Genomic DNA, 72089 nt, shown 5'->3' with positions numbered 1-72089 from the left:
GAATGGTTGCAGTTTGTCTCCATTACATATGATGCTTACTGATGGTTTTAAATAGATGCTGCTGATTATTTTAAGGAAAAGTCCATTTATTCCTATACTCTCAAGTGTTTTTAATAGGAATGGATGTTGGATTTTATCAAATGCTTTTTCTGCATCTATTGAGATGATCATATGGTTTTTGTTAATTTGGTTATTAACATGGCCAATTATATTGATAGTTTTCCTAATATTGAACCAGCCCTGCATTCCTGGTATAAATCCTACTTGATCATAGTGTATTATCTTGGAGATGATTTTCTGTAGTCTTTTTGCTAATATCTTATTTAAGATTTTAGCATCAATATTCATTAGGGAGATTGGTCTATAATTTTCTTTCTCTGTTTTCAGCCTACCTGGTTTAGGTATCAGTACCATGTCTGTGTCATAGAAGGAATTTGGTAGGACTCCTTCATTCCCTATTTTATCAAATAATTTATATAGCATTGGGGCCAATTGTTCTTTAAATGTTTGGTAAAATTCACATGTAAATCCATCTGGTCCTGGGGATTTTTTCTTAGGGAGTTGTTTAATTGCCTGTTCTATTTCTTTTTCTGAAATGGGACTATTCAAGCAATTTACTTCCTCCTCTGTTAGTCTGGGAAGTCTATATTTTTGGAGGTAGTCATCCATTTCACTTAGGTTATCAAATTTATTGGCATAAAGTTGAGCAAAATAACTCCTTATTATTTCTCTAATTTCCTCTTCATTGGTGGAAAGTTCTCCCTTTTCATTTTTAAGACTACTAATTTCATTTTCCTCCCTCCTTTTTCTAATCAGATTTACCAAAGGCTTATCTATTTTATTGGCTTTTTCATAGAACCAACTCTTAGTTTTATTAATTAGTTCAATAGTTTTTTTACTTTCAATATTTTTAATTTCTCCTTTTAATTTTAGAATTTCCAATTTAGTATTTGATTGGGGGTTTTTAATTTGGTCTTTTTTTAGTTTTTTTAGTTGCAAGCCCAATTCATTAATCTTTTCTTTCTCTGTTTTATTCAAGTAAGCCTCTAAGGATATAAAATTCCCTCTTATTACCGCTTTGGCTGCATCCCACAAATTTTGGTATGATGTCTCATCATTGTCATTATCTTGAGTGAAATTATTAATTGTATCTATAATTTGCTGCTTCACCCAATCATTCTTTAAGATGAGATTGTTTAGTTTCCAATTACTTTTTGGTCTATTTCCCCCTAACTTTTTGTTGAATGTAGTTTTTATTGCATCATGATCTGAAAAGAAAGCATTTACTATTTCTGCTTTCTTGCATTTAATTTTGAGGTCTTTATGTCCTAATATATGGTCAATTTTTGAATAGGTTCCATGAACTGCTGAGAAGAAAGTATATTCCCTTCTATCTCCATTCAATTTTCTCCAAAGATCCAACATACCTAATTTTTCTAATATTCTATTTACTTCTTTAATTTCTTTCTTATTTGTTTTGTGGTTTGATTTGTCTAATTCTGAGAGTGCAAGGTTGAGATCTCCTACTATTACAGTTTTGTTGTCTATTTCTTCTTGCAACTCTCTTAACTTCTCCTTTAGGAAGTTGAGTGCCATACCACTTGGTGCATATATGTTTAATATTGATATTGCTTCGTTGTTTATGCTACCCTTTAGCAGGATGTAGTTTCCTTCCTTATCTCTTTTAATTAGATCAATTTTTACTTTTGCTTGATCTGAGATAAGGATGGCTACCCCTGCTTTTTTGACTTCACCTGAAGCATAATAGATTTTGCTCCAGCCTTTTACCTTTACTCTATATGTATCCCCCTGCTTTAAATGTGTTTCTTGTAAACAACATATTGTAGGGTTCTGACTTTTGATCCAGTCTGCTATCTGCCTCCTCTTTATGGGGGAGTTCATCCCATTCACATTTACGGTTAGAATTACTAAATCTGTATTTCCTGCCATCCTAATAACCCCAGATTGTGCTTTACTTATTCTTGCCTCCCCCAACCCTCTTTCCCCCTTTTAAACTTATGTACCCCTCTTGTATCACGATACTTATCCTCTTTATAATCCCTCCCTCCCCCTTTGAGTCTTTCCCCCTTCCTTCCCTTATTACTCTTTTTCTTTTCCCTTTTCCTCTCCCCCGTTTTTAATGAGGCGAGAGAGAATTTTCTCTAAAAACAAATGTCAATTATTTTTTCTTTGAGCCAACTCTGATGAGAGTAAGGTTCACACAATGTTCCTCCCCCCTCTCTAAATTCCCTCAGATATGATAAGTTTCCTTAGCCTCTTTGTGGGATGTGGTTTCCCTCTTTTTATCCCTCCTTCCCACCTTATTCTGCCATCATCCCTTTTCCATATCTACTTCCCTTTTTTATGTTATATCAGTACAATCAAATTATACATGTATTCTTTTTGTATATCCACAACAGAAATACAATTCTCAAGAGTTATTTTTACCTTTTCTGCATCTCTTGAGTTCTATGCTTGGAGATCAAATTTTTTGTTTAGTTCTGGTTTTTTCTTCAGAAACAAATGGAATTCATTTGTTTCATTAAATGTCCATCTTCTTCCCTGGAAGAAAATGCTCAGCTTAGCTGGGTAGTTTATTCTTGGCTGCATCCCAAGTTCTTGTGACTTTCGGAATATCATATTCCAGGCCCTTCGTCCCCAATTCTCTTATCCTGATAATGCGTCTGTATGATGGCAGAGCCTATAACTCTGAGATGACCACTTGCTCTAGCCATTCAAGTTTTAGATGTGGAATTAAAGCCTTGGAGTCCCCCACTTACTATCTGAGAGAAGGCTGCTGGCAAGCAGCATTGGTGGAAATATTGATGAAGAGAATGTTGATTCAAGGCTAAGTGTCTTCAAAAGGAATTTCCTCAAGAGTTTTTTCATTCCTTTTTCAAGAGAGGCTTCATAGTTTCAGACTTCCTTCTGGCTAGATTCCAGGCATGTGGAGACAGAGATTGTGGAAGCCGCAGATATGTCGAGGGGATGGGGCAGCAAAAATTGGCTCCTTAACACGTCCCCAATTTCTAACTTGCTTCCCTAGAAATAGACTTTATGAACTTCAAGTCACTTCATGTATAATTTTTTTTAATAAAATAAGTTTTGAAAAAAAATTGCTAAATTTCCCATGTGATCCCAATCTCAGTCTTCTCATCTGTAAAATTGGAATAATAAGGTGAGATGAACTGAGCCCATATAAGATGGCAACCTTAATCAATAAATGTGTATTCTAGCTGTTTCATCTGCTTTCTCCAGCATCCCTATTTCCTGAGACACAACACTGAAGAATGTTACTGCAACTTAGTTGATAAAGCAGACTCAGAGTTTGAGAGGATTAATTCCAATTTTGAAAGAAATTCTGTTGCCAGTAAAATGCTATCAAGCAGCATCACATGCTACAGAAAAATCTTTTCTGAAAGGAAGAGTCCATTAATGAGGCAAACTTCATTGTTTTATTTTAAGAGATTACCACAACTGTCCCAACCTTCAGCAACCACCATTAATTAGCAACCATCAACACTGAGGCAAGGCCCTCCATCAGAAAAACAATTATGACTCACTGAAGTTTCAGATGATAGTTAGCAATTTTTAGTAATAAAGTATTTTTAGGTAAGGTATGTATATTGTTTATTAGCCATAATACAACTACACACTTAATAGACTACAGTATAGTATAAAAATAACTTTTACATACATTGGGAAATAAAAAAAATAATCATGGAATCTGTTATTGTGCTATTCACTTTATTGTGGCAGTCAGGAACTAAACTCACAATATTTCCAAGGTATGCCTACTAAGTATTAAGTGTCTGAAATTTGGTTTGATTTCATCTACTCTGGATTTGAACTCAGCTACTCTGACTTCAGGGTCAGTGCTCTATCTACTGTGCCATCTAGTTGCCCCCCTATGTATTCTTTCGCTTTCACAATGTCATTTGTATTCAGGAGGCAATTGGTAACTTTTGGACCAATCAATGACTGAATCACAGGATTATTAGTTCTGAAAGTGGCCATTAGGATCATTTCCAATGGACTCATAATAATAACTAGTATTTATTTAGCACTTTAAGGTTTACAGCATGCTTCCCATGTGTGATCTCATCAGTTTCTTACCCTGGAAGATAGGGACTATTATTATTAGTATTCCAATTTTACAGATGGGGAGACTGAGGCTGAGAGGGTCTTACCTAAGGTCACACAGCCAGTTTAGTGATTGAGTTGTGATTAAAGTTGAGAGCCTCCCAACTGTCTATTATAATAAAAGGCCAGATTGGTCAGACCCCATCCAAAGGAGGAGGGGCCTTTGTGAGTGCAAAAAGCACTGAATTTTGAAGGACTCAGTGGGCTTTTCCAGGTCTAAATCCATGATCCAGTTCTAGGATTTTATCCTCTCCATTCAACTCACAACAACAAATGTTGATGGCATCCTGGTGACTAATGCCTAAACCTCACCCTAGGTAAGCACAAAAGCTTGTGGGTTCTGTGGCAATTGTAATTATTCATTGTTTGTTGGAGAGTGTGTGTTTGGGGAAAGAGGGGATGGTAATCTTTTCTGTGGGGTTTTCTCTCCTAAGAGAGGAGGGTCTTCTCTCCACTCTCTATCCATCCATCTTCTTCCAGCCCCATCTGGGACTCCTGTCTCTGATTCGTCAGGTCCACTTGGGGAATTTAGCAAAGCAACCTGGGGAATTGTGTTTAAAAATATCCTTGTTGGTTTTTTTTTTATGAGAAGTAGAATTCTTCCTCTTTCAGGAAGTCTTCTGGCTAAATCTTCCCCTACCTGAACCTCTTAACCTTGTCAATTCATTGTAATCTGGGCAAACAGAAATGGGTGTGTGGAATTCAAGGCAGGCTGTCGAGGAATTACTGAGTGATATCCCAGATTTAATATTCTGTGATCTAATTTGGGACATGATAAAGCAATAAAAATCAAGGAATAATTAACTCTGTTCCCACCCCCGGACCTGGGCAAGATGGGAATTTGTTTTCAATTCGATTTCTTTTTTTGTGCTTTTTTTTTTTTTTCAATTTTTCCTATGAATAATTATTATTTTTTTCTTCCCTTCCCTCTCTCCCCCCCAAAAGAAAAATGAAATCCCTGTAACAAATAAGCACAGTCAAATAAAACAAATTCTCATATTGGCCACACCCAAAAACATGGGTTTCATTTCATCCCTTGTAGTGAGATAGGTCTTTTTTGTTCTTTGGAAATAGGTTGATCATTCAATTCAATTTCAACTAATGAAACCTTTGTTAAAGGTCTATTATACACAAGGTCTGTGTTAGGCACTGGAGATACCAAGACCAAAAGGAAAAAACAAAATAAACTGAGACTTGATTTGAGATCTAGATCTAGATATATCTAGATATAAATACTCACACTGAAAATTTAACAATCTGCTCTCAAGAGATAATAGGTCAATCTAGCACACTCCTGCCAGAGATAAGGGGAAAGTGAATTCTAGATTTGGGAAACAACTGAGACAAAGGCACTTCAGGTCTCAGTTTATTTTATTTTTTCTGTAGAGATAAGAAAGTGAATTAACCATTAAACTTAAAATATGTCATAAGGAGAGTCACTTGTTAAACACTTAACATGTCACTCCTAAAACAGCCTCTTAGCGTTCTTTAACTCAAAAATTGGTTCCAATCGCTCACTGTGTGACTCTTGTCAAGCCACTCCATTTCACTCTCTGGGGCTGGATTTCCTTTATCAAATAATCATGCCCTTTACTCATGGGATGGTCTGAAGAGACAAGGAGCTGGAGGATGTGAGCTTGTTTGGAAAAATAGAAAGGGTTCTACACAAGTCATGGATTATTATTACTGCATCCTGTAAGAATCTGTCCTCATGAAGCAAAAAATGTACCCAAAGAACATTGCTATCCAAAGCTCAGACCTAAATAAAAGACCAGAAGAGAAAAAGGAATGGAGGGAAGAAGAGGGCAAAGAGGAAAACAGAGAAAGGGAGAGAAACAGAGATAAGGAGATAGAGAGAAACAGAGTTAGGGAGATATTCAGGGATAAACAGAGGCAGAGACAGAGAGGAATCAAAGTAAAAAAGGAAGAGAAAAATGGGGAGAAGAAAAGAGTGAGGGGGGAAAGGGAAAAGGGGAGATAAAGGAGAAAGAGAAGAGAAACAACAAGAAAAAAGACAAAAAGAGAAGGGAGAAAGAAAAGAGAAAAGAGAACAGAGTCTGAAGATGAGACAGATCCATTTTTCTGTATTTCTTGAGAACAGAAGCAGCAGAGGCCAGGATGTAGGCAGGCACTGTCAGGTCCCTGTACTCCCTCGTCAATAAAACTCTTCTCTCCTCTTTATACAAAAATGATATTTGTTGACCAAACTGGGATTAAAGGTAGAAAACAGCACTCATCTTTTCTCTTGTGGAGTTACCTAGTCTCTGGATGTGCTGATCACGTTTTCTTAAGCAAAAATCCAGGTACAAAGTTTGCCAAAAGAGAATCCTTTAGTAAAATACCTTTGGAAGAGTACTTTCTGTCCTTGAAGTTGGGACTTTCAACATCAGATATCTTGTGGAATCACATAATCTAGGTAATCCCTAAATCATCATTGTATCTGAGGAAGGCAGGCTGATCAGCCTTGGAAACTGGTCAGACCCAGAGCAAATCCAAGTGTTTAAGGTGCTTCTCAGCCTCCCAAGTTGGTCTATGATCTGAGGGGAGGAATGTGTTCCTTGGAATTCAAAGGAAACAATGGGCAATGTTGTTGTCCCTACCTAGTCTGCTAAAACCAGTTCCTTTTGTGGGGATTGTGGATATAGATATCAAAGGAGATAAAGTCAAGGAATGGAATGGCTTTAGGAAGTATAACCACAGAAAATTAGGGGAACCAGCTGAGAACCATCAGATTACTAGGATTGGATTTCTGAAAAAATGGGAGAATCCGAATTCTAAACCCTATCTTCTTCAATGAAAGCACCCTAGGCTTTTAGAGCACCCTGTCTGTGATGACCGTGTATTTTAAAATTAGCCGGAGTCTGGAATTCAGGTTAAGGGAAAATCTTCTATCTTTATTCTTTGTGGAGGTGAAGGGGGATGGCGATAACAATGTGAGCAGCCACGACCCAAACCCGCCAGTCTTTGTCCATCTCTCTTCCCCCCCCCCCCCCCCCCCCCCCCCCCCCCCCCCCCCCCCCCCCCCCCCCCCCCCCCCCCCCACCCGCCTACAGCACCAGTTCCTATACAACACATCAGGACTTGCACAGAGAGTGGGCGGGGGCCATTCTTTTCCCAAGCATATCTATTAATAGAGTATGGTCCAATTACTATTTAGCCTCACCTGTTTGGAACCTCAGTGCATCAACCCGAGCTTCAGCCCATTACATTGTCAGCATCTGAACTTCTTTTTAGGAGAGGGATTGACAAAACAGAATTTGTCCAGAAGCAGACAGCCAGAAGGAGAAATCATTGATTAAAAACTAGAAAGAATATTACAAGTCATGTTTTCCTTCAATTTACAGAGGGGGAAACTGAGGCTCACTAATCCATAGTCCCACAGATTGGAGAATTGAACCCAGGTCCTTTTACCCTCCAATCCAGCAATCTTTCTACTCTACCACACCTCTTTCCATGTTTTACGCAACATGGTTAAGGGGAGGGAGATAGTGTTAATTCCTGGATGACAAAATCCTGATCCTGAAGAATCTTGACAGATTAGATAGATGGCCTGAAGGTGATGTGATGCTATGGGCCAGAACTTGAAATAAGGTGCTAAGTCAGTGGAATTGATAGAGGCAATAATTGTTTAACTTGGTGCTTAACAGTCTCTGTTCAGTACATGTACTTAGTACTTACTGTAGTTCTACAAGAGTCACACCTATGATAAGAGAGCTTATAAGCTCAGACAAACTCAGCCAGAATGAGAATTAGGGAAGACAGAGAAGTGGTGGCAAGCTCTCCTCCTTCGCTTCTCCACTGAAACCAAGATCCAGAAGGCCTCCAGAAAACTAGCGGAGCCCCAAGTGAAGGAGACAAGACTTTGAAGGAGACAATAAAGGATTTGGACTTTAACCCCTGCGCTTGTGATTACTGAACTGAACAGAAGGCTGTTTCCAGAGACCCCAAGGAAACCTCAACAGAGAACATTATATTTTAGAGAGAAGATTACAATGTGATAAAATTAAATTGGAGCAACTGTAACATTCTTTATTCAAGCGAAAAGAATAACATTTATAATTATAAGGTGGAGGAGATGCATCGAGATAACAGGCCATGAACAAAAGACCTAAGAAAATGACTAAAATGGCCAATTCTTTGATCCTACCAAGAAGCATATATTGACAGATGTCAAGAGATATAAACAAGAGTCCCATAGGCAACAATATCTTTTGCAAAGCAAAGAAATGGAAAGGGGGCAGAATAGGATAGTAATTAGAGGGTCTCTAGATTCCATGTTTGCTTTCTGACATATACTGACTGTCTGACTCTGGGCTAGTTGACTGTCTTCTCTGTGTCCCAGAAAACTCTCTTAAACTCTCTACTGCAAACTTAAGTTCTAAGTAGAAGCATTGACAGAGGGACTTTCCTCACCAGAGTATTTCTTTTTTCTTTTCCCCTGAGGCAATTAGGGTTAAGTGACTTGCCCAGGGTCACACAGCTAGGAAGTGTCAAGTGTCTGAGGCTGGATTTGAACTCAGGTCCTCCTGGTTTCAGGGCTGGTGCTCTATTCACTGTACTATCTATACCTGCCCCACCAGAGTATTTCTTATAGTACACTATTAAATCACAGATCCAGAAAGAAGAAAGAAAAGGAGGGGAAGAGAAGTCAGGAGGATCTCAGTTCAAATTTGAACACTTACTAGCTGTGTGACTCTGGACACGTCACTTAACTCCAAGCGCCTCACAAAAACAAAACAATATGAGAAATGAGGAGGGAAAGTTCTTTAGACATGGGATACATTAGATAGAGGAATGGAGACTGGAGATGAAATGTCACAAACAATTTGCCCACGTGGCTGGCCTAGAAATATAGACTCAAACCAGATTGTAGAGAGTTTTAAATGCCAAGTAGAGAAGCTGGCATTTGATCTTAGAGACAATGGGGAAGTTTTTAAATTAAATTTTATTTTTATTATAGCTTTTTATTTACAAGATATATGTATGGGTAATTTTTCAGCAATGACAGTTGCAAAACCTTTTGTTCCAATTTTTCCACTCCTTCCCCCTCCCCCCTACCCCCAATGGCAGGTTGACCAATACATGTTAAACATGTTAAAGTATAAGTTAAATACAATATAAGTATACATATCCATACAGTTATTTTGCTGCACAAAAAGAATCGGACTTTGAAATAGTGTATTATTAGCCTGTGAAGGAAATCAAAAATGCAGGCGGACAAAAATAGAGGGATTGGGAATTCTATGTAATGGTTCTTAGTCGTCTCCCAGAGTTCTTTCCCTGGGTGTAGCCGGTTCAGTTCATTACTGCTCCATTGGAACTGATTTGGTTCATCTCATTGTTGAAGAGGGTCACATCCATTAGAATTGATCATCATATAGTATTATTGTTGAAGTGTATAATGATCTCCTGGTCCTGCTCGTTTCACTCAGCATCATTCATGTAAGTCTCTCCAGGCCTTTCTGAAATCATCCTGCTGGACATTGAAAGATACTCTTTTATCTTCCTAGCATCTAGCACAGTGTCAGACACAGAGGAAGGGCTTAATAGATGTTTATTAAATTATATTAAAAGAGACCCCTAAAACCACCTAGTCCAAATCCTTCATTTGATGGAAGAAAAAAAAACTGAGATCCAGAAAGGGATTCTGCTTTTTGCCCTGTGGCAGTCAGGTAATCAGTAACACTGTCTGTTTTTTCAATGGTTTTCTGGCTCTGGAAGGCACTTTGTGTTGTGAGATCAACCTGTTAAATTGCCAGAAACATTTGCTAGGATACGTTGTAAACAGGAATCTCTTAGAGCACATCCTTCTCTGATGTCAAAGGGAAAAAAACAATGCTAATTATTTCAGTGACAAAAATGGCCTTTGTTGTTGCATCTTTGGGTCTGGGAAAACGAGGATTTCAGGAAGACCAAGAAGAAAGTCCTTCAAACCTAGAAAGAACTTTCCCTGGTGATTGGTGACAATCAGGATGTTGCCACATTTTTCTGTTCCTGAATGTTGAGAATAAGCAGGGGCAGGAGCAATGTTTGACTCGAGAGTCCCAATTACTAGGATGCTGCTCTTGATTTCTCCAATTCTCCTTCCCACCCCAGCCCACCTCCAGTCACAACCATTAGAAGACCCTCCTGAAAGCTCAGCTTGGATCATGTCACTCCTCAGCTCAAAAACACCTTCCTGTGGCTTCCCAAAACCTAATGATGAAAAATAGGAGGCATGAAAGGCCTGCTACCACAGAAGACCAACTTATCTTTCCACCCTCATCTTTCATGATTTCCGCCAATGGACTCAAGTCAAAGTGGGATTGCCTCCACTCTAAAAGTTATAGAACAATAACAAGAACAGAGCATTCCTATGATCTAGGAATAATAAGGCATGAATAGGGAAAAAAAGGATAGAGACAAAAAATGATGAGGAGACAGAATTAAAAAGACTACACAGCTGATTAGAAATGGGAAATGGAGAGATGAGGGTGACTCAGATTTCAAACCTGACTAGAAGAATTAGGGTAACCTTACCAGGAAGTCAAGAGGAAAGGGGCGTGTAGAGAAATACAAGTCCTATTTTTGACATGTTATGTTTTAAAAAATGACAATAGGGCAGCCAGGCAGCGTATTGGATGTGTGTTATTAAATTTTTTCTCACTAGGAAAGGTTCAAAGGTGGAAGGTGTGTATGTGTTGAAATGACAGTGATGTGAAGACAAAAGGAAATAGAACAAACATCTTTTTAAAGAACAGGTAATGCTGGACTAATCCTTTTTCCTTCTCCTTATTTCCCTGTTTTGATCAATGAAAGTCTATAACATTTACCTTATATTTACACTCTTCATCATTTTATACCTTCAGCCATTCTCCAATTGATGGGCATCCACTCAGTTTCCAATTCCTAACAGAACTGTGCCGCCACAAACATTTTTACACAGGTGGGTCTTTTTTCTCCTTTATGATCCCTTTGAGATATAAATCCAGTAGAAACACTGCTGGATGAAAGGGTATGCACAGTTTGATAGCACTTTAAGCATAGTTCCAAATTGTTCTCCAAAATGATTGAATCAGTTTGTAATTGGTAGTCACATTTTTCAGGAAGAAATTGATAAACTAATAATTTTAGGTTTTTTTATTTTTATTTTTTTATTTTATTTTTCCCAATGTATGAAAAGATAGTTTTAAACCTTCATCTTTACAAAACTGTGTTCCAAATTTTTCTCCCTCCTTCTCCTCTTTCCTTCTCTCCTAGATAGCAAGCAATCCACTATGAGTAAACATGCAACTCTTCTTTTTTTTTTTTTTTTTTTTATTTAATAGCCTTTTATTTACAGGATATATACATGGGTAACTTTACAGCATTTAAAATTGCCAAACCCTTGTTCAATTTTTTCCCCTCTTACCCCCCCCTCCCTAATGGGGATGCCAGTAGATTTAAATATATTAAAATATAAATTAGATAACAATAAGTATACCTGACCAAAACGTTATTTTGCGGAAAAAGAATCAGACTCGAAATATTGTACAATTACTTTGAAAGGGAAATCAAAAATGCAGGTGTGCATAAATAAGGGATTGAATTCAATGTTGGTTTATCATCTCCCAGGTTCTTTTCTGGGCGTAGCTGTTCAGTTCATTACTGCTCCTTTGGAAATGTTTGGTTGATTCGTTGCTGAGGAGGGCCTGAATCAAACTGGTCTATATAGTTTTTGTTAAGTATATAATGATCTCCTGGTCCCTCATTTTCCTCAGCATCAGTTCAGTAAGTCTCTCAGGCCTTTCAAATTATCCTGTTGGTTTTCTTACAGAACAGTAATATTCCATAATTTTCATATACCACAATTTATTCAACCATTCTCCAACTGATGGACATCCATTCAGTTTCCAGTTTTTAGCCACTCTTCTAAACATATTTCCATAATTGTCATGCTGTACAAGAAAAATCAGATCAAAAGGGGGCAAAAAAGATGAGAAAGAAAAAAAGCCCAAGCAAACAAACACTCCCACCACCCCAAAAAAAGTGAAAACACATGCTTTGATCTACATTCAGTCTCCATAGTTTCCTCTCTGGATGCAAATGACATTTTCCATCACAAGTCTATTGTAATGGCTTTGAATCACCTCATTGTTGAAAAGAGTTATGTCCCTCATGGTTGATCATCACATAATCTTGTTGCTGTGTACAATGTTCTTTTGGTTCTACTCACTTCATTGTTGATCTTTTTTTATAGAACAATAATATTCCATTACATTTGTATCCCATAACCCAATGGTTCTCAAACTTTTGTTTTTAGTATCTTTATCCTATTAAAAATGATTCATAATTAGTTCTTATTTTTAATGTGATCAATATCTATAACTATAAACCACATAAACAAAAACTCTTTGGGCAGATCCTCAATCATTTTTAATAGGATAAAGATATTGAGAACAAAAGTTTGAGGACCACTGCTCTAGACCATACTTTGAGAACCACTGCCATAACCTATTCAGCCATTCACTACCATCCATTCAATTTCCAATTCTTTGTCACTATAAAAAGAGCTGCTACAAACATTTTTGTACATGTGGATCCTTTCCCCTTTTTTATGTTCTCTTTGGGATACAGACCTACTAGAGACACTGCTGGATCAAAGAGTATGCACAACTTTATAGTCCTTTAGACATAGTTCCAAATTGTTTCAGAATGATTGGATCAGTTCACAACTCACCAACAATGTATTAGTGTCCCAGTATTTCTACACGTCCTCCAACATTCTTCATCTGAAAACTGCCTTTCCATATCTTTTGACCATTTATCAATATCAATGGACTGGGATCAATTGATTGGGGAATGGCTTGTATTCTTTTAAATTTGAGCACCTTCTCTCTATATTTTAGAAATGAGACCTTTATCACAAACACTGGATGCAAAAATCCCTGCTCCCCTCATTATCTACTTCCCTTCTAATCTTAGCTGCATTGATTTTGTTTGTACAAAAACATTTTAATTTAATATAATCAAAATTACACATTTTGCAAGAAATTGATAAACTAGAGAGTGAATGGGGGTTGGGGGGAAAGAGGCAACCAGAATGGGAAAAGACATCAGGATCATAGTGTTTGGAAAAAACTGAAAATGTTTTGCCTGGAAAAGACTAGACTTAGTTGGGGTGGGACAGTTCTACTGGATGGAAGATAAATTAAATGCTTATCAATTGACCTGACTGAAGGCTTATTTTATGAGAGAGCTTAAGCTTGTTTTAATTGGCTCTAGAAGCAGAAACTTGAAGCAATGAGAAGGGAAAAAGGTAAATTTAGGTTTGAAGGCAATCTTTTTAAGAATTAGAGCTATTCAAAATGGATACAAATATGAAAGATACATCTATCAAGATTTTTACAGATGAAATTTTGTTCAGAGCTGTAACTAGGGTAGAGTAATTGGAACTTTGCTTCAGAGTACTGAAATTTAGATATGTTAGATATGTTCTAGAGATAAGCAAGTTTACTTCCTGAATATTAGGAATATTTAGTAAAAATGGAAAACCACCTGCTTGTAGGCTTCCTTTCTCCTTTCCCCCCACCTCAGCTACATCTCAGATTAATTCCTTCAAAACCCCATTTCCCATTCCTGAATCTCTCCTTCTATCATCTCATCTATCCAAGTTCCTCTGCTCCCTTTTTACTATTTATCTGGGCTCTCCTTAGCTTCAAGATTGAAATCAAATTCCATGCACTTCTTTATGAAGTTTTTCTCTTTTGCTCTAGCTCTTAATTATTTCTCCCTTTTCTGAATTTATTGTTTGAATTATTCAGCAAAGATTTGCTTACCACCTACTAGGTTCAAAAGATACCAAGATGAACTAAACATGTTTCCTGTTCTCAAGGACTTCACAATCCAGTATAAGAGATAAGATATGTATGCAGATAGTAATAGTACAAAGTAGAATGTTTTCAGTGAATGAAGAATTGCTAGCCAAAAGTCCTCAGGGGTTCAGAAGATGGAGAAATGATTTTTCTATCTGGAAGGACAAAGTGAAATTTCAAGGAGAAAGTAGGGTTGGGGTTGGACCTCTCTCTCTCTGATCAACCTTGTCTTGGACATTTAAGTAGAGCTTTAATGTATGCAGAATATTACCTACTTTTTTTTTCCCCCATAAAGAATTAGGTGAGGTAAGTACTACAGGTATTATTTACACTTTCCAGAGGAGGAAAGTGCCTTAGTAAGATTGAAATGTGCTCTCAGTCAAATACCTTGTGTCATTGATCCCAAGTCCATTGTTTGATCTACTCTATAGAATTTGAGAGTTAGAATGGATGGTAGAGATTATTTAATGCAGAGGTTCTCCACTGTTTTGGTGTGTCCTAGATTCCCTTAGCTATAGTCTAAAAAAGCCTATGGACCCATTCTCAGAACTATGTTTTTAAATGCTTAAAAAATGTTAGATCAAATTTCAGTGGAAACCCAAAGATTCTTTATTTTCACTTCTCATGGCACAGTATTATTCCATTTCATTCATATGCCACAATTCGCTTGGTCATTTCCAAATTGATAGGTAACCACTTTGTTTCTAGTTCTTTGTGACTACAAAGATGTTATGTATGTTTTGGTATATATATGGAATCTCTTTCTGTCTTTAACTTCTATGGGGTGTATGCCCAAGGTGGGATCTCATTTTAGTCACTTTCTAAAAAGCATTAGCCTCTTTATTCACCTCCTGAAGTTAGACTCATGCCCCAGGATATTCATAAAACTGGAAAGGAACAAGTTAATCTCTCATATCCCCACAACACTAAGCAGCTAGGACTGCTGAAAATAAGAAAGATGTGATGTATACCTGCTGGGACCTAGCTGTGGATCTTTTGGACAAAATAACATAAAATCACATTTTAGAACTTTGGCAGAGAATTCCTGATACCCCATGGAACCTTTTGGCTGATTGATTTTAACCTATGTTTCCTAGATTTTTCTGTTTCTATCTTCCTGGGCTGTTTTTGATGAAGTGTGAAAATTGAGGGTAAGAGATCCCTAACCGCAATGGTTTTGCAAAAGAATTCTCAAACCCCAATAAATACAGGTACGAGTTTTGAGGCAAAGAATGGGTTTATTTATGCCAAGAAGACAGCTTTCTTAGTGGGCAAACGCCTGATTAGAAATTTAGCAAAGATGGGTTCATACTGAGAAGAAAACATCTTCATCAGTGGGCTAAGTCCATAAGGGCATTTAGCAAAGAAGGGTTGACAAACCCTTGGTTATATTGGGTTTGTCTTGGTCTGGGGCTGGGGAGCAGTTTGAGCAACTTAATAGAGGATGTTGACTATGTCCCAGGCAAGATTTCCAATTGAATTTCCAAAAGAATTCCAATTGAACTCCTATCTTGGGAGTTGTCTGGGAAGAGTGTGATCCTTCCAGGGACCAGCAGGGTTTGAGAGTCAGGAACACCTTCCCAGCAGTGGGGCCACAGTTTATATTAGGCCCCCCAAAGGGAACCCAGTTTACATCAGGGCCCCCAAAGATTAAAGGGGGACACAATTTACATAATTTTTAATTACCTTAAGGAAAATGATTCATTGAACCAGATACAGATCTACAACCCCAATTAGACTTCCTCAACTTGTCTATCCATCATTCAGCTGTCAGATTGGTATGGGGAAGAGAGTTGGGGCTGAGCTGGTCAGGACATCCTTCACCATTTAATTTCTATTGCCTTTTCTTCCTTACCCATTGATAAAGTCACAGTGAGGAAGGACCCGAAACTCTGAAAATACTTGAAGGAGAAAATTTCCTTCAACTCTGCATCAGGGAGGGACCCTGTCCCTGAACCCCTACCCTGTCACTAGACCTTATCATTTAACTCCCTGACCACCAGAAACCCTAATTTCATTTTGGTTCCCTAAATCTAAACCTCATCAATAGTAGGGGTAACAGAGACAAATAGTTTTTTTTTTTTTTGGTCTAGATTGCCATTTTTTTTCTTTTTAAAAATTTTTTTTATTCTTTTTATTATTATAGCTTTTTATTTGCAAGATATATGCATAGGTAATTTTTCAGCATTGACAGTTGCAAATCCTTTTGTTCCAACTTTTTCCCTCCTTCCCCCCACCCCTTCCCCCAGATGGCAGGTTGACCAATACATGTTAAATATGTTAAAGTATAAGTTAAATACAATATATGTATACATGAGAGACAAATAGTTATTAATATATTCTTCTCTATAGGATATAAAGGTTTTTACTTGATGAAATTAGAAGAGTGAGTGGTCAAGAACAGGCTATAGATCTGGTGGCCTTTAATAACTAACATTTATATGGTGTTTTTTATGTATTAGGCACTATGCTAAGTGTTTTATAATTATTATCTCATTTGATCCTCAAACAATCCTGGGAGGTGCTATTATTATTCCCAATTTACATTTGAGGAAATGGGTAAACAGTGGTTAAATGACAAAGCTCTCTTATTTGGAATCACATTTAAGCTTGTAAATAAATTAGTAAGGCCTGATGGGAAGCAGCTCCGAGGAGTGGGATCCCTGGAAATCTGGAGGAGATTCTGCTATAGAGGAAGAATTCAGGGCTTAAGAGGTAAATATTGCCTTTTGCTAGGAGAGAGGATTTCTCTCTCTTTCTCTGCTACTACAAACCCTACTGATCATGACATTTGTATTGGAGATATTCACATGGCACCTAGCAAAGGGAATGTCCAAGGAGTCAGACAGATAGTCAAAATAGCATACAAAAGTATAAGAAGAAATAGCATATAAAAGTATAAGCAGTTTATATTTTTGTTTTCTTTCTCAGGTTATTTTTAGCAGTACCAGATTTATTATAAGGCAATAAATATCAAAACTATCTGGGAATGGCTAAGAAATAGAGAAGTAAGTCAGTAGCAGAGTATCCATACAAAGCACAATAGTAAATAGTTATAGTCATCTTATGTCTGACAAATATAAAAATTTAAGTTTAGGGGATAAGAATTAATCACTGCTAAAAATTGCAGGGAAAGCTAGAAAGCAGTCCAGCAGAAATTGGACATAGACCAGTATTTTAAAACATTTTTCAAGATAAGGTCAAAATAGACACATGATCTAGATATAAAGGGAACTATCACAAAAAAAGTAGAATATATTATCTATTGGCTTTATAGATAGGAGAACAATTTATGAATAAATAAAAGACAGAGAGCATTGTGAGATATAAAATGGGTATTTTTGATTACATTAAATTAAAAAGGGTTTTGGAATACTGATGCATTGTTGGTGGAGTTGTGAATGAATCCATCCATTCTGGAGAGCAGTCTGGAATTATGCCCCAAAAGTTATCAAACTATGCATTCCCTTTGATCCAGCAGTGTTTCTCTTGGGCTTATATCCCAAAGAAATACTAAAGGAGGGAAAGGTACCTGTATGTGCAAGAATATTTGTGGCAGCCCTTTTTGTAGGGCTAGAAACTGGAAAATGAATGGATGCCCATCAATTGGAGAATGGTTGGGTAAATTGTGGTATATGAATCTTTTGGAATATTATTGTTCTGTAAGAAATGACCAGCAGGATGAATACAGAGAGGCTTGGAGAGACTTACATGAACTGATGCTGAGGGAAATGAGCAGAACCAGGAGATCATTATATACTTCAACAACGATACTGTATGAGGATGTATTTTGATGGAAGTGGATTTCTTTGACAAAGAGAAGATCTAATGCAGTTCCAATTGATCAATGATGGACAGAATCAGCTACAGCCAGAGAAGGAACACTGGGAAATGAGTGTGAGCGGTTTACATTTTTGTTTTCCTTCTCAGGTTATTTTTACCTTCTGAATCCAACTCCCTGTGCAACAAGAGAACTGTTCAGTTCTGCACACATATATTGAATCTAGTAAATACTATAATATATTTAAAATGTATAAGACTGCTTGCCATCTAGAGGAAGGGGTGGAGGGAGGGAAGGGAAAAGTCAGAACAGAAGTGAGTGCAAGGGATAATGGTGTAAAAAATTACCCATGCATATGTAATGTCAATAAAAAGTTATAATTAAAAAAAATTAAAAGGATTTTGTACAAATAAAACCAATGTAGCGAAGATTAGAAGAAAGCAGAAAATTGGGAGAAAACTTTCATAGGAAGCTCTCAGATAACAGTCTCATTCCTCAAATATATAAAGAAATTTGTCAATTTTATAAGAATATGAGTCATTCCTCAATTGGTCAAATTGTCAAAGAAGATGAGTAGGCAAATTATAGATGGAGAAATCAAACCATACTTATATGAAAAAGTACTCTAAATTATTATTGATTAGAGATATTCAAATCAAAACAACTTTGAGATATCATTATATATATATATATATATTAGATTGGCTAAAATGGTAGATGCCCTTTCATTGAGGAATGTCTAAACAAGTTGTGATATATGATTATGATGTAATACTACTGTGATATTAGAAAGGATAAACTGCTTGATTTTAGGAAAAAATATGGAGACTAGCATGAAATAATGAAAACGGAAATGAGTAGTATTAAGAGAATTGTGTACATAAAAACAGAAATATTGTCCTAAGAACAGGTTTGAGCAGCTAATTCATTCTGAGTATCATAAACATTCAAATCAAAAGGATTTGATTTGAACCTAGGAAGGAAGATGATATCCACCTTCAGAGAAAGAACTGAAAAAACAGGTGTGTGTGTGTGTTTTTGTACCTTTCTCTAGGGTAAGATAGAAAGGAAGAGAGAAAAAAATAAAAAGTTCTCAGCAGAGAACAAAAGAAAGCTTAGAAGCACAGAAAAGCAGAGTAGCTTTGAAAACAATGTGTAGGATTTATTACATAGTTGTGCATTTTTTTTTTTTAAAAGGAAACAGTCTGAAATAGAAATCCATGGTTTTATACTGAATTCTCTTTGTTATAATATGTATATGGAAATGTTCCTTTTTTAAAAAATTTAATTTCAAAATGAATAATAAAAAGAGACAGGCATTATGTTTCACTGAATAATGGCACCTCTGCATGTATCATCATGTCTTGACTTGGGAGAGCCAATAGAAATGTTCATTCTGAATATCATAAACGTTCAAATCAACTATAAAGGACCTAGGAAGGAAGATGATATACACCTTCAGAGAAAGATGTTCCCCTGGGGTATACTGCCTTATTGATTCCATGTTCTATGCGTGATTATGACTGGGAGACAAGAAATAATGGTTCTGCTATTGACTTGTATGATCTTTTCCTTACTTTTCCCCTCTGAGCCTTAGTTTCTATATTTGTAAAACAAAGGGGTTGGAGCAGGTGATTTATTTTATTATTTTTTTTATTATAACTTTTTATTTACAAGATATATGCATGGGTAATTTTTCAGCATTGACAATTGCAAAACCTTTTGTTCCAATTTTTCCCCTTTTCCCCCCCACCCCTCCCAGATGACAGGTTGACCAATACATGTTAAATATGTTAAAGTATAAGTTAAATATAATATATGTATACATGTCCGTATAGTTATTTTGCTGTACAAAAAGAATTGGACTTTGAAATAATGTACAATTAACCTATGAAAGAAATCAAAAATGCAGGCAGACAAAAATAGAGGAATTGGGAATTCTATGTGGTGGTTCATAGTCATCTCCCAGAGTTCTTTCCCTGGGTGTAGCTGGTTCAATTCATTACTGCTCTATTGGAACCAATTTGGTTCATCTCATTGTTGAAGATGGCCACATCCATCAGAATTGATCCTCATATAGTATTGTTGTTGAAGTATATAATGATCTCCTGGTCCTTCTCATTTCACTCAGCATCAGTTCATGTAAGTCTCTCCAGGCCTCTCTGAAATCATCCTGCTGGTCATTTCTTACAGAACAATAATATTCCATAATATTCATATACCACAATTTATTCAGCCATTCTCCAACTGATGGGCATCCACTCAGTTTTCAGTTTCTGGCCACTACAAAGAGGGCTGCCACAAACATTCTTGCACATAGAGATCCCTTTCCCTTCTTTAAAATCTCTTTGGGATATAAGCCCAGTAGTAACACTGCTAGATCAAAGGATATGCACAGTTCAATAATTTTTTAAGCATAGTTCCAAATCGCTCTCCAGAATGGCTGGATGTATTCACAATTCCGCCAACAATGTATCAGTATCCCAGTTTTCCCACATCCCCTCCAACATTCCCCATTATCTTTCCCTGCCATTCTAGCCAATCTGACAGGTGTGTAGTGGTATCTCAGAGTTGTCTTAATTTGTATTTCTCTGATTAATAATGACTTGGAGCATTTTTTCATATGGCTAGAAATAGTTTCAATTTCTTCATCTGAGAATTGTCTGTTCACATCCTTTGACCATTTATCAATTGGAGAATGGCTTGATTTCTTATAAATTAGAGTCAATTCTCTATATATTTTGGAAATGCCTTTATCAGAACCTTTGACTGTAAAAATCTTTTCCCAGTTTATTACTTCCTTTCTAATCTTGTCTGCATTAGTTTTGTTTGTACAAAAACTTTTCAATTTGATACAATCAAAATTTTCTATTTTGTGATCAATAATGATCTTTAGGTTTTTGTTCATAAATTCCTTCCTCTTCCACAAGTCTGAGAGATAAACTATCCTATGTTCTTTTAATTTATTTATAATTTCATTCTTTATGCCTAGGTCATGAACCCATTTTGACCTTATCTTGGTGTACAGTGTTAAGTGTGGGTCAATGCCTAGTTTCTGCCATACTAATTTCCAATTTTCCCAGCAGTTTTTGTGAAACAGTGAGTTCTTAGGATTAGGTGATTTAAAAGACTATCCCCAACTCCTGGTTTTTACTGTTTTGTAAATTTATTTCATTTTATGTAAAATATTTTACATATTTTGTCTCTCCATTGGGGTTAAATGACTTGCCCAGGTCACACAGTCAGGAACTATTAAATGTCTGAGAGAGGATTTAAACACAGGTCCTCCTGACTTCAGGGCCAGTTCTCTACTTACTGAGCCATCTAGCTGCCCTATTTTTTTCTTTTGTAAAAACAGCATTTCCCCCCAATTTTATATATAAAAACAATTTTAGCATTCATTTCTAAAGATATGTATTTATTTAAAACCTAAGTACAAAATAGAAAAATGAAAACATTTCCATGTGCACAGAAGAATATAAGAGAGGATTCAAAATATAAAAATATAAATTTCCCTTTCAAGAAAGCCTATGTAATAAATACTACACATTGTGTTTAGAGCAGTCCATCTTTTCTTTGCCTCCTTCTAGATTTTCTTTTGTTCTCTGAAGTGCTTTTTACTTTATTCTTTTCTCTCCTTTTCCTCTTCTCCCCCTCCCCTAAGAAGGCTACAATTAAACACAGATATATTCATATATATATATATATATATATACACATACAAATACATATCTATAATCACATACATATCTATACATGTGTTCATATATATCTATGTGAAGTTGTATTATGTATACACATACACATAAACATACATATTTACAAATATCTATAATCATACACATATATACACAATATAGATTTATATAAATCTATGTAAGACCATACTATGCTTATTTGTCTTTTTTCTCTGAAAGTGGATAATGTCCTCTTTCATAAGTACAAATCTTTCCATATTTTTTCTAAATCAATCAACTTATCATTTTCTATGAAGTGGTAAAATAGTCACTAAAAGTGGTAAATAGAAATAGATTTGGGAAAACATAATTGTAAAAAAATATTATATAAATGTTTGAGACATTGAGCAAGACATCATGAATTGCTAAGGTTTGGCTATTTTATTTGAATAGCACACAGGAGTTAGCAAAGAAAGGGGTTTTTAACAATTACGAAAGGGAAAGACATGTTTCCTAGTTGAACTGTAATGCCAGAGAAACTGAGCAAGACAGAGATTAGAGATCAATTTAATAGGTTATTAAATGGAGAGAAATACTGGGACCAAATGGATCTTGGTCCCAGGGCTGGAAGAGACTATCATCTCAAAGAATCCAGTCTTGAGCATTAGATAGCAAGACTCTTTTATAGGATAACAAGAACAATTGGCATAATGGGGGAGGTACCTGGATGGGAATAAGCTAATAGGGGGGAGGCCCCTAAGATGACACCATGGAGGGAGGTACTGAAGAGGTTACTGATATTCTAATGACATCTAAAATGGATAAACCTTTATCCTGTCAAACATTAAGAAGGAATAATTATAACCTAAGGATATAAAACCTTTATCTCATCAACCATTTAAGAGGGAATGATTATAACCTGGGGTTTGAGTGCAGAGCAACTGAGGTAGACCTTTATCTCATCCAACATTGGGAGGGAAAGGTTATAACCTGAGGCAGAGTAACTAAATAGAACAATTAGGGAAACTAGGTCTGGACATCAAAAGGGAACTGTGGCACAACAGAACTTATAATTAATCAGGAGGAAGAAGCCATTAAATGGAAGATGTCAAGAAGTAGGAGTACACCATTGATTTGATGGGCTAAATTCAGAGAAGTTTAGTAGACTAATCCCAAAAAGGGGTTAGCATTAGGGGAGGGGGGATTACACCATTTTGATGGGCACCCTAAAAGAGCTAGCTATAACAAGGAGAAAGACATCATAAGGTGGGAGTGCCCCATGGTGGCCTAGCTCACAATTAACTAGAAGGAAAAAGCCGTTAAAGGGAAGATGCTATGAGATGAGAAAGAGTACCTCTGAGAGAATTTAGTAAAGAAAAGAAGTAAGCTAAACTTTACACCATAAACTGATCTTTTATTGGGGAAATATAACTGGAGGGAGAATTAACATTCCAATGGTGGTGTTTCTGGAGACCTCTACCAGGGTTGGGACTGTAATCAAAGTCTACTTGAATAAAACATCTACTTAAGAACTAAAGGCTAAGGGAAGATGGTCCCAACCTGTATCCTTCCCTGCTGGCCTCAGGGAGCATTATAATCCTATCAGGGTAATTTCTCTCTTAATGTCATCTAGCTACCCAGGACCTTGTCACCTATACTAAAACAATATCCCAACCTCATATTGCCTACTTATTTTAAATAGCCTAAAACAAAATTGATTAACATGGCTGACACATGGTATAGTTTTCCTATTTTTCTCTTTTGATTAAAACTATTTTAGCTTTTACTTTGAGATCAATGATTACCACTTCTGTTTTGTTTTGTTTTCTTAATAAATTCTACTCCTGATGTGAGAAATAACTCCATTGGACTTGGGAGAAGTGAAGTTAAAAGTCTTCAACTTTTTTTCAACTGCAGAAGTGGGTATCCTATAGAATAGAAACACTTAGAATTAATATGAGAGGGTAGAGAAAATGGCAAGGCCTGAGAGACTAAAGTTTGTGGGTTTTGGGAATGGTACAAACAGTGCTGGCTGCCTGAAAAGCCCTAAGGCTAGCTGACCTTGAGTGCCACAAATAATACTGGCCAATAGCAATAATTTAATATTGACTCTGTTGGTTATTAAGCCTCTAAACCTCTAAGCCATAATGATGGGGGTGAACCCTGAAACTGTCCTCCTTGACTTTTGGGGGGGAAGCCATGGGGGTGAACTCAAAGGAGAGTTTTGTCAGAGAGAGTCTCTCTGACAGAGACCCACCCTTGGGGGCAGTTAAGTAGTTTCATTTAGATTAGCCCAGGGGCACTCCCAGCAACTTGAATTTAAGCAGTCTTATTCAGCTGGAGATCTGGACCTGATATTTCTGTTGAGTGGATTAGCCCAGGAGCACTCCCAGTAGCTGGAACTTAAGTGGTCTCATACAGCTAGAAATCTGGGTTTGGGGACAGCAACAACATTGAAGGAATCTCATTCAATGGAAGCCCTACCCCCTGACTGCCAATAAAATGGCAATTTTGAACTCAAAATCTCTGCAGAAGTCCGAAGTAGGATTATGCTTTGCCAACAAAGCTTTCTTCTTGGCAAAGCTGCCCGCCAGGACTCCTGCCCGCTGTGAGGAGACCCTCTTCTCCTCGATAACCTTTTGTTATTTCTCTGCCAGGACCTCTTGCCACTCAGAAGTCTGTCTTCCTAGCAAAGCTGGCTTCTCAGTGCCAATAAACTTCCCTTTTGTCATTTAGACTTTTCAGATTCATGAATTCTTTCATGTTGAACCTGCTCCCTTTGGCTAACCCCATTGATGATATTAGCATATCAACCTAATCTTTATTTCTTTTTACCATAAAGTTATCTTCTTGCTTCTGCCCCTTTGCTGAATTCCTTTGGAACTTTAACCTGCTATCTAGCAGGGAGATAAGTCTTTGCCCTTAACTTAGAGAATGAGTGGGCGAATTCTTTCCCCAAACCCATGACATCAACCTGGAGGACCCTAATCTTGTTGGGGTATCTTTCTACTTGACAAATAGACATGTCTTTTTTAATATTCCCACCCATTCTCCATTGAGTGAGTACCACAGAGATCATAATCTATCCAGAGTGCCTAATCCCTCCATGAGTATGAATTTCCACCTTTAATTACAATATTAATTCTCCCCCACTTGAGTGTATCCTTAATTACATCTTTTCTCTCAGTTTTAAGTCCACACCTTTGATTATATTAAAATTTTTTTTTTCTTAATTCTAAATTCCCAATTTTGATTACATTTTCTCTCCATTTTCAAGTCTGAATTCCCTACCCTGATTACATTTTTCTTGTTCTTTATCCTAGCCTCCATTTCTTAGGTTTCATTTTTTTTTTAAGCTTCATAACTCCAGAAACTAAACTCTCATTCAATTCTCAGCATGATCATTATTATTATTGAATGGGACTGATTGGATGAAGTATTTCTCAGTATTGAGTCACATGATCCATGTTCCCAGAACTGGGACCTGGAGAGGTCATTTGATCTCTGCAGGAATAAAGTTTGAACCTTGAGATACAAGAAGTTGTAGGAAGTTACCTGACCTGTGGGAGGCAGCCAATATTGGTGACCATTGGGCAAGGATGGTTATGTCCTTTTATTCTATCCAATGAGAAGGCTCAAGTCTTTTGCTTTTAAACCCTGGACAAGTTGGAAACTAGCCAGGTTCCAGGAGCACATGGTAGCATTGGGATGGCTCCCAGGTGTCTCTGGGCGTCTCCCTGAAGGGATTAAATAAATGCTTTCTCTTTGTATCTGATGATGTCTCTGATTAGTTCATTGGGAAGGGGGTCTGTCACCTCACCTGTCCCACACATTATGTTTCAGTGAATTTCTGTCCTATTCCTTCACCCTCTTATTTCCTTATAAATTTAGAAGACTTTCACATTTTTCTAGATATATATGTATTCCCTTTTTAGCCCACTCTCAATGAGAGTAGAGTTCCAGAACTACCTGCCCTCCTCATTTAATTCCTTTGTATCACATCTTTCTCATGCACTTCATTTATCACATAACATAAATACTTTTTACCTTTCCCTGCCTGGTTTTGCTTTTTAGAATCATACCAAGCAGAGATCCCAAACATGCTAGCCATGTGAGGACCCTCTGTCCACTGGACCCTCTGTCCGGTGCCCTCCTTATCTCTACCTTCACCTATCTCCTTACTTCTGAACCCAATAATAAACCTCTTTTATCAATCTAAAAAAAAAAAAAAAAAAAAAGAATCACACGATACTCAACTCTATCCCAATTTTTCTTTAGCATTACCTTAATTACTAAAGACAATTTTAAGATACATTTTCCCAAGCCAACCCCAATTTGGTCATTGTTTAGGCTACATAGTCATAGAGTGAATACAAAGAGGAATGGTTTATCTTTTGGCCAGAAACCTTGAGAGTCTTCTCCTCCCAGATGGTATTTTTTTTTTTTTTTTTTTTTTTTTTGGACTAAATAAAAGGGGCCATTCTTTGCCTCAATTCTTACCTAGGCTTAATCACTTAAAGGGCAAACTGGAACCTATCAAAGATCTTAGTTTTAAAAGACCATGGTCTCTGTCAAATCTATGGAGAGGGGAAGAATTTATGGCCTAACATGAGATAGAGAACATTATGAAATGTAAAATGGATCATTTTGATTACATTAAATTAAAAAGTTTTTTGCACAAACAAAACTAATGTAACCAAAATTAGAATCGAAGCAAAAAACAGGGAGACAATTTTTTACAGTCAGTGTTTCTGATAAAGACCTCATTTATAAAATATATAGAGTACTGAGTCAAATTTTTAAGGATACACGTCATTCCTCAAATTTATTTATGCATAGATATGGCCAAAATGATTTGCCCCAGAGGTAATAAGTAGTAGAATCAGCATTTGAAACATAACTTTTGCCTCCAAATCCAACTTGCTTTCAATTGTACCATTATGATTTTCCAAACTTTTTTATACTTTGAATGCTCTATGATCTCAAATTGGGGTTGGCCTGGGAAAATGTGTCTTAAAATCCCTGCAGGGATTAAATGTGAGTCTTCCCTTTAAGGATGTATATGGCAACCCATCCATCCACAAGTCTTCTACATGTGGTTCATCCCACTCCAACTTTCTGTAAGGGGGAACAGTTCTTTAAATCTCCTAACATTTTGTGGATGCCAATGGAACTGTTTTGTCACATGACCAAACTTTTCTCCAATGGAATTTTTTTGTGGTACACATCCACACACACATTTTATGGCATATATTTTCTTCCACTAGTAATATGCTGCATTCTATTCCTTCTCCAATCCCCCATAAGGTTCTTTGCTGCCCTTTGGGTGACTTGTAACTTCAGCTCTTTAGAGGGTGTGGTATTTGTAGCCATATAACAAAATCCTTCCTATTAGGAGCCAACTCGGGATTATTGAAAGCATTGCCTCATTTCCCACGTAGAATCTGGCTCAGTTCATCATCCATTTTTTCTGTCTGTGAAAGATTTATGCATTAAAGGATCTTCTCTGTGGGTCATACATTTTAGTCTGGACAATAGACATTTTTCAACTACTTAGTTTTTCCTATATGGATAGTTAGTTAGAATGGATTCTTTTTAGAGATCAAAAGTATCATTTAGGAAGCCCCATAAAGTTTTAGAGCCTGTTGTAGTCATTACAATTTCTTCCACCAACAGAAGAATCTGAGGGATTCTTTTGGGAATTCTTTTTCCCTTTGGCCTATCTTAGACATCCTCCATGATGAAGGCAGACATCTTTTTTGAGCACATTTCTTCTTGTCTTATAGCTCTCTTTGTATTAATATTCATGGGATCATCATATAAAGTTGTCTATATTGTCACAGTTTTAAAGTAAACTTGTAAGATTTTGCCATGGGCATAGGAAAAACTTGATTGGAGGAAAGTCTGTCAAGAGGGAAATAAAGAAAAAATTTTTATAATCAAGAAAAAATAAACTGAATGTGACCTTGCATGAGACCATAAAAATATGGCATGTTGTAGAACAGAACTTGTGAAAGCCTGCTTGTTCCCTACTTCCACATCTTCATCAAAGATATTCTTGACAAATATAGAGATAATTCTTATTTAAAAATGTCTAGATTCTAAAGTAGGTCAATAATTATTAATGTTTTCATGATTTTCCTTTGGGGGAAAAAATCTACATTTTTTCTAAGCATCCTTCCCTCTTTCAGATAATTTGAAAATTAACACTCAATGATCTTGAATTTGTGTCTTCTCTAGTATAGATTTTCTTTGAGTATATTTTATTCAGTTCAGCTGTTCTTCCAATTTCTAGTCACTAAAGAGAGTGCCATTTCTACTTCCACATGCAGCACACAGGGATTCTGATATTAGAATATAGTCATCATTGTGGCTTTAATGTAAATGATGAAAAAAAAAATGTTATAGATCTCCACAGATCTTTTCTATTTTTTTTTGTCTGTATTCATTCCAATTTCATCCAAGTTCATCCTTGGGATGAACTGATTTAGTTGGATATCTTGCCACCTACTCTGTAAAATTTTTTTCATTTATCTTTGCTGTTTTATGAAATAGTACTTCTTATAATTTTTCACCATCTTCTTCCATAAGATCAATAAATAAGTTTATTTCTAAGCAAGGTCTAAAGCAGACCTTGGTGGCTATCTCTCTCTGCTTGACAGTAAGATCAAATATTTGATGAGTTAGGTAGTTCCTAGCCTTTTTTGGTCTTGTTATTGTGGTAATTGATTTACACCAATTAGATTTCCTCAAAAAACGATAATTTGTATCGATGTCTATTCTTCAATCCATTTCCTATTTTTTTTTTTTTTGCATCAATAACTTATTTAAATAAAGGTTGGAATTATTTCAGTTGCATGCCCTTCCCTTTTTCTCCCCTTATCTTTTTAAAATTTGGTCTTGATTTTTATCTTTAATAAGTTAATGTTCTGACTGTACACAGACAATTTATTCAGAAATTACTTCCACATCACCAACCAGGTTCTGGTCTGTTAAAATGTAATCAATTTTTTTTTTTTATGTTGCATTTTGGTGCTTATTTTGCTCAGTACCTCTCCATTCTCTTTTTCTTAAGGTTATTATATATAACATTATTTTATATATACATATAAAACATCATTATATATAAAAGTTGAGGCACCTATCCCCTCATATATGGAGCCCCAGAAAAGTTATCTGAAGTTCAGGATATCTTATGGACTTGTATCCATTCAAAATATAACTTATTCGACTTCATGAATGTGTTTTTCTATCAGCCAGAGCATATGATTAGCTCATAACAAAGTCACCTAATAAAAAATTGTAATAAGAACATTCCCTCTATAGATCTGGAGCACACTCTGCCATATGTATACATAGTCTTAGTGGAGAAATGGGTATAAATAGGTATCATCTTAACTCATGAGCAACTTGGAGCCAGGATACATGTGGTGAGAATCAACTCATATTTCTAGTGTTTTAGGATCATATACAATTTTTAGGGATACCATCATGTTTTCTCTTTTATTTTCTTGTATGTATAAAAATATGGGTTTTTCTAATATTATTAAATGAGAACCTTGACTCCCCTTTCTTATGCCTTTCCTCTAATCTCTCAAAAGACATACCCAATTTCTCTTGCTGCCTCTGCTCTCTCGTGGATGTGAGTGGGGTGTCTAACACTCAGCACCGTCCCACTGTTCTCATTGTAGGATGTGTGGTCTTATCTCTGCTCTGCCATTCCGCTATGTATTTAGTCTCTGCTGAATGTTGCCTGCTGCTGCCAGTTTATTGGATTAAATTACCTGCCAATCATCTGAATTCCAGACTAGGATGAAGTAACTGGAAAGCCTCTTTTTTTTTTTTTTTTTTTTTTTTTAAATTTTAATAGCCTTTTATTTACAAGTTATATGCATGGGTAACTTTAAAGCATTAACAATTGCCAAACCTTTTGTTCCAATTTTTCCCCTCCTTCCCCCCACCTTCTCCCCCAGATGGCAGGATGACCAGTAGATGTTAAATATATTAAAGTATAAATTAGATACACAATAAGTATAAATAACCAAACCATTATTTTGCTGTACAAAAAGAATCAGACTCTGAAATATTGTACAATTAGCTTGTGAAGGAAATCAAAAATGCAGGTGGGCAAAAGTATAGGGATTGGGAATTCAATGTAATGGTTCTTAGTCATCTCTCAGAGTTCTTTCTCTGGGCGTAGCTGGTTCAGTTCATTACTGCTCCATTGGAACTGATTTGGTTGATCTCATTGCTGAGGATGGCCAGGTCCATAAGAACTGGTCATCATATAGTATTGTTGAAGTATATAATGATCTCTTGGCTCTGCTCGTTTCACTCAGCATCAGTTCGTGTAAGTCTCTCCAGGCCTTTCTGAAATCATTCTGTTGGTCGTTTCTTACAGAACAATAATATGGAAAGCCTCTTTCTATAAAGGCTTACAAAACACTTTAAATATGTCATTTCATTTAATCCTCTAAACAACCTTATGAGGAAGGAGTTATTATTATTATTCCCATTTTACAGTTGAGCAACTTGAGTAACTACAGTTGAAACAGACAGAGGTGAAATGACTTTGCTAAGGTCACCCAGCTTATAAATATGAGGCTGGATTTGAACTCTATTTTTCCTAACTCCTGGTCCAGAGCTATATCTGTTGTGTCACTTAACTTCCAACCCAAAGTCTGGCAGAGCATGTCTAGATTAAATTTCTTTTCATTTTAATAATTATAACAGATTTTTAAGATCTCAGTCCTTTGTACCACACAACTATCTGTTTTAGAGTTAGAAATTCTTAAAATCATCTCTGATTTTCTTTCTGCAAATGAATTTGACATGGAAAAAAAGTTAGCATAGGAGGGAAGGCTATTGTTCTTTAAAAAAAGAATCATTTTTACCAATTAAAAATGTTTTATTTCTCTTCCATTCCTGCACTGGAAAAAACAACAAAAGACTCTCGTAACAAATATACATGTCAAATAAAACATATTCTCGCAGTGAAGACTATTTTCTGAGCCTTATTAGATATATCTATCATTAGCCAAATCTCCCACCTTTGGGCCTATTTTTTGGCCAGTGGAAAATTTCACTATCTCCCTACAGACAAATGGGTGTGAGGTTTTTGTATATTTTTAAATTCTTTGTCTTCTCTGAATTCTTATTCCTGAAAAAGACTTTCTAACACAGTTTCTGGTGTTCTTCCTTGTATCCATATTTGCATGGAAATCACCCAGAATTAAAACGCATATTAATTTATTTTGGAAAGCCTTGTTAAGTCCTCTGAGGAATTCTCTCTCCTCCACAATGGATGATGGTACATCTACTATCACGTCTTCATGATGGTCTTTTTGGAAACACTTCCTATCAGCACCATTCCACAGATTGACCAAATATACCATGAAATGATATTTCTTGTTGTCTTGGATGCATAATATCAGCTCTGCCAGTTTCTTTATTTGCTTTTCCAAGGAGAGTACAGAAGCAACTTCCTGCTGAATTCTGGCTTTATTTATAGTGAGACTGTCATCATGGAAAGGATCCCTTCTGGTATTACCATCATGCATTGGTCATTTATATCTTAGATTTAGAATACTGACATTTATGCTTGTGTTTATCTCTAAATATCTAGAACCAAAAAACTCCTAAAAATTTCCAATATGAACAACATCTAGAAATGTGATTTCAACGCCTTCTTTCTCCATGCAAAAGAACAGTGTGAATTTTTCTTCATTTTATGGGTTGCCATGGGCAAATGAGAGCTCTTATCACATGGCCAGTCTTGTGTACGTGCTCCTGTGTGTCCTGAATAAAGTTCAAACTTACTAACTGGGTGCTATCATCTGGTACCATTTTATCTCCCCGTTCTTATCTCACTTCATATATTCTTTTCATTTTCTTTGAACTGAACAGCTCTCCTTCCCTTAAACATAAAGTCTGTGTCCCTTCTCCTTCCCATGTGTTTGCCCCCGCCGTTCCCAATGCCTGGAATACCTTCCTTACTTTCTTTGGTTGCTGTATTCCTATCTTGTAAAACCCAAGTTAAATGGCACCTCTTCTGGGAAGACTGTTCAGATTCCTCCCATTAACAATGATTTTCTATCCTCCTATCTTACACAGCACTTTGTTTTGCATCTCATGCATGTGTCTTGCAATAACCTATGAATGTATAACCATTTAATAAATAACTAGAGCAAGAATAAAATTTGGTAAGCATGTAAAACAAGTACAGAGAGAGCCCAGAGGAAAGAGTGACTCAGTATATTAGCTGTTGTTGCTGAAGAAGCCAGTGATAATGCTTTGTGCTGCTGATAAAAGATGCTATTTGAGCCCAAGACATTATATTATTTTATTGCATCCAACTATCTCTTCTCTACTTCCTTCCCTAATTGCAGCTTTTACATAATTAGTATGAGGTAGGGGAAATCAAATCTAAATTTAGATTTAGATTTGCATTCTGGTCCCAACATCAAATTGCCATTAAAAAAAAAAATTCTTATAAATCTTTTCTCTCCATTTTATTATCTTTAAAATGAAAGATTTGGTCTAAATAAACACTACAGTCCCTCCCAGTGTTAAATCTACTATACATTGCAGGGCTGCAAGCTGGCTTAGTGCATAGAATGTTGATAAATGGGAACTCACATGCATTCCTGGGCCACCCATCCCTCTTGCTCTGATGGAAGAGAGCTGTAGCCTGGGATCCTTTCTCCAGTCAATGCTGGGGTCCTTCTGTAGTTTCTGGCTCAAGCAGCAGGCAGGGGAGCACAGGGAAGATTCTCTTCTTGAATTTTCTGGGGATGTTCTTCTGGACAATGGTTAACAAGGAATTCAGAACCTCCTAAAGCGGAAATGCAGGCCAGCTCTTTGCTCTGATTATTCCATCAGAGATGGCTGGCATTTTCTTTGCCCTCTCTCATTAGATTTTCTTGTGAGACTCACTGTTTCAGAGAACTTTTTAACAAAAGATTGAGGAAGTTCTTTAGGGTTTTTTAAAAGTCTTTACCTTCATTCTATTTTGCTTGTCTACTGGTCCTGAGTGAGGAAGGGAATCCTTTGTAGGATAACAATAGTCCTCCCAAACAGGATTTTGACTCTTAATTTTAGAGAAGCACTTTATTAATAATAAATTAAATAAATTAAATTTTATTAAATTATTACCGTCTAGGGATACTTTATAAAACAGTCTGATGTTGACAACAACCCAGGAGATAAATGCTATTATTATCTTTCTTTTGCAGTTGAAGCAACTCATGCAGAGAACACTTAAGTGACTAGTTTAGGGTCAGATAGTAGTTAAATGTCTGAGGCTGCATTTGACTCTAGGTCCAGTGCTCTATCCACTGTGCTATCTAGCTTCCTCTGGGGGATAGCTAGTGCTGGACTTGTAGACAGGAAGATACAGATTCAAATCTTACTTTTGCTACTACCTGTGTAACCCATAGTAAATGTCTTAATCTTTTGGACCCTGTTTTCTCATTGTAAAAATACTGGTGTTAGCTTGATGGATTTGAAAGTTTTTTAGCTCTGAAACTATTATCTTATGATTTCAGTTCTTTCTAAGCTTGTCACAAGACGGGATCCATAGAAATACTTCCTTGACCTTTTGGGCAAATCATAGAGTTGTGAGAAAAGCCTTAGTTGTTCTTAAAGGGGGCATCCATTTTTATTACACTTTTAGGAGAACATTTTCCTTTGGAGACCCTTCCATCTCGGTTAAACCAATGCAAGTTTTGAACCAGTTTTTCCCCCTTTGTACATAAACAGTTTATAACTTACTGTCTTTTTCTATACTTGCATGGCAAGGTCAACCAATTCTACTGGTCAAAGTTCTCCTTGGCTAACTGATTGCAACTTTGGCATTTCTTGGAATAGTATTTATATAGTAAGATATACAAATATGTATTAGTCATAGCCAAGGATTTACTCATAAAATGGAAACTGATAGCAGATTTAAAATTTGAATTCAACAGTATGTTATAAAAACAAGAGCTATACACAGAGATAAAATAAAGGGGCAGGAATAAAATTTAATATGTAAAAAAAACCTGGGGCAGTAATCCCGATCTCAGACAAAATTAAAGCTAAAATAGATGTAATGAAAAGAGAAAAATAGGGAAACTATATTTATGTGTCACCAATATTGTTTAATATTGTTTTAGCCTATTTAAAATAACTGGACAGCATAAAATGCCTCAGAGTATACCAGCCAAAACAGATACAAGAATGACATGAACATAAGAATAAAATATTTTTATCCAGATAAAGTCAATGAATAATAAATAAGTGAAGTCACTTTTATTGTTTGTGGGTAAAGTCAATATGATAAAAATGATAATTTTACCTAACTAATCTATTTATTCAATATCATCCGATTAAATTACTAAAACCTTATCTTACAGATTTAGAAAAAATAATAACAAAGTTTGTATGGAAGAACAAAAGGTCAGGGATTCAAAGAAACCAGGGGGAAAAGATATAAAAGAAGCAGAATCAGCATTATCAGACCTTAAGCCATATTATAAGGTGAGTGTTGTTGAAGTCTAAAATGGATAATTTTTGTTATTTTAAATTAAAATTTTATTGCAGCCAAGAATAGGAGGAATGCAGAAAATTTGGAGAAAACTTTCATAGACTATCTCTTGGATAGTATGTGATTGGGTTGGAATACTGCCCGCTTTGGATAGTATGTGATTGGGTTGGAATACTGTCCGCTGTGAGCTAGTTGATTTAGAAAAACATGGAAAGACCTGGACTTAGGAAGGAAGATGGTATCTACATTCAGAGGAATAGATGACAAGTTGAAATGAGCATAGTAGGTTTGTATGATCTTTACCCCTCCTCTTTACCCTAAAGAAGGCTTTAATTAAGCTTGGATGTAGGTATATATAGATAATAATCTATTATTATTATTATAATCTATATTATTATAGATCCATACATTATTATATACAATCTATATTATTATCTATATATACCTATATCCAAGCTTAATTGTAGCCTTCTTTAATTGTAATAATCTATATTATTATCTATATATACCTATATCCAAGCTTAATTGTAGCCTTTAGGGTAAAGATAAGGGGATGATGGGTGGAGGGAGGGAAAAAATAAAGTAAAAAGTACACAGCAGAGAACAAAAGAAAGCTTACAAGAAAACAAAGCTTTGCAGCTATAAAAACAATGTGTAATATTTATTGTATAGATTTTTTTTTTCTCTGAGGCAATTGGGGTTTATTGACTTGCCCAGGGTCACACAGCCAGGAAGTGTTAAGTATCTAAGGCCAAATTTGAACTCAGGTCCTTCCAACTTCAGGGCTGGTGCTCTATCCACTGTGCCACCTAGCTGCCCCTAGATTTTCTTGAAAAAGAAAATTATTATTTTACATTGAATCATCTCTTTTGTTTTGCTGGTTACATGGCAATGTCTAGTAGTCAAAGGCTGAAGCACTAGTCACTGGGAGCTAATAATAGGGAGGTGGAATGGAAATATAACCAGAATGGGTGATTGAATCAGTGGTCTCAGAGAAAAACTCCAGTCTCTCAGGGCTACCCCTAGAATCCTAAGGAGTAGATATAGCCATCTTCTCAAGGAGAATGAGGCAACTTTTTGTAGTGGCTAGAAACTGGAAACTGAATGGATGTCCATCAGTTGGAGAATGGCTGAATAAATTGTGGTTTATGAATATTATGGGATATTATTGTTCTGTAAGAAATGACCAACAGGATGATTTCAGAAAGGCCTGGAGAGACTTACACGAACTGATGCTGAGTGAAATGAGCAGGACCAGGAGATCATTATATACTTCAACAACAATACTAGATGATGACCAGTTCTGATGGACCTGGCCATCCTCAGCAACGAGATCAACCAAATCATTTCCAATGGAGCAGTAATGAACTGAACCAGCTACGCCCAGAGAAAGAACTCTAGGAGATGACTAAAAACCATTACATTGAATTCCCAATCCCTATATTTATGCCCACCTGCATTTTTGATTTCCTTCACAAGGTAATTGTATAATATTTCAGAGTCTGATTCTTTTTATACAGCAAAATAATGTTTTGGTCATGTATACTTATTGTGTATCTAATTTATATTTTAATGTATTTAACATCTACTGGTCATCCTGCCCTCTAGGGGAGTGGGTGGGGGGTAAGAGGTGAAAAATTGGAACAAGAGGTTTGGCAATTGTTAACGCTGTAAAGTTACCCATGCATATAACCTGTAAATAAAAGGCTATTAAATTTAAAAAAAAAAAAAAAAAAAAAAGGAGAATGAGGCAAGAGATGAGCAGAGCAACCTCCCTACAAAACTAATATATAGAATTTGTTGTATATTTTTTAAAATTAAAAAAATGGATTTTATGATTACATATAAGACACTTTTTTTTTTTTTGGCCACATGAATGAAAATGCCCTTTTTTGTGATAAGTTCAGGGGGAAAACATTTAACGTAGAAAACAAATTTTAAAATAGAAATAATTGATATAGGTTATTAAAAATGCTTTTTTGTATTTAGTAGAAGAATTATGTGATCAGATCTGCCGTAAGGAAGATTAATTTGGGATGGTTTGTTACAGATGGATTCGAAGTTGAGGAGAATGTTTGAGAGGATCCTGCAGGATTCGAGAGTAGGATTCTGTTTAGGGTTGAAGCAATGAGAATAAAGAATAGTAGAGGGACTGGAGAGCTAATTTCAAAATTAGCATTAACAGGACCTTTGACCATTAGTAGAGCAATCTTCTCTTGTTATTTATTTTCCCTGAGTAGACCTACTCATCTAGGAGGCTTGGTCTAAGAGTCTGCATTTTTCCTCCTTGTCTAGTGATTTCATGATCTCATCCATAATGGAAATTCCAGGTATGGGGAACTCCCTTCTCTGAGGGCAATTTACACCCTGGAAACAAAATGCAGGTTCTAGCTAAAGCCCAGATTTCAGATGAAGGGTGTGTCTGACCAGAGTCTTATAGATTTATCTAGGGGCACTTAAGTGAACTGCACAATTAGTATGAATCAGAGGCAGAAGCTAAAACCATACACCCCTCAGACTGCCATCTTGGCAACATACCACTCTTTCTCTCACTCGATATCTTGCCATAATTACTCAATTAGCAATGGGCTTCAGGAATCATTCTTGCTGAGTTTGGTTAGCAGGAGCTATTCCTCTAGGGTCTCCGTTGCTTTTGGATGGGGGGGACCAAATAGAATTTTGGAGCCTGGAAAAATTGAGCAGCTGATTCCTTTCCTGATCCCACCCTTGCCAGAGCATCCTGAGTTAGAATTGGCTACTCAGGGGCTAAGCTTGGGTGGGTGAGCTTGGGTAGGTAGCAAGGTAAAATGAAAGAGTGAATGAGCGACTAGGATCTGAATAAAATATACAAAGTGAGATTCTCTGCTCTCAAGGAGTGTGCATTCAAAGGAGAAGACACAGTATATACTACATGAGTATTTATATACATATATTTATTTGTGTGTGGTGGGGAAGGTGGGGAAGGTGCGGAAGGGGCTTTAAGGAGGGCCAGTTAATCCAGAGAGATAGACAGGATCTGGGATTTCTTTAGTCTAGAGAATTCTTTACCTATGGAAGTAGAAGCATCTTTCCAGAAGGTTCATTATCTCCCCCATTAAAATGTAAACTCTCTAAGGGCAGAGACTTTTATTTTTTGGTTGTTGTTATTATTGTTTTGCATCCCCTGCTCTCACCCTGAGCTTGGCAGGTTTATTCTTTGCTATTGAAGAGGATCAGTCACATCACAGACTTCTGTCCTGCTACTGGACTTTGTGCCTGAAAGTGGGAGTGAGGTGGACATTTTGTGCACCTAAATCCCATTCATGGACAAGTCACAACATCACCCCCTTTAAAAAAGGATGGCAAAATAACACCTTCCTATGATTTCCCAATTATGAGGCAATCATGAAACTCTCTGAATGGGTTTCCTTATCTATGAAATAGGCATTGTGATTCCTGGTCCGTCTGCCATACTGGCTTATTGTGAGATGAACTGAGAAGGTATCCATAAAGCATTTTACAACTCATTCATTCATTCACTTAATGAGGATTTATTGTTTATTGCCTGCTAGGCATTATTCTGTGATATACTGAGTACATAGGGTCTTTTTATTGTTGTTAAATTAAACCTTTTTATTTTCTTTTATTTTTTTTTTATTATTATAGCTTTTTATTGACAGAACATATGCATGAGTAATTTTTCAACATTGACCCTTGCAATCACTTCTGTTCCAACTTTTCCCTTCCTTCCCTCCACCCCTCCCCTAAATGGCAGGTAGTCTCATACATGTTAAACATGTTAAAGTATATTAAAGTCTTTTATTTTCAAAACATGTGCATGGATAATATTTCAACATTAATCTTTGCAAAACCTTGTGTTCCAGTTTCCACCTCTCTTCCCCCCTTTCCTCCTCTGGATGGCAGGTAGTCCAATAGTATATAGAGTCTTCAATGGAAATTGTCCTGATTCCAAAAAAGCTTGGATTAAATCATGTGGTTATATGTGTATGTGTGTATGTATATATATATATGTGTGTGTGCATTCATGTGTGTATGCTTGTGCCCATTCTCCAATCTCCATTTGCACCCAGAAATTGGTTTCTTACAGGAAGAGGAGCACTTACTTCCCACCTCAGCCTTTAATTGAGCGTAATTATAATTTCTAATACTGGTGCTCAAAAGATATCGCATTTGATACTGCTCCCTCAGGATCAAATAATTAATTTTCATTAGCTTAAAGGTCCATTTACTGAGAAATGTTCACAGAAATTTCAACGCATCCCTCAAAAAGGAAAAATACTCTCTTCTTGTACTTATTTGGTCCCTGGGGAGAGTGAGCTCAGATTCAAAGATAAAGCCTCTGAGGCCCTCTGAGATCTCAGACACTTTCTAGCTGGGTGACTCTTAAGTGTGTGACCAGTACCTGAGATTCCTTCAGTCTTTCGTGGAACCCCCACCAACTTCAGGATGCTGCAAAGATGGACCAGTTGGTCTCTGCTCAGCCTGGCTAACACCTTATTGCCCTTTACCGCAGGGGTCACAGAGGTATCCCTCACTCAGAGGAAAAGAGAGGGAAGGTTCATCCTCTGGCTCTAGTAGAATAAAGAACACCTTGATTTGGCATATCAAGCCCTTCCTAAGTTTGTCTCTAACCAGTTTTTCCCTACTGGTTTTCCTTTGCTACTCTCTAGCTGTTCGGGGCTCCCTTCCCAATACCTATCTCTGACTTACAAGCTTCCCTCCTTATCTCTGCCGCTGCTTTAGAACTACTGGCTCAGTTTGAGATTCGCCCACTGATTTGTGTAGTTGTTGAGGCAATCAGACTTATGTGACTTGCTCAAGGTCACACAGCTATTAAGTGGCTGAGGCTGGATTTGAATTCAGGCTCTTCTGATACCTAACTGCTCCCCAAGGGTTTGGTGCATCCCTCTACAATAAAATGTATTATCTTTGAGAGTGGGAAGTATTTTCATTTTCATTCCTGCCTCCCTCCCCACTTCCTGGCCCAGGGCCCGCTTCAAGTGGCTAATAAATGCTGATTGAATTGAATGAAATTGTGTATGTCTAACTCCCCTACTACATTCTAGGCTCCATGGGGTCAGGGATTGTGCAGAAGAGACCTAACTGCCCAAGTGGATAGCATGCTGGGCCTGGAGTTAAGAAGGCCTGAATTCAAATCCAACCTTAGACAATGTGATCTTTTTGTGTATCCAAGTAACTTAATTTTTGTCTGCCTCTGTTTTCTCAACTGTAAAATGGGGTTAATGATAACCTCCACCCCCCAGGATTGTTGTGAGAATCAAATGAGTGAATATTTATTTTTGCATAATGCCTGGTATATAATAGGAGCTTAATAAATACTTATTAACTTTTTTTCAACCAATCAACAAGCATTTATTAACCACTTATTATGGGCCAGATTCTGGCTGCATTGAGTTAACATAAACAAAAATAAAACTTATCTAAACTTGGAATCTTCCTCAGTCCTTCAATGCAGCTTTGTCCACAGTAAATGTTTAAAGATTCTTTGCTGAATCAATTTGAAGTAAGTTGGAAGCATAATCTGGGACCCCTGAGTTCTAGGCCACAGAGCCATTTCAACAAATCAGTGTTATCCCTTTCAAAGCATTCTTCTTGGAGTTTGTAAGCTTATGCTAAAGAGAGGCCATTGTTTTAAAATGTCCAGTGGGCCTTTGGGAAATTATGATTTTTTTAGTCTTTGTAGACACAGAGCTGGAGTATAGTGATTTATACACAATAAGTGCCTAATAAATACATTCTTTGAAAATTTTAGTCATGATAAGTCTTTATCTTTGAAGATAGACATTATTATTATTATTTTATTAGATTTATAAATAGCCAACAATCATTCCAAGTTAAGTCTGTGGTATAAAGTACATGATTAAGCTGGGTAATTGCATTTCTGGTCAGACAGGAGGTGATCACAGCTTTTAAAAAGGCAAACAGTTAAAACAAACCACACACACACACACACACACACTGATGAGTCTTTGGGCAAACCAGCCCACTTCTGTCTGCCGATGACAAGGCTACTTGGTATAATTCTATCCAGAGGAATAGTCGGCATAAAACTGATCCTGTCCTTTAACCTAGTGATATCACTGGGAGTTTCTCCTAATGTGGCAATTAAAAAGGGAAAAAAAAAAGAAGAACAACATGTACAAAGGTATTTATAGCTGTGTCATCTATGATAATGATTGAAAATAAAACTGAAAATAATCCAACCGTCCCATGGCTGCCGGAATAATTGTGCTGCTGTAGGTAAAAGGCAAAAGACTTTATCCTCCATAAAGAGCTATGCATTTGGAGACAGAAATATATAAAGTTCTGTTTGAAATAATGTAAAAGGAAATACAGAAATAGAATCACTACAGGCAAGGCTGTTTAAAAAAGAACTGATATGGTAACTAGTCAATCAGTCCCAGTCCTGGTACTTGTCACTTTTGTACTTTGGACTAATTAACTTCTCAGGGCCTTAGTTTCCCCATCTATAACATGGCTTCTGAGGTCTCTTTCAGCTCTAAATTTGTGATATTGTCAATCTGCAAATCACTAAGTCAGTGAGCATTTATTAGACTCTTGTTATGTGCCAAGCAGACATTGTAGATACAGATACAATTTAAAAGTCCCTTGCCCTCAAGAAGGAACGGCTACGTGGCACAGTGGATAGAGTACTGGGCCTGGAGTTGGACGATCCCTCTTTCTGAGTTAAAAAATTACACTACCTATGACTCTGGGCAAGTCACTTCACCCTGTTTTCCTCAGTTTCCTCATCTCCTTGCTGGAGAAGGAATGGCAAACCACTCCAGTATCTCTGCCAATTAAACCCTAAAATGGGACAAATAGAGTCAGACATGATTGAAAATGACTGAACAAGGAATCTTTAAGAAGTTTTCCTTCTATTGTATTAGAAGTATTTTAGATAATTACTACTTTCACTCAAGTTCTCCTCTGACGCCTCCCCATGGCCTGGAGATGATTCATAGTGGTTATTAAAATGATCATTTACAAAAAATAAATCTGCCCTTAAAGGCTAAAGATTTGCTTCCACCAAAACTTCCAAAGAATGTTCCCAAATAATGTGGATTTGAACAAATATTGATTAACCGCTCATTGTGTACCAAATCACTCCAACTAGAGGTGACCCAGAGGTGATCTCTTCAAGTAGAGACTGTGCTTGTAGAGTGCACGCTCCAGCAGGCCCTCTCAAGACTGGAAAGGCTTTGAGTACATGCCCAAGAGTCTGTTGCCTGAGGACCAACTCAGCTAAGTGTGGAGAACCCATCACCTCCAGGATGGCCACAGAGGGATACATTTTTCAGTCCTAGCAGTCCTTGAAGAACCAGGTGTACTCTTCACTTTTGGCATAGGTAGCCACACCAATGAATACATAGATCAGTCTTTGAAATGTTTCCGTAATCAAGATAATTCTCAAGGTACAGAATGAGAAATATTTTTTGGACATGGTCAATGGAGTAATTTAAATGAATATTTATTATGCGGGTTTTTGTTTTTCTTTCTTTTTATCTTTCATTTTCAATTCATTTCAGTAACTGTTTTGTAATTAAAAAGTCTTACAGAGTTGTCTGGGGCATTAAAAGGTTTGATCAGGGTTGTTTCAGTCCCCATTTGGGATTTTCTTGGCAAAGATACTGGATGGGTTGCCATTTCCTTCTCCAACCCATTCTATGGATCAGGTAACTGAGGCAAATAGGATTAAGTGACTTGCCCAGGGTCATATAGCTGGTAAATGTTTGAGGCTGTGTTGAACTCAGGGCTTTCTGATTCCAAGCCTGTGCTTAGCTCTGGGCACTATGGCACCCCCTAGTTGTCCTAAGCTTATCAATCCTAACTCATTTGACTTCTAAACCACTGCTCTTTGCGTTCACTGCCTCAAGATATCTATCTATCTATCTACTTTATGATTGGAGAAGGAGGTGGGACTGTCTTATAGCAAGATGGAGAACTCATACAGGGAGAACCTGAATGTTGCCCTGATGACCCTATGGAATATTAAAAGAATGAGGTTAGAGAAAAACCCTCCTATGGCACTGGGAGCACCATTTTTGTACATCTGTGAGACTGATTCTAAGATTGGTGAGGTGATCAGCCTTTTTACTAGTACCCAACATTCAGCAGTAAATTTTTTGTTTTATAATTTATAATATTTATATGTATTTATATAATGTTATAATATAAATATTTATTTTTTGTTTTACCTTTTAAATTTTTTTCCTCAAAAGCATTTTATTTTTTCCAACTACTGTGAAGATAGTTTTCCAACATTCATTTCTGTAAGATTTTGTGTTCCAAATGTTTTCTTTCTCCCTCCTTTACCTTCCCCCCTTCAAGATGGCAAGCAATCTGATATAGATTATACATGTACTATAATTTTATTTTTTATTTTATTATAATAATAGCTTTTTATTTTTCAAAATATATGCCAAGAAAGTTTTCAATATTCACCTTTGCAAAACCTTGTGTTCTAAATTTTTCTCCTTCCCTCCATCCTTCTCTCTCTCCTAGATAGCAAGTAATCCAATATAGGTTAAACATGATGTACAATCATTTTAAACAAATTTCCATATTTGTCATGTTGTGAAAGAAAAATCAGGACCAAAAGGAAAAACCATGAGAAGAAAAAAAGAAAACAAACAAAGTTGAAAATACTGTTTTGATCCTCATTCAGTCTCTATAGTTCTTTCTTTGGATGCGAATGGCATTTTCCATTCCAGATCTGTTGGAATTGTCTTAGATCATGTATTGCTGAGAAGAGCTAAGTCTGTCATGATTGATCATCACACAATTCAGGATCAGTTCATATAAGTCTTTCCAGGCATTTCTGAAATCAAGCTGCTTGTCACTTCTTACAGAACAATAATATTCCATTATATTCATATGTCGTAACTTATTTAGCTATTCCCCAATTGATGAACATCCACTAAATTTCCAATTCCTTGCCATTACAAAAAGGGCTGCTACAAATATTTTTGCATATATAGCTTCTTTCTCCTCTTTTACGATCTCCTTGTGATACCCAGAAGAGACACTCCTGGATCAAAGGTTATACACAGTTTTACACAGCAAATAGTTGTTATAGTTAGACTATAGTCTGCTATAGTTAGAAATAGCTACTAGTAAAGTAGTAAGGTCAACCAGGGCCACAAAGTAGATGGAATGTTGGGTGTGGAGTCAGGAAGATTCATCTTCCTGAGTTCAAATATGGCCTTAGACATTTACTAGTTATAATCACTTGTTAGCAAATCACTAAACCCTATTTGCTCTAGTTCCTTATTTACAAAATGAGTTAGAGAAGGAAATGGCAAACTAATCCAATATCTCAGCCATGAAAACCCCAAATGGGGTCACAAAGAATCAAATAGGACTAAACAACAAAAATATCAATTAGCATTAAGTAAGCATTTACTATATATCAGGCATTTTGCTAACCACTGGATAAGTGTTATCCTATTAAAAGATGAAAGAAAAATCCAACACATAATTCCCATGTATTTCAGTGAGATTTATTAAAGGATATGAGATATTTTAGAAATGAATTATAGCTGGCTGCATCTCAAATGGAGAATGAATGCTAGTAGTATGAATGCTGTTTCTCATTAACCATTATTTCCACAAGATGGGCACACTTTTCTGGTAGTGTAGAGTTTCTTTAGATCTTGTTCCAGTCTTCTCCATGTCCATATCAGCACTAATATCTGTGAGATGGTCACACTTTTCAAGAGCAGTGCTGTTGAATTTGGATTGTTTCTGCTTATATAGTAAAAAAGCTTGACTTGTTACATTAGTTCTGTTCAGGATTCTGTTCTTCAAATGTTCTGGAAAAATTAAAGGCCCTAACTGGTCAGATAATAGGTCTGGGTTGGTTGACGGTCTTTTCAGAGTTTCAGATGATCAGGACACACAGGTCTACCTTGTGGACATTCTTTCCCACATTCACAATTTACCTCAAGCCTTGGCACACTACTGCATGTCAGTCAACAAGCATTTAATAAATGTTGACTATATGCCAGACATTGTACTAGGCAAAACAAAGAAAAGTAAAAACAGTTTCTGCTCTCAAAGAGTTCACATTCTATTGAGGAACAGATATGACATGCAAACAACTAAGTACATACAAGATATAAACAGGATAAATTGAAGGTAATCTCATAGTATTAAAGGAGACTACAAAAGATTTTAACTGGTACTTGAAGGCAGACAGAGAAGAAAAGGCAGAGAAAAGGAGGAAGAGTATTCTGGGCATGGAGATGGATATTCAATGCAAAAGCAGACTCAAGAGATGGAAAGCCTTGAACAAGGAATAGCAAGGAGGTCAATGTGTGACAAATGATAATATCTTTTTTTTTTTTTTTAATTTTTGATTTCCTTCACAAGCTAATTGTACAATAATTCAGAGTCTGATTCTTTTTGTACAGCAAAATAATGTTTTGGTCATGTATACTTATTGTGTATCCCACCCCCTCCCCCACATGGCAGGATGACCAGTAGATGTTAAATATATTAAAATATAAATTAAATACACAATAAGTATACATGACCAAAACGTTATTTTGCTGTAGAAAAAAAATCAGATTCTGAAATATTGTACAATTAGCTTGTGAAGGAAATCAAAAATGCGGGTGTGCATAAATATAGGGATTGGGAATTCAATGTAATGGTTTTTAGTCATCTCCCAGAGTTCTTTTTCTGGGCAAAGCTAGTTCAGTTCATTACTGCTCCATTAGAAATGATTTGGTTGATCTCGTTGCTGAGGATGGCCTGATCCATCAGAACTGGTCATCATCTAGTATTGTTGTTGAAGTATATAATGATCTCCTGGTCCTGCTCATTTCACTCAGCATCAGTTCGTGTAAGTCTCTCCAGGCCTTTCTGAAATCATCCTGTTGGTCATTTCTTACAGAACAGTAATATTCCATAATATTCATATACCACAATTTATTCAGCCATTCTCCAACTGATGGACATCCATTCAGTTTCCAGTTTCTAGCCACTACAAAAAGGGCTGCCACAAACATTCGTGCACATACAGGTCCCTTTCCCTTCTTTATAATCTCTTTGGGATATAATCCCAGTAGTAACACTGCTGGATCAAAGGGTATGCACAGTTTGATAACTTTTTGAGCATAGTTCCAAACTACTCTCCAAAATGGTTGGATTCGTTCACAACTCCACCAACAATGCATCAATGTCCCAGTTTTCCCGCATCCCCTCCAACAATCATCATTATTTTTTCCTGTCATCTTAGCCAATCTGACAGGTGTGTAGTGGTATCTTAGAGTTGTCTTAATTTGCATTTCTCTGATTAATAATGACTTGGAGCATCTTTTCATATGACTAGAAATAGTTTCAATTTCTTCATCTGAGAATTGTCTGTTCATATCCTTTGACCATTTTTCAATTGGAGAATGGCTTGATTTTTTATAAATTAGAGTTAATTCTCTATATATTTTGGAAATGAGGCCTTTATCAGAACCTTTGACTGTAAAAATATTTTCCCAGTTTATTGCTTCCTTCTTTTTTTTTTTTTTAAAATTTTTTTTTATTTAATAGCCTTTTATTTACAGGATATATACATGGGTAACTTTACAGCATTAACAATTGCCAAACCTCTTGTTCCAATTTTTCACCTCTTACCCCCACCCTCCCTAAATGGCAGGATGACCAGTAGATGTTAAATATATTAAAATATAACTTAGATACACAATAAGTATACATGACTAAAACATTATTTTGCTGTACAAAAAGAATCAGACTCTGAATTATTGTACAATTAGCTTGTGAAGGAAATCAAAATGCATGTGTGCATAAATATAGGGATTGGGAATTCAATGTAATGGTTTTTAGTCATCTCCCAGAGTTCTTTTTCTGGGTATAGCTAGTTCAGTTCATTACTGCTCCATTAGAAATGATTTGGTTGATCTCGTTGCTGAGGATGGCCTGATCCATCAGAACTGGTCATCATCTAGTATTGTTGTTGAAGTATATAATGATCTCCTGGTCCTGCTCATTTCACTCAGCATCAGTTCGTGTAAGTCTCTCCAGGCCTTTCTGAAATCATCCTGTTGGTCATTTCTTACAGAACAGTAATATTCCATAATTTTCATATACCACAATTTATTCAGCCATTCTCCAACTGATGGACATCCATTCAGTTTCCAGTTTCTAGCTACTACAAAAAGGGCTGCCACAAACATTCGTGCACATACAGGTCCCTTTCCCTTCTTTACAATCTCTTGCTTCCCTTCTAATCTTGTCTGCATTAGTTTTGTTTGTACAAAAACTTTTCAGTTTGGTATAATCGAAATTTTCTATTTTGTGATCAGTAATGATCTCTAGTTCTGCTTTGGTCATAAAGACCTTCCCCTTCCACAGGTCTGAGAGGTAAACTATCCTATGTTCCTCTAATTTATTAATAATTTCATTCTTTATGCCTAGGTCATGAACCCATTTTGACCTTATCTTGGTGTACGGCGTTAAGTATGGATCAATGCCTAGTTTCTGCCATATTAGTTTCCAATTTTCCCAGCAATTTTTATCAAACAGTAAGTTCTTATCCCAAAAGCTGGGATCTTTGGGTTTGTCAAAGACTAGGTTGCTATATTTGTTGACTGTTTTATCCCTTGAACCTAATCTATTCCACTGATCAACTAATCTATTCCTTAGCCAATACCAAATAGTTTTGGTAACTGCTGCTCTATAATATAATTTTAGATCTGGTACAGCTAAGCCACCATCATTTGATTTTTTTTTCATTAATTCCCTTGAAATTCTTGACCTTTTGTTTTTCCATATGAACTTTGTTGTTATTGTTTCTAGGTCATTAAAATAGTTTTTTGGGAGTCTGATTGGTATAGCGCTAAATAAATAGATTAGTTTAGGTAATATTGTCATCTTTATTATATTTGCTCGCCCTATCCAAGAGCATTTAATATTTTTCCAATTGGTTAGATCAGACTTAATTTGTGTGAAAAGTGGTCTGTAATTTTGCTCATAAAGTTTCTGATTTTCCCTTGGCAGATAGATTCCTAAATATTTTATATTATCAGTAGTTACTTTAAATGGAATTTCTCTTTGTAACTCTGACTGTTGGATTTTGTTAGTGATATATAAGAATGCTGATGACTTATGTGGGTTTATTTTATAACCAGCAACTTTGCTAAAGTTGTGGATTATTTCTAATAACTTTTTAGCAGAATCTCTGGGGTTCTCTAAGTATACCATCATGTCATCGGCAAAGAGTGATAATTTGGCTTCCTCATTGCCTATTCTTATTCCTTTAATCTCTTTCTCAGCTCTTACTGCTATAGCTAGCGTTTCTAATACAATATTAAATAGTAATGGTGATAGTGGACAACCTTGTTTCACTCCAGATCTTATTGGGAATGGTTGCAGTTTGTCTCCATTACATATGATGCTTACTGATGGTTTTAAATAGATGCTGCTGATTATTTTAAGGAAAAGTCCATTTATTCCTATACTCTCAAGTGTTTTTAATAGGAATGGATGTTGGATTTTATCAAATGCTTTTTCTGCATCTATTGAGATGATCATATGGTTTTTGTTAATTTGGTTATTAACATGGCCAATTATATTGATAGTTTTTCTAATATTGAACCAGCCCTGCATTCCTGGTATAAATCCTACTTGATCATAGTGAAATGATAATATCTTTATAAACTTATTCACATATATTTCTATCTCCAAATTTACCTTTTATGATCTTTTGCTTTTGATTCTCATTTATATCAACACCTACATCTATGTCTCTGCTTATGTCTATGTCTCTGTATCTAGGGCTGTGTTAGTGTCTATGTCTATGTCTTTGCCTATGTCTACATCTATGCCTTTGTCTGAATCTGGGTCTGTGTCAGTGTCTGTGTCTATGTCTGTGCCTGTGTCTATGTTTATGTTTATGCCTATATCTATGTCTCTGTCTATGTCTGTATCAGAGTAAGTGTCTACATCTATGTCTCTGTCTGTATCTAGGGCTGTGTTAGTGTCTATGTCCATGTCTTTGCCTATGTCTACATCTATGCCTTTGCCTGTATCTGGGTCTGTGTCAATGTCTGTGTCTATGTCTATGCCTGTGTCTATGTTTATGTTTATGTCTATATCTGTGTCTATGTCTATGTCTGTATCTAGGTCTGTGTCAGTGTCTATTTCTATGCCTGTGTCTATGTTTATACCTGTGACTAGGTCCATGTATGTATCTAGGTCTATTGTCAGTATCAGTGTCTATGTCTATGTCTGTATCTAGGTCTGTGACAGTGTCTATTTCTATGCCCGTGTCTCTGTTTATGTCTATGTCCATGTTTGTATCTGGGTCTGTGTCAGTATCAGTGTCTATGTCTATGTCTGTATCTAGGTCTGTGTCAGTATCTATTTCTATGCCTGTGTCTATGTTTATATCTGTGACTGTGTCTATGTATGTATCTGGGTCTATTGTCAGTATCTATGTCTATGTCTATGTCTGTATCTAGGTCTGTGTCAGTGTCTATTTCTATGCCTGTGTCTATGTTTATACCTGTGACTATGTCTATGTATGTATCTGGGTCTATTGTCAGTATCAGTGTCTATGTCTATGTCTGTATCTAGGTCTGTGTCAGGGTCTATTTCTATGCCTGTGTCTATGTCTGTATTTGGGTCTGTGCCCGTGTCTACATCTATATCTATGTCTATATCTGTGTCAGTGTTTACATCTATGTCTATGTCAGAATCATTGTCTATGTCTATGTCTATTTCTCTATCTATATCTGGGTCTGTGTCTGTCAGTGTCTGTGTCTATGTCTGTCTATGTATATAACTATCCAACTATATATGAACACAGTATACATATATGAACAACACATGCCTCTGTATATGTGTACACATGCCAATAGCAACAGGTTTATTTATGAATTTGCCATAACCTCCAAATCTTAGAAAAATTCATGAATGTTTTAGGTTCTTTGGACACAAACAGTTAAGAAGTACTTCTGCTTTCTCAGGGTCAGTATTCACTTCCTGTTCAGTCATTTCAGTCATGTCTAACCCTTTATGACCTCCTTTGGGATTTTCTTGGAAAAGATACTGGAGTGGTTTGTCATTTTCCAGATGAGGAACTGAGGCAAAGAGAGTTAAGTGACTTGTCTAGAGTCACACAGCTGGTGGGTGTCTGAGGCCGGATTTGAATTCAAAACAAGAACTTCACAGCGTTTGCCAGTAGTATAGTTTATCCTGCTCTAAGAAAGCAGTATCTAACTCCATCAAAAATAAAACATGGGTCAGCTAGGTAATGCAGTGGATAGAGCAGCAGCCTTGAGGACTCCTCAGGAGGACTTGAGTTCAAATCTGACCTCAGACACTTAACACTTCCTAGCTATGGGACCCTGGGCAAGTCACTTAACCCCAATTGTCTTAGGGGAAAAAAAACTAAAGCACAAGTGAAGCTTAGAGACATATAATATTCTTGGATCAGTAAGGCAGATGAAATACAGGTTTATGCTGATAGTAACCATCCAAAATGCTTTTATGATGCTCTGAAGGCCACAATCTACGGTGCAGCTCAACTTCTTAGTGTTGATAGGTCTACTTTGATTAAAGATAAGGACATGATCCTGGAGAGATGGGCTAAACACTTCCATAGTGTTCTCAACAGACTGCCATTAATCAATGCTGCAGCCAGTGATTCTGTACCTCAGATGGAAGGCAGTCCCTCTTTAGTCAAACTAGCAACCAAAGAAGAGATTTTGAATGCTATTAGGCACCTCTAGTATGGCAAAGAGCCCAGGACTGATTCTATTCCAGCTGAGATTTACAAGGTGAGGTGTCTATTGCTCATACAAAAGCTGACTGGAATATGCTGTGTTATATGGTAAGAGGAAGTTATCTCCAAGGAGTTCAAGGACACTTTCATTGTCTATCTGTATAAAGGCAAAGGAAAAAATTTATCCTCTGACAATCACAGAAGGGTTTCTTTCTTAGTCATTGCTGGCAAAATTTTTGCCAGAGTCCTCCGTAATGGGCTGATCTTTCACCTGGGAAATGGTCATCCACATGACAGCCAGTGTACCTTCAAAAAGGGCTGAGTAATGGTTGTTACAATGTTTGCTACCTGACAAATCCAGGAGAAATGCCAGGAATAGAACAGAAGTCTGTACACAACATTTGTTTATTTGACCAAGGCCTCTGATACTGTCTGTCATGAGGACTTATGGAAAATTGTGTCTACATAAATTGTTTGCTTGAAGAAGTTCATCAGTATTGTATATCAATCTCATGATGGCATACTTGCCCAGATTCTGGATAATGGCTGATGTTCTCGTGCTTTCCCTGTCACCAATGGAGTGAAGCAAGACTGTGAGCTTGCTCCCTTGCTTTTTAGCATGATGTTTTCAGTGATGTTGGCAGACATCTTCAGAGAGGAGCAACATAGCATCAAGTTGGCTACTGCATTGGTGATAAATTACTTAACTTGAAAAGGCTATAAAGGAAAAGCAAAGTGGAGAAAGAGTTGTTGCATGATTTTTTTGGTTCACAGACGATTTCACACTCAATGTAGCCTCTGAGGCAGAGATATAACAAAGTATGGTTCGATTCTCTGCTGCTTAAACTAGTTTTGGCCTATTAGGTCAGTCAACATCAAGAAAATACAAGTTCTCCACCAGCCAGCATCACATCATTCCTATATGGAACCATCAGTTATAGCAAATGGATAAATTGCAGTATCTTTTGAATGTATGTACAAATATATAATGAAGTTAATGCACACATTATCAGAGCTTGTTCAGTGTTCGGAGGAATCTGAAGGAAAGTATAGGAGAGAAGTATTAGACTGTCTACCACAATGAAGGTCTACAGAGTCTTTGTGCTGATTATATTGCTGTACACCTGTGAAATCTGAACAGTCAGTCTACCAGCGCCATGACAGGAAACTGAATCACTTCCATTTGAATTGTCTTAGGAAGATTCTGAAGAACATCTAGCAAGATAAGGTACCAGATACTGGAGGTTCTTTTTCCAACTAAACTGCCAATCATTCAAACTCTACTGCAGAGAGCACAACTCTGAAGGGCTAGCCATAGTGTTCAAATGCCAAACATATGTCCAAAAGATAATTTTATAGGGAAGGAAGAAAAGAAGGAAGGAAGGAAGGAAGGAAGGAAGGAAGGAAGGAAAGAAAGAAGGAAGGAAAGAAGGAAGGAGGGAAGGAAAACAGGAAAGAAGGAAGGAAAGAATAAAAGTAGGAAGGAAGAAAGGAAAGAAGGAAGGAGGGAAGAAAAACAGGAATGAAGGAAAGAAGGAAGGAATGAAAGAAAGAAGGAAGAAAGGAAGAAAAGAAAGAAGGAAGGAAGGAAGAACAGAAAAATTGACCAGTTCTAGTTTGTGAGTGAGCTCTACTCACAGAGGTTGTTGTTTGTCCTTTGTTCTTTAAGAGGACCATGGCATCATGGAGGTGATGCCATGCCAAGCAAGTGAATTGAATAAGTGAAGGAGGGCTATGCAAGGTCACCTTTCCCCTCCAAAGCTATCTCAGTCCAGTGGCCAGATATAGATCAGGATGACTGGACATGGCCTTCCATACAGTGGAAGACCTTGACCTTTAGCATACTCTTAAAAGCTTTCCCTCCCCTTCTTTTGGATCTCTGAACCTTCCAAGATATCTTGGGGTTTACTGTCTAGATTTCTTTCTTAAGGACCAAGCCTTGAACCAAAACCAGTCTGATTCTCATTGATTGGTCAACAACAAGTCCCAGGTCAAACCCCATTTGGTCATTGTTGGGTCCTGATTGACTCAGATTGAAAGTAAATAGCAATCATTTCTGCTTTGGCCAGAAACCTTGAGGGTCTTCCCCTCCCAGATCTATTGATTTAGAATCTCAGGGGTCCTCAAACTACTGCCCGTGGGCCAGATGCGGCAGCTGAGAATATTTATCCCCCTCACCCAAGGCTATGAAGTTTCTTTATTTAAAGGCCCACAAAACAAAGTTTTTGTTTTTACTATGGTCTGGCCCTCCAACAGTCTGAGGGACAGTGAACTGGCCCCCTATTTAAAAAGTTTGAGGACCCTTGATTTAGATTGTTTGGTGTTTTTGTTTGTTTGTTTATTTGTTTATTTGTTTTTTTTTTTTTTTCTACTTTGTGAAAAAAGATTCCTTGCCTCAGTTGCTACCTGGCCTTAATCACTGAATGAGTTTCACCTCAGTCAAACTGAGACCGGTAAAAGACCTCAACTTAAAAAGGTCAAGGTCTCCCACTGCATCCAGAGCCATCTCCAGTCATCTGGATCTCTATTTGTCCATTGAGTCCAGATGACTTTGGAGGGGAAAGTGAGGCAGGTGACCTTGCACAGCCCTCCCTTACCTAACCCCAATTCACTTGCATGTCCTGACATCCCCTCTTGATGTCAATACTCTTTGAGAATGAAGGACAAACAACAACAACAATTTCACGAAGGATTCACACAAGACAAGTGTTCATGTGAAGATCAGAAGAGGCAGTAAAAGGACACTCCAGGTCTCTCTGAAGAACTCTGGAATTGATTGTGAGACATGAAAGACATTAGCAAAGGACTGCTCAGGATGGCCTGCCCACATCAAAGAAGATGCTGTGCTTTATGTGCTGAATCACAGTAGCTCAAAGGAAACTTGAAGTGTGTAATTTAGAGACATCTCCATCCCAAATATTCATAAGGATCATTTGTGCCTGCCATGGTAGAGCATTCTGAACTCATATCAACCACAGTCAGACATCCTGTATCTTAATCCTAACAAAGTGAAGTCATTTTGGTCTTCACCAAGAATGAAGGACAACAGCCAACCAACCATTTGATCCTGAAATCTTCCAATTTTTAAATTAACTTTTCCTCTTCCCCAGATAGCATTTTAGAGATCAATTACAAGTACTATCACCAACTATTACACTATCAAGAATTTTTGAATAATTAACTGGGTTTGTAATTGGCTGAGTAATTTTTCCTAGTTTTATCCTGCTAAATATTAACTTACATTTTTTTTTTCAACTCTTAGTTCTTTTTATAAAAGGACCAGATGTGTCACTGATTGTATCAATTGACCCAAGAATTTAAAAACAATATTTTAAAATAATTTTATTATAATTTTTCTCAATTGCACAAATATACTTTGAGACAAACAGATATTTTAATTTTCCCTTGGAAATAAATATTTTCATTCTACTATCTTTAGTATGTGCAAACACATTATGTCAACTGATACATCTTGGTCCTTTGAGTTGTTCTTAAATCCCAGACCTTCTCCATACAATCTTACAATATTTTATACTCAGAATTTATTCTTAAAATCAAAGGACCTGTTTTTATTATACCCATTAACTCACAATACTTATTCAACATGTCAGATTCCATTTTTTCAAGTAGTTATAACATAACATAGTTATCAAATCATTAATATTAAACAATCATTAAATGTGTAGCATATTCAGTAATAAACAATGAAATAATAGTTATGTGCAATTAATTAATGTATATATAATAAAACATTAGTCATTAATGTCATTAATCACAGGACTACTGTCAGGCACTTTGTATCTATATTGCAGTGGGTTTGTTTGTATTTATTTATTTATTTAATTTATTTATTTGTGAAGCAATTGAGACTAAGTGACTTGTCCAGTGTCACATAGCTAATATCAAGTAGTTTAGGCTAGATTTGAACTCATGATTGTAGAACTGGTGCTCTATCTTCTGTACCACCTAGCTGTCCCTACAGTGGGTTTATGATGAGAGAGAAAATATATTTGGAAAATTAAAAAAAAATTAAAATTCTAGGTATAAAATTCCACATGTAACAGGTATTAGAGCAATAATCTCAAAGACTTAATAATCACAAATCTTAGGTCACCACTTTTTCCCAACTATTGCCACTGGATCATTTTCATATTAAATCTCTATTAAGATCCTAAAGCACACCTAAGAGGTATATTTTCATGTGTTATTAGTTTATTAATTAATTAATAGGATTAATAGAAATACACAGTTCATTTTTCATTATTCAAGTACTTCTGATCTCTCACTCCAACTTATTGAATAAAATAATTAAACTTCTTTTCCCCACAAGCATTCGTATTTCTCTCAGTATCCAATTCCCTAATTTAACAGGCTTACTTAAACATCAATGGGACTGGATGCTCAACTTATTAAGAGCAAAGCAAACCAAACAAGTTTCTACTTCAATATTTTGAGGATACTCTGTGAGAAAGATGGCAGCAAATACAAAATGCCTTTTCAGGAAGGCAGGTAAAGTGCTTCAATAATTCTTTGAATGATATCTCTCATAAAACATATTCTTTAAAGTATAACAGCTAAATTCAGTTCTTTCAGGAGATATTCCTTTATACTTTCTCTGATACTATTGTAAACTTAGAATCTCAGAAAAGAAATTCACCCAGGCTATCTTCTCAGCACCTCACATAATCTCTCTGAAAGATTCTATTCCTTAATAATAGTTAGCCTTATCCACAGTGTCTGTAGAAGGATCTATTAAAGCTAAGACTACATTTTCACAGAAATCTGATCCTCTCCTGAAGATAGAGTGTCCCTGGTCACTCTTTCTAGTACTGATTGTTTCTTTTCTCATGTTTCCTGGCCCCACAGATTATATCCAGCCTTCTTCTCTGTCATAGCCACCCAGAATCCTTTGAGATTCACTCTCTTTAATGTCCACTAGTCCAGATCCGGGTTGTAATCATCTATTGGTTTCCAGAACACTGAAGACTTCCTTTCGCAAAAAGTTCTGGATCAAAATCTTCCCTTTCAAACTTCATTCTACCTCTTATACTAGGAAATTTTAGACCCCATCTGCAAGCAGTTGCCAAGTCTTACTGATTCTACCAACACAGAATCTCTTCCATTTCCCCCCTTCCCTCCAATTATACAGGTATGACCCTAGAAGCCCATCTCCTTTGCTGTAATACTGCAGTAGACTCCTAATTAAGCTCTCTGCTTTCAGTTTCTCCCTTCTCAGTCATCCTCCACAAAGCTGCCTAAATGATTTTGCTAAGACACAGGTCACTCTCCTGTTCTGAAGCCTTATCTGACTCACTAACATCTCTAAAATAAAACAGGACCATCTTGGCTTGACTTTTTTTTAATAGCTTTTTATTTACAAGATATATGCATGGGTAATTTTTCAGCACTGACAATGGCAAAATCTTTTTTTCCAACTTTTTCCCTCCTTCCCCGCACCCCTTCCTCTAGATGGCAGGTTGACCAATACATGTTAAATATGTTAAAGTATAAGTTAAATATAATATATGTATACACGTCCAGTTATTTTGCTGTATAAAAAGAGTTGGACTTTGAAATAGTGTACAATTAACCTGTGAAGGAAATAAAAAATGCAGGCGGGCAAAAATAAGAGGGATTGGGAATTCTATGTAGTAGTTCATAGTCATCTCCCAGAGGTCTTTCGCTGGGTGTAGCTGGTTCATTTCATTACTGCTCTATTGGAACTGATTTGGTTCATCTCATTGCTGAAGAGGGCCACACCCATCAGAGTTGATCATCATATAGTATTGTTGTTGAAGTATATAATGATCTCCTGGTCCTGCTCATTTCACTCAGCATCAGTTCATGTAAGTCTCTCCAGGCCTTTCTGAAATCCTCCTGCTGATCATTTCTTACAGAACAATAATATTCCATAACATTCATACACCACAGTTTATTCAGCCATTCTTCAATTGATGGGCATTCATTCAGTTTCCAGTTTCTGGCCACTACAAAGAGAGCTTTGGCTTGACTTTAAAGCCAGTCTGGCTCTATTGGAACCTACCTTTCCTGTCTTTCATTTACACTCCTCATGAACTCTGTATTATGGCCAAATGACAATAGTTGTTCCCCAATGTGACTGGACTCCAACTCCTTATTAGAAATTTGCTGCTTATTGTTCCTTAAGTATCTCAAACTGGAAACATCCCAAACTACTCATCATACTCCTAAACCCATCCTTTCTCCTAAGCCCCTGGCCTGAATCGTCTCATTGTTGAAGAGAGCCATGTCCATCAAAGCTGATCATTGAATAATGTTGTTCAAACCATTATTCCTGAAGCACATCACTGGTCTGCTTAAAATTAGGTGGCTCCCTATCACCTACAGGATGAATGAAATCCACACACCAACATGCATTTATTAAGCACCTAGTATCTGCTTAAGATACAAAGAAAGGTAAACACAACTCTGCTCAGGGGACTAATATTCTAAGGAAGGAGACAACATGCCTACCACTATTTACTTACAAGATATATACTGAATAAATGAAAGGTGGTCACAGAGGGAAGGCATTAGCATTGAGGAGATTTAGGAAAGATCTCTTGCAGAAGACAGAATTTGAACTTAGACTTGATGGAAGGCAGATGGAAATGAGGAGGGAGAAAATTCCATGCAAGGATTTTCCAGGCAGCCAGTAGAAAGGCAGAGTCAGGAGATGGAATCCTGTGTGAAGAGCAAGTGGGTCAGTATTGTTGAATCTGTGGTAGGAAAGAAAGTGTAAGACCCCTAATATAAGACAGGAGACAGCTTTAAAAGGATTTTATATTTCATATAGTAGAGGGGTTTGGGAGCCCCTGTAATTGATGGAGCTCTGGGCCTGGAGTCAGGAAGTCTCATTTCCCTGAGTTCAAATGTGGCCTCAGACACTTGCTTGTGTGACCCTTAGCAAATCATTTAATCCTCTTTGCCTCAGCTTCCTCATCTGTCAAATGAGCCGGAGAAAGAAATGGCAAACCACTCTTGTATCTTTGCCAAGAAACCCCAAATGGAGTCATGAAGAGTTGAACGTGATTGAAAAGACTGAACAACAATAGCAACAGGAATTGATTGAGTTGGGGACGAGTGACTTGGTCAGACCTGGGCTTATAAGGAGGATCACTTTGGCAACCAAAAGGAAGAAGGGCTGGAGTGGGGAGAACCCAATCAGAAGGCTATTGAAACAGTCCCGGTCTAAGGAGATGAAAGCTATGAGATGGAGGCTATGTCAAAGGAGATAAAAGGACATAACACTTAATACAGTGCCTGGTACATAGTGGGTGCTTAATAATGTTTATTCCCTGAAATTCACAGTTTATTCACTGAAAGTTTATTCACTTAATAATGTTTATTCACTGAAATGTTTATTATTGATATATAGGAGAGATATTGTATAAAAAAGATGGGAATTAACAACAGATAGTGAAGAATTATGCAGGACACTAGGTTTTGAGTTTATGGGACTAGGAGCATGATGGTACCTTAACAATAACAGAGAAATTAGGAAGAAGGGACTATTTAGAGAGAAAGAAAATGAATTCAATTTGGGAAATGTTGCATTGAAGATGTCTACAAGATATCCAGCTCGAGATGTCCCTGTAAAGAACCTTTCTTTTCAGTTCTCTTCTCAGGGGTCAAGCTGGATTATTATAATTTCACAGGATTCAGTTAGTTTTTTTCTCATTGTTATTCTTTCCATTTCCATTATTGCAGTCGTATCTATTGTTTTCTTAGTTCTGCTGACTTCACTCTGCATCAGTTCATACAGATTTTCCCATGTTTCTCTTTATCTTTCACATTCATTATTTCTTATGGTGCAATAATAGTCTATTACATTTATGTACTACCAGACCTGCCTAGTGGATCTTGAAGAGTGGGGGCTTATTGTTTGTTGAACTACATCGAAGGGACATGTTCAAGGTCATTGAGATATTCACTAGCAAATCCAGGTCTAGAACCCCATCTCCTTCCTGCTATTTTAGGGTTCCTTGCACGATCGATGCCAGGCTGCCTCAGTGAACTACTTACCTCATGGTGTTGTTGGGAGGAGAGTGCTTTGTAAGCAATGAATAGGTTGTATAAATATAATTATTATGATAAGGCTGGACAATAGAAGCTCAAATTCTCCTGTGGTCACGTTATCATGCTACCTTGTTTACTGACTTTCTCTGAGATCACAGGATCATAGAATGTCAATCGATTAAAGAGACTTAGGTCATCCAATATGGCCTCTTCAGATGAGAAAACGAGGTAGAGAGAGATTGAGGGACCTGATCCAGATCACACAAGTCATAAGCATTAAGAGCAATATTTGCACCCAAGGCCTTAGATGCCAATCAGTTTCTTTTTTTTCACTGTAGAATCCTTCTTTCTCAATCTCTAATGTATTTTTAACCTCAAGGGGGAAGTTGGAAGTGGTGGGGTTAGGGAACACCCCTCCAAAAATATGGTCACATAGCACAGTCAATGGCAGAGCCCAGGAAGATCCCATGTCTTCTGTCACTTCGGTACCCATTCTTTGCCATTTCTTTGAGAAAACCCTTTATATATATTACTTCATTTGATTCTCACAACAATCCTGCTATTTTAATCCTCATTTTAGAGAGGAAGAAACTAAGACAGAGAGAAGCTGACATACCCAATGTTGTCTGACACAGTGGAATGACACTGTTGTCTGAAGGGAAATTTGAATTTAGGGTAGTTAGGTGACACAGTGGAAAAAGCACAGGCCTGAAATCAGGAATTCTTGTTTTCCAGAAAGAATTGGAGAAGGAAGTTGCCAAGAAAACTTCAGTATCTTTGCCAAGAAAACTTCAAACTGGGCATGGCTGAACAATAACTTTCTGACTTAGGGTCCCCTAGTGAGCTGATGGACTTTACCCAGAATTCCCCTAGTTCCTGTAGTTTGGCCTTTTCTGTGCATATTCTAGAGCTGGAAGGGACTTCAGATGAGGTCCTTTTGCAGATGAGGAAACTGAGGTAGAGAGAGATTGAGGGACCTGATCCAGATCACACAAGTCATAAGCATTAAGGGCAATATCTGCACCCAAGGCCTTAGATTCCAGTTTCTTTTATTTCACTGTAGAATCCTTCTTTCCCAATCTCTAATGTATTTTTAACCTCAAGGGGCAAGTTGGAAGTGGTGGGGTGCGGGAACGCCCCTCCAAAAATAATAAAAATAACGAGAAGAGAATATGACAGGCTAGAAGTAATCACTGGTAGGTTTAACAATTAATTGCTGAAATTGATATTCTTTTAAAAAGCAATCTGCCCGAAACTAGGCATTGATCCATACTTAACGCCGTACACCAAGATAAGGTCAAAATGGGTTCATGACCTAGGCATAAAGAATGAAATTATTAATAAATTAGAGGAACATAGGATAGTTTACCTCTCAGACCTGTGGAAGGGGAAGGTTTTTATGACCAAAGCAGAACTAGAGATCATTACTGATCACAAAATAGAAAATTTCGATTATACCAAACTGAAAAGTTTTTGTACAAACAAAACTAATGCAGACAAGATTAGAAGGGAAGCAATAAACTGGGAAAATATTTTTACAGTCAAAGGTTCTGATAAAGGCCTCATTTCCAAAATATATAGAGAATTAACTCTAATTTATAAAAATCAAGCCATTCTCCAATTGAAAAATGGTCAAAGGATATGAACAGACAATTCTCAGATGAAGAAATTGAAACTATTTCTAGTCATATGAAAAGATGCTCCAAGTCATTATTAATCAGAGAAATGCAAATTAAGACAACTCTAAGATACCACTACACACCTGTCAGATTGGCTAAGATGACAGGAAAAATAATGATGATTGTTGAGGGATGTGGGAAAACTGGGACATTGATTCATTGTTGGTGGAGTTGTGAACTAATCCAACCATTTTGGAGAGTAGTTTGGAACTATGCTCAAAAAGTTATCAAACTGTGCATACCCTTTGATCCAGCAGTGTTACTACTGGGATTATATCCCAAAGAGATTATAAAGAAGGGAAAGGGACCTGTATGTGCACGAATGTTTGTGGCAGCCCTTTTGTAGTGGCTAGAAACTGAAACTGAATGGATGTCCATCAGTTGGAGAATGGCTGAATAAATTGTGGTATATGAAAATTATGGAATATTACTGTTCTGTAAGAAATGACCAACAGGATGATTTCAGAAAGGCCTGGAGAGACTTACATGAACTGATGCTAAGTGAAATGAGCAGGACCAGGAGATCATTATATACTTCAACAACAAGACTAGATGATGACCAGTCCTGATGGATCAGGCCATCCTCAGCAACAAGATCAACCAAATCATTTCTAATGGAGCAGTAATGAACTGAACTAGCTATGCCCAGAAAAATAACTCTGGGAGATGACTAAAACCATTACATTGAATTCCAGTCCCTATATTTATGCACACCTGCATTTTTGATTTCCTTCACAAGCTAATTGTACAATAATTCAGAGTCTGATTCTTTTTGTACAGCAAAATAATGTTTTGGTCATGTATACTTATTGTGTATCTAAGTTATATTTTAATATATTTAACATCTACTGGTCATCCTGCCATTTAGGGAGGGGTGGGGGGTAAGAGGTGAAAAATTGGAACAAGAGGTTTGGCAATTGTTAATGCTGTAAAGTTACCAATGTATATATCCTATAAATTAAAGGCTATTAAATAAAAAAAATAAAATAAAGTTAAAAAAAAAAAAAAAAAGCAATCTGCCCTTTCATGTATCACTCACCTTCTATTGTACAGATGCTAATTTTATTTGCTAATATCCATTAGATATGGAGATAGCTAATTAAATATAAAAATTTAATGGTAATTTTTATGACCATTAAACTAAATCACTGGTTTAGTGGAAATTTATTTATTTATTTAAAAATAAATAATTTTATTTGGTTTTAAAATTCAGAAAATGAAAAAATGGAAAAAAAAATGACCCGGGGGAATCATAGCTCCAGAGCTGAAAGGCTTTCTTTCCATTTTCAGATTAAGGAAACTGAGGCCGGAGACAAGCAAGTGAGTGTCATAAGGTACTACTTAAGCTCACATAAGGTATTATGGGGCAGTATCAGAATTCGCATGTGGGGCCCGGGCCTTGTAAGACGCTTTCCACTATTCTGCACCGTGGGCATGCAAACCGCTCAACTGCTCCGGATCTTTACTTCTCATCTGCGAAATGGAGCGGGTAATACGGTTTTTCCGTCTCCTTCCCTGAAAAGCCAGGGGCGCGATGGGGACAGGGGTCTGGAAAGCCCCGCCCCCTGAGACATGCGCACAGCCGCGCTGGGCCCGGGGCTTTAAGCGCTGGGGACTGGACAGAGAGCCGCCGGACTCTGGCGCGGCTCACTCTGGTGCGGGCCAGCTGAGGGCGCGCGCCGAGCGGTCCGCGGTCGCGAGCGCGCGAGCACCATGGACGCGCCGAGTCCCGGGGAGCCCGGGGCGCGCGCTGCCCAGGCCCCGGGAGAGCCGGCGGAGAGCGGGAGCGCGAGCAGGCCCCGGGTCTGGCGGGGCTGGGGCCCCGTGGAGCTGGTCGTCTTCTTGGCCAACTTCTCGTTGGCGCTGCAGCGGCCGCTCACCACCCAGTACCTGTGGCACCGCCTGGGCGCCGAGGTGGGCTACAACGGCACCAGCCGCGGGGGCGGCTGCAACCACACCGAGGACCCCAAGCAGCAGGTACCCTCCCGGGGCCACTGGCGTGCGAGCGGAGGCTGAGGAGGTGGGGGCGGGCCTTGGAGGGGACTGTGCCGGGGGGCGGGGATCTGAGCGGGGAAAGGGACGGAGGGGCGGGGCCTGAGCCGTCCGTGAGACTTGGAGAGCTGTCCTGGCAACCAGGATTGAGCCTGGAGACCCATCAGATACAGGAGCCCGTCGGTTAATTAATGAACATTCAGTGAGGGCCTGCTATGTGCCGGGCGCTGTGCTAAGAGCTGGGGATAAAAATAAGGCAAAAGACAGCCCCTGTCCTCAAGGAGCTCATAGTTGTCGCGGGGCAGCCAACAGAGAAATTAGGATGGACGCTTAAGCAAGTCATGGAGAGGACAAATAGGAAGCAACAGAGGAAAGGCAATAGAATTTAGAGGGGTTGGGAAAGTTAACTGTAGGAGATGGGACTTGAGGGAAGCCAGGAGGCCGGGATGAAGAGGGAGAGCCTCCAGGAGTCGGAGACAGCCCAGAGAAAATGCCCAGAGCTCGGAGATGGAGTCTGGTACTAGCAACAGCATGGAAGTGACAGTGGCAGGAAGAGTAGGGGATGTGGTGTAAGAGAAAGTAGCCCCATGACCAATTTACTAGTCGTTTAAACCAAAATAGGAGGGGATTTAATCTGAGGAAGGGGCCAAGGAGGGAACTGAGGAAAGATGGTCCCAAGGGATGGGGCCTGGAGAAAAGTCATCAAAGAGGCGGAGTTTAAGAAAACTATGGGAGTACTTTTAGGAGGGGTGGGGCTTGGTCTAGGAAACTGAGTTTGAGTTTCTATTAAGGTGAGGAGTCTTTTTTTTTTTTTAATAAGAACAATAATTGAATTTTTCTCAACGGTATTTAATTTTTTTCAATTACACGTAAAGATAGTTTTCAACATTCATTTTTGTAAGATTTTGCATATCAAATGGGTGAGGAGTCTCGAACTGAGTTTGCAGAGTGTGATTAGGCACTGAATCTGAAGGGAGAAGACTTAGTGGGTAACTTAAGGGAAAGGGTCCTGTTGCTGAATGGGGCTGGAAAAGGAAAGACTCCTAGTATTAGATTTAGAACTGGAAGATACCTTAAGGTCATCTAGTCTGCCTCATTTATATAATTAAAAAAAATTTATATATATATATATATATATATGTATATATATATTTAAAGACCCCGAGAGAGAGGTAAGGTAACTTCTCTTCAGTGAGATAGTAAGTAAATGGCTCAGCCAACCTCTGAACTGCAATCCTCTGACACCAAATTTAAGGTGATTTTGTAATAAGTGGTAGTATTTGGAATCAGGAGATCCCATTCTATTCCTGCCTCTGACACTCACTAGTTATTTGACCATAGGCAAGTAACTTTATCTCTCTGAACCTATTCTTCATTTTTTGTACAATGAGGCTGATAGTTCCAAAGGGCATCACTGGTTTAGTGGAAAGAATACCTGCTTTGAATTCCTGCTTGTGTGACTGAGCTAATTTCTTTCCTAGATTGCAGTTTTAGACTCGTGGAATTTGAAAGTTGGAAGGGACCTACCTCAGCAGCCATCTAGTCCAGCCCCTATAAAGAAAGGAATCTTCTTTATGATTATAACCCCCCAGGATATACTCAACAAGTGGTGCTCTGACCTCTGATTATAATTAATAATAATTAGCACTTATATAGCATTTTGATCTTCCAAGAATCATGAAAGGTAAGGACTGTTATCATCCACATTTTATAGTTAAAGAAATTGAGGCAAACAGATTAAGTGGCTTGTCCAATGTTAAACATCTATTAAATATCTGAGGCTGAATTTGAATTGAGGTCTTCTTAACTTCAGGCATATTGCTCTATTTCACTGATCCACCTAGTTGTCCTCCTGTGTACCTTCTTTTCATCAACACCTGGTTCTGCCCTCTGAGGCTGAGAGAGCAAGCCTACACCTTCTTTCACAGAATGGTCCTTTGAGCACTTGAAGACGTCTCTCTTCTCCCCTATATTTTCTCTTCAGAATAAATATTCCTCCTTGTTCTTTTAACCATTATTCTCACTAAATGGACTTAAGACCCTTCCCCTTGCTGGTTGCTTTTCTCAGGCTTGTTAGGATCATTTTTAAGCTGTGGCCCAAGAACTGAATACTTTACTCCACATCTGGTCTGACTGGAGCACAGTTCAGAGGGACCATCATTTCTTTATTTCTGGAAGTTCTGCCAGTGAAACATGGCAGAGTGGAGCAGTTTCAGGGATTATAGAGTCAGAGGACCTAGGTTTGAATCCCCCTCTTGCAGTTCTAGACCATGTGACTTTACCTTTGGTCTTTGTTTAATGACCAAGCTGGACTTAATGATCTTAAAGGTGCTTTTCAGTTCTTAGGTCAGGGAACTTAGCATCTTAATTTAACAAAATCATATTCCTTTCTTAGCTGCTACATCACACTGTACACTTGTATTTAGATTGTGGTCCACTATACTAACCCCCCAAATTTTTTTTTCCTGACAAACTTCTATTTATTTGCACAGGATCAGGAGTGGAGCCTGGGCTGAGCCAACTGATAGAGATAAATGGCTATTAGAGAAAAAATTCTTGAGGATCCTAGCCTTGGGGGATGTCTGCAGAGGGTCAGGGTTGGGACTTGTGGTAATAGAGAAAGATTGAGGCATATGGCCAGGGAGGAATGAAATCTAAGAAGAAAGAGGGCTAAGAGGCAGCATCATGGTGGGAAAAGGCATGGAGTTGAGGTTTAAAGGGGGGTCGGTTATATAAATCAGGGAGATGGCAAACACCTAAAAGGAATGTAGGGGAAAGATTTGGAAGGGACAGTTCCTTGCCCATCCCACCCTCCTTCTCTTGAGATCTCCTTACGTCTCTTTTGTGCCTGTATGATCTCAGGTAAGTCATTTTTCTTAATTGGTTCTCATTTTCTTTTTCTATAAAATGTAGAGAGTGGGCTAGGTGATATAAGAAGTCCTTTACCCTTTTCTAGCTGATAATTTTCTCCCTACCTGTGCCCTGGAGAGAAATTCCTTCTTGTTTGCAAGGCTTCCACCCACAGCTTGGAACTCCTGTGTATGAGTGTTTGGAGGTGGGAGGGATATGGTTACTGGACTGAGGGGGCCTGTGTCTGTGCAGGAAGTGGAGACCCTGACCTCCCACTGGAGTCTCTACATTGATCTGAGTGGCTTCTTCGTGGGGCTTTTCTCAGCCACCCTCCTGGGCCCATGGAGTGACCGTGTTGGGCGGCGTCCACTGCTGGTGCTGGCCTCCTCTGGTCTCCTGCTTCAGGTCATTGTGTCCATCCTCGTCGTGAACTTGGAACTCCATGTCGGCTACCTCGCCCTGGGACGCCTACTTTCTGCCCTTCTAGGGGACTATAATGCCCTTCTGGGCACCAGCTTTGCCTCTGTGGCTGATGTCAGCACCGCCAGCTCACGCACCTTACGCATGGCGATGTTGGAGGCCTGCCTGGGGATATCCGGCATGTTGGCCAGCATCGCAGGGGGTCACTGGATCAAGGCCCAGGGCTATATCAATCCTTTCTGGCTGGCGCTGGCCATCCTCATCACCACCACGCTCTATGCAGCATTTGTGTTCCGAGAGTCAGTGCCTCAGCCGCAGAAAGCTTCTCTCTTTACACTCCAGCATTACCGGTTAGTGTATCGGCTCTTTGCAGCCCCTGCCCCAGGGAAATCCAGGAAGAATCTGGCCCTCTACCTGCTGGCCCTTTTCCTGGTGCTCACCATTCATTTTGGAACCTGGGACATTGCTGTCGTGTACGAGCTAAGCTGGCCCCTGTGCTGGGGCTCTGATCTTATTGGCTATGGCTCAGCGGCCCAGCATCTTTCCTACCTGGTCGGCCTCGTGCAGCTGTGGGTCTTCCAGCTGTGCCTGAAGGACAGTTGGGTGGCGGAGATCAGCCTCGCCTTCAACATTGTGGGAATGGTGGTGTTTTCTGTGGCCAGAACCACAGCACTGATGTTTACAGGTGAGCCTGTTTGGATACTCAGGGCTACGGGGGTGTGGGAAAGCTGGGAGGTCATCACCAATTCCGTGGATAAGCCCAGCAGAGTCTAGTGCATCCTTTCAGAATCCTGCCCTCCACCAAAAGAACTCATGCAGTTTTATTGGACAGCATATGAGTCCTGTAACAGAGACCCTCAGCTGACAAAAAAGCCCTAGGGAATGAGGAGGAGGAGGAAATTTAGAATGGGGATTAAACCTGCTTTAGGGAACTTGTGAGTGAGGAAACTTCTACAGTATAGGTAGAAAGATCTTGTTGGCAACTTAAGGTCTTTAGGAATTGCCCAGGAAACAGAGAGGTGCCCAGAGTGAGTGATCAAGGTCACACAGCCGGATCCGGTCAGAAGCAGGACCTGAACCTGGCTCTTCTGGCTTCCAGGAAGGTTCACCTCCCTCCAGTCTGCCTTGTCTCTCACCTCAGTCCTCTTGTCGAGTGTCCGGAAGTCAGGCTACCATTCTCTGATGCACCCGTAACTGACATGTTTGATGTTGATCTTCCTACAGGGTATGGGATCCTCTCTTTCTCATTGGTGGTGACTCCAGTGATCCGAGCCAAGCTCTCTAAGCTGGTCAACAAGACAGAACAGGGTGAGTTATAGCCGGGGTGGAACTGGCTCTTGTATGCTATATATTTCTCTGTGAACTGGACTGGGGACTGTGTGTCTCCTCTCATGACAATAGAAAATAATAACCTAGACTTATTGTTGTTATGTAGTAATTTTTGATTGACCCTTGGGGTTTTCATGGCAAAGATACTGAGTGGTTTGCCATTTCCTTCTCCAGCTCATTTTATAGATGAGGAAACTGAGGCAAACAAGATTAAGGGACCTGCTAGGGTCATATAGCAAAATAGATTTGAAGCCAGATTTTGGGGGTGCTTTGGTAAATTTTTTATTTTACACTTAAGTTCAAAAGAGAAAAAAATTGTCAAAACAACAATAAATTAAATTTCAAGAAAACCTATATAATTTGTTTTCAAATCTGTTCAGCTTTTTCTTGTTTCCCTATTTTTATTTTGTTTTCTCCTCTGATATGGAGATACGCAAACACACATGTGCACACACCTATTATATATTGATACATATTTATGTAACATTGTACTATGCATATTTTCTCCTGTCATCTTTTTTTCAGAAAGTGGATAGCATCTTTCTTCATATGTCCAAGTTTTTCTATGTTTTTCTAAATCAACCAGCTCATCATTTCCTATATCAGAGAAATTTCCTTTCTGAATTCAAACAGTATCTTCCTTCATAGGATCATATTTATAACAGCCAGGATGACTTGGTTGTTCAAAGTTGTTCTTAAAACAATACTATTGTTACAATGTATATAGTGTTCTTACAGTGTTACAATATTGGATACAATCTTCTTTTGGTTGTCTTCATTTCACTCTTAATTATTTCATGAGGTCTTTCCACGTTTTTCTAAAATCGAGATCATCATTACTTATAACAGAATAATATTCCATCATAACCGTGTTTCACAGTTTGTTTAGCCATTCCCCAGTTGATAGGCATCCCCACGATTTCTAATCCTTTGCTACCACAATGAGAGCTGCTATAAATATTTTAGAATATGTTGGTTCTTTTCCATTTTCCCTAATCCTCTTGGGAAAAAGACTTGGGCTAAGTCATTGTATGGTCAATTTAATAACTCTTTGGGCATAATTTCAAATCTTTCTCCAAAATGGTTGGATCAGCTCACGGATTCACCAACAATGAATTAAGGTCCCAATTTTTCCACATCCCCTCCAACATTTGTGGTTTTCTCCTTCTATCACTTTAGCCAATCTGAGACGTAGAAGATGATATCCCAAGGTTGCTTTAATTTGCATTTCTCTAATCAATAATGATTTAGAGCGTTTCTTCATATGAATATAAATTATTTGAATTTCTTCACTGGAAAACTGCCTGTTCATAACCTTTGACTATTTATCCATTGGGAATGACTTGTATTCTTGTAGATTTGACAAAATTCTTTATATATTTGAAATGAGACTTTTATCTGAGGAACTGTCTATAAATCTTTTTCTTCAGTCTCCTGCTTTCCTTCTGACCTTAACTGCTTTTGTTTCATTTGTACAAAACATTTTAAGTTTAATGTAATCAAAATTATTCATTTTTCATCTCACTGTACTATGTCTTATTTGTTCATAAATTGTTCATCTATCCATAAGTCTGATAGATATTATGTTCTAATTTTCTTGTAATATCTCCCTTTATATGTAGGTCATGTATCCATTTTGACCTTCTGCTAAATAGTATAAGATATTGGTCTTTGTCCAATTTCTGCCATATTGTGTTCCAGCTTCTTCCAACAGTTTTTAGCAAATAATGAATTAGTATCCCCAAAACTTAATTCTTTACACTGGTGAAACACTGGGTACCTATATTCACTTGCTGTTATGGATTATATATCTGCTCTGTTCCACTGATCTTCCTTTCTGTTTCTTAGCCAGTACCAGGTACCTTATAATATAGTTTAAGATCTGGTACTGCTAAACTTCTTTTCTTTACCTCCCACCACCCCTGCCATTAATTCCTTTGATATTCTTGACCTTTTATTCTTCCAAATGAATTTTGTATTATTTTTTCTAGCGCTGTAAAATTTTTTTTGGTAACTTAATTAGAATAGCATTGAATATATAGATTAATTTTGATAACACTGTCATTTTTATTATATTGGCCCTGTCTATTGATAAAAAATTAATGTTTCTCCATTTATTTCAATCTGATTTTATTTGTTTATACAAATTTTTTTTTAATAGTTTTATTCAGAAAGATCCTGGGTTTATTTTGGTAGATGTATTCTGAAGTATTTTATACTGTCTGGAGTTATTTTATATGGAGTATTTCTAGATGTTTTTTTTTTCCTGCAGGGTCTTGTTGATAATGATAAGAATGATGATGATGATTTATGTGGGTTTACTTTATATCCTGTTACTTTGCTGAAATTATTAATTATTTCAATTAACTTTTCAGTTGAGTTTTTAGGATTTTCCAAATATGTCATCATATCATTTGCCAAAAAAAAAAAAGATAGTTTTATTACCTCATTGTCTTTTCTGATTTCTTCTTCTTCTCTTATTGTTATTGCTAAGATTTCCAATACAATATGGAATAATTATTGGTGCCAGTGGGCATCTTTGTTTCACACCTGATCTTACTGGGAAGATTTCTAGTTTATCTCCATTACAGATAATACTTGATAATGGTTTAGATAATGCTTATCAATTTACCGAAAAGTCTGTTTATGCCTTTAGAGAGAGAGAGAGAGGATGTGTGATTAAAGTTTCGTTCACCTCTCTTTTTATCACTTAGTCCTGGATAACCTTAAGCTTTAACAGCCTTAAACTAAACTAAGACTTTTGGGATACCCTGGATAGAACTTACTATATTTCCTTGCCTTCATATTTATCATTTACAGACATACATATTTAACATATCTCTAAAATGGTTACTATCTTGGAGAGGAAAAGAATTTGGAAATCAATATTTTTAAAAATAAATGTTTTTACGTGTAATTGGGAAAAAAATATTCAAAAAATCTATCTCATTTCATGGATGCATCAGGAGTGATAATCATCCACTCCCTTGTCATTGGATAGAAAGATTGTTCCTAGATTATTGTTGTTTTAATTCAATTGAGCTGCTGTTGTCTGTTTTCTCCTGAGAAGGTAGAGACCCAAAGCAATCTCCAGGAGAGGATCCTGATCTGAAGAAGTGGCTCAGAGCGACACTTCTCAGGCTGCTCATTCAATAATGCAGAGCAGATCAGTCTTCCAGGCCTTTCTGTTGGTTCCTGTGAATAGTGGTGGGGAGTGACACTGATCATTGACAGTTATTGTCAATGATCTCAATGTCTCAAATCTTGGAAGGGCTGTTGTATAAAGAGAGAGGGTACATTTATTTGGGGTTGCTTTAAGACAGGTGGATGGACATTAGAAAGGGCAAATTTTAACTCAACTAAGAAAGGACTCAGTAGCCAAGTTGACCAGTAATAGAATGGGCTGCCCCAATGACAATGATCTTCCCTTTGCTGGAAGTGTTCAAATAAAAGCCAGAGGACCAGCTGTCAGGAATCCCATAGAAGCAACTCCTGCCTTAAGCATCCATCTCCGATATTCTTTGATGATCTCTTTCTCTAATTCTTTTCCTTCTTCCTCACTCCAGGTGCTCTCTTCTCGTGCATTGCCTGTGTGAGTGGAATCGCCATGCTATCCGCCACAGGAATCTTCAACTCCCTCTATCCAGCCACCCTGAACTTTATGAAGGGCTTTCCCTTTCTCCTGGGAGCTTTTGTTCTTCTCATCCCAGCCATTGTGATTGGGTAAGGCAGTTTTCCCTTTCTTTGAATTTGACTGGTGTGAGGAGAGATATCCTTTGGGTCTTTTCTTACAGTCCTGATTCCATCACCCTTGGCTGGAACAGGAAATCTGCTTGGCACTGACTCACCAAACCATTCTCTCTCTGACCTATCCAAGGCCTGAGAGCCATGGGCTTTGAGTCAGGAAGGCCTGAATTCAAATCCCCATCTCATGTATTTATTAAATGTGTGAACTCAGGCAAGTCACTTTCCTTTGGGTCTCAACTTTCTTATCTATAAAAATTGTCCTGGAGTCCCTTCTCACTCTGAATGTTCAATCCTGTGATCCAGGATTCCCTATTGTTCTGGGCATCTTTGTGCCCTTCTAGAGAAGCTGATCCTGTGCCTTTTCTAAGGTTGGGGATAGCCGGTGGTCTCCTGTTTACTCTGGGGGCCAACGTCCACTAACAATCCATAGTGGAGACTGATGATTCCCTCCTTGGACAAGTTTCTAAACCTGTTCCACCCCATGTAAGGTCCAGGGTTAAGTGACTTGCCTAAGATGACATAGCTAGTAAAAGCATCTGAGGTCACATTTGAACTCAAGATTTCCTGATTCCATGCCCAGAACTCTGTCCATTGTATACCTACCGTGAACAAAGGGGAACCATCTGATGGTGATCAGAAATGGCCCAGAGTTTTTGAAGGACTTGCTGGGAGAGCCCAGTGTCGTATGTCTTCCTGAGCTGGAAAGACTTTGCAGTGTAGATTCAGCCATAAACTATGGGCTGTTATTTGGATTGCCAGAATAACTAAGCTTGTCCCTCTCATGAGTCTTTTTTTTTTTTTTTTAATAAAGTTTTTTATATTCATGCTGTATAAGAAAAATCAGATCAAAAAGGAAAAAGGAAACAAAATGCAAGCAAAGAACAACAAAAAAGTTATAATTCTATATTGTGATCCATACTCAATCCCCACAATCCTTCTCTGAGTGCAGATGGCTCTCTCCCATCACAAGGCCATTGGAACCCTCTCACAAGTCATTAAAGGGGTTGTGATCAACTTCAGTGAAGGGACGGCCCACACCAAGGAATGATGAATCCTTGAAGTAGGGACGAAATGAACTTTTCTTAATTGAGTCTTCATGGTTTGGTTACTTCCCCTCTTTTCTTCCTCCTGCTTCACTAGCTATTCCCCTTTGCCAATTAAAGAGATGGAGATAATGAGCATTCTGGCAGAACCTGGAAGTGCTTTATTTTTGCTAACCTTGATTTTAAGCAGACTGGCTTCATTAACTCCCTTCCCTGCCTGGACACCGTTCCCCTTTGTCCACAAGGGGTGGGCCTTATAAAGGGAAGGCCCAGGATTGTGTAAGTTCTCCCAGAGGGTGGTTTAGGTTACCCGAATCAGGCCTGAACCACTTCCTTCTGTTCTTACAGAGTGCTGGAAATCTCTGACCCTCGATCTGAATACCAGGAAACACTTTATTGAAGCCCCCTAACTCACTCTGAGACCCACCAGGAGAAGAGGTGGAGCTTCTGATCGCTGCTTCAGCAAATGAGAGCAGAGGGCAGGACTGTTTGCCAGCAGAAGTGTGGACTTCTACCCCACAGGCTTTACCCTCAACCTTTCTGTCCTCAGAAGAGAGGTGATCAGACCAGTTGGTTAACTACAGCCAGACTGACCTAGGACAAAATTGTGGGGGAAAACCCCCTCCTTTTTAGCAAAATTGGAAATATTGAAAAATAGCATTTCTCTGATCTAAAAATCCTCTGTAAACTTGTCTCTTTAGGAGAGTGGGTAGAACCAAACCTTTCTGCGGGAAATGGATCAAGATTCAGTTATTGCATCTGAACCTCCAGGACCCCATTTGGGGATTTCTTGGGGATATTTAAAGATAGTGGAGTTTTTCACTATCTTTTCCATTTCTTCCACTCATTTTACAAGGAAGAAAACTAAGGCAAATACAACTAGTAAGTGCCTGAGGGTGGATTTGATTCCAAGCCCAGTGCAATATTCACTACTGATGCCCCAAGGCCATAACTAAACTTAATTGTGATCAACGATCATTGCCTTGTCTGTTCTTGAAGGGAAACACAGGGAACAATTCCTCTGAAAGAACAGCATCTTCTCTTCTCTCATTCTCATAAGATTCTTCCTGTGGATCTCTGAGAGGAGACCTATGAATTCCTATGAATTCTATGAAGGGAGTAGACCAAGGAGGCAATAAGACTGGCATCTTGACTCACTGATTCAACTATTCTAGAATTTTTACCCAAACCACACTTTTTCATATTGTGATTTTCTATTTCAACATTCCTTTAAATGTTATCTGAAATCATTCTGGGATAGAGTGG

At 37.7% G+C, this 72089-nt stretch overlaps 1 protein-coding gene across 1 annotated transcript; it reads left to right on the top strand.

Annotated features, from left to right (window-relative positions):
* Positions 1-61033: 61033 nt before the first annotated feature.
* Positions 61034-71670, top strand: SLC46A1 (solute carrier family 46 member 1). Its single transcript, XM_031967677.1, has 5 exons — positions 61034-61419; positions 64537-65389; positions 65929-66012; positions 69600-69756; positions 71172-71670. Exons 1-5 carry the CDS (start codon positions 61156-61158, stop codon positions 71221-71223), a joined length of 1410 nt encoding a protein of 469 aa, XP_031823537.1. The 5' UTR covers positions 61034-61155; the 3' UTR covers positions 71224-71670.
* Positions 71671-72089: the final 419 nt, after the last annotated feature.

The sequence above is a fragment of the Sarcophilus harrisii genome, chromosome 4 (assembly GCF_902635505.1).
Source record: "Sarcophilus harrisii chromosome 4, mSarHar1.11, whole genome shotgun sequence".
Lineage (NCBI taxonomy): Eukaryota > Metazoa > Chordata > Mammalia > Dasyuromorphia > Dasyuridae > Sarcophilus > Sarcophilus harrisii.
The sequence above is the reverse complement of the archived record's forward strand: the minus strand, read 5'-3'. Positions and strand labels throughout refer to the sequence as shown.

What these genes read in the sequence shown, in the direction of transcription:
- SLC46A1 (XM_031967677.1), top strand. Translation starts at nt 61,156, where the DNA reads ATGGACGCGCCGAGTCCCGGGGAGCCCGGGGCGCGCGCTGCCCAGGCC. An exon ending in CCGAGGACCCCAAGCAGCAG is followed by an intron (nt 61,420 to 64,536) that starts GTACCCTCCCGG and finishes GTGTCTGTGCAG; the next exon opens with GAAGTGGAGACCCTGACCTC. An exon ending in GGTCAACAAGACAGAACAGG is followed by an intron (nt 66,013 to 69,599) that starts GTGAGTTATAGC and finishes TCCTCACTCCAG; the next exon opens with GTGCTCTCTTCTCGTGCATT.